At 35.5% G+C, this 72089-nt stretch overlaps 1 protein-coding gene across 1 annotated transcript; it reads left to right on the forward strand.

The window, feature by feature from the left end:
• The first annotated feature begins 25984 nt into the window (after positions 1 to 25984).
• Positions 25985 to 26728, forward strand: LOC104647105 (uncharacterized). The gene has a single exon (XM_010321683.2). The coding sequence runs from the start codon at positions 25985 to 25987 to the stop codon at positions 26726 to 26728; it is 744 nt and encodes a 247-aa protein (XP_010319985.2).
• Positions 26729 to 72089: the final 45361 nt, after the last annotated feature.

Raw genomic sequence — 72089 nt, forward strand, 5'->3', positions numbered from 1 at the left:
CGAGCATCATAAAATCCAGTGTCTCCCCCAAACCAAAAAGAGGTAGAATCACAGGCCAAAGTGACCTAAAATATTCTAGCATACTGAATTCCGCCAAATCCCTATATTGGCAGTATAGGTTAGATGACAAAGAGATATAAGGAGACCCATACCTGGCATGCCAGTCAGTCTCATCTAATGAGAGTTGCGTAAAACTTTGCCCTTTTCGAAAGAAGGCATCACCACTCATAGCTAGCCTATCGATGATCAGTATAAAGTTCCATTACATTAAACTCATACGTTATGGAAGATGACTTATAGTATGAGTACATCATATCTCAATAGATGTTTTGTTATCTCATCATTAGTATTAAGTATACATTATTCTCAATACTTTCATTAGAGTGTTCATAGATATTGGTCTCTTCATTAACTTTACACTCTCGTAGGTGAGTACGTTTTGGTAACATTTACTTTTGCTCATTTCAGATTGCTCTCATCTTTCACATTAGCCTAATATCATGTTGTCACCACATTCATTAACATTAGTACATTTTCTCTTCATAATTAGTCACCCAATTTTACGGTAATTTTCATTTCATCATATGCCAATGCACTTGGATATTGTGTGTTTCACACTCTTACTTAACCCTTCTAGGGTTCATCATTTCATTACTTAATATTAATTTCATCGTATGCCAATGCACTTCAACATTTAATGTGTTTTACACTCGTATATAATTCTTCAAGGGTTATATCATTTCATTACATACATCTTAGGTAAACTTATTTTCAAACGTATGCAAGACTTATGGGTCTATACATACAAAGCATGAAGCTTCATTCATAGTTTGTTTAAGTGATTCATATCTTCCTAAGTTAATATGGTACAAGTCTTATGCATCTTGTATGTATGCCAAGATCTCAATTTCCATCTAAGTAGGCAGCATTATTCTTGAACATTTAATTCAAGTATGACTTATGTATCAATATGGAATTTGGGCAACAGAACCCGATTTCTAATCTCTTGGCAACACTAACATTTTTCATTTATTTTTTTTGGTCCACACGGCTTGGGAACCAAAGATCAATCCCCAACGCCTTCATTTCCTTTTAATTTGTTTTCTTTAAATTTTTTGTTTCTTGGTCGGGGGTTGTGGGATCAAACCGTACAACCCCTATTATTTTAATTTCTTTTTCCTTGATTCTTTTGAGTTGGCCATGAGGGTGTGGGTTCGAATCCCCACAACCTCACTTTATTTTTCTCTTTAATCCCTAAATAATCCTAGAGGTCGTGGGTTCGATTCCCACACGCCTCAACATTTTAATTTCTTTTAATTTCCTTAAGTTTGTCTGAGAGGTTGTGGGTTCGAATCCCATTTTTTTGATTTCTTATTTTCATAATTTCATTTTCCTGCCAAGACCACGGTTCAAATACCCCTAACCACAATACTTTTAACTCACTTATTTTCGTGGTTTTCAACATGATTAGGTTACGGGTTTGACCCTCAGTGACCTGACTTATTTTTCTTCATTTTGCATAACATTTTAAAACATTTTAACTTTATCGAAATTCTTCAACTTATGACTGGAAATTTTGTAATTTTAAGCATCTTTTTCATCAAGTTACACATTAGTTCTTAGGGAAATTTCATGGTTCATTTATAACGTTTTAGGTGCATTTTCATGGATTCGTTTAGCCAAGAGTTTTTCACTCAATTCAGACACATTACACTTCATATGAACATCACGATTTACATAAACATTTGTACACAAAATAAAAATAACTAACATGCCATTTCAAGTCCTAATCCATGACAAATAGATTAGGACGTAAGTCCTATATTTTCGGAAAACATAGATTGTCATTCATACGGTTCAAAATATATATTCATGAACGTATTCATCACGAAAACACATTACATGCCTAATATCTACCAGCAAACATACCCAACCTACGAATCAACGGGAGCTTGTGATAGGAACATGCAACAGGGAACAATCCTAGTTTATGATTGGAATATACTGAACCTTATGGGGTCTCTTGGGAAAGAGACGAAGAGAGAAGAGAACCCATACATTTTATGACGTTCAAACCTTGAAGTTGCTGCCCAAACTTTCTCCAACACTCACGTCCAAAACCAAGTTTCAACACCAAACTTTAGATGGAAAACCCTCCCTTTGCCTAACCTACGTTCTTATCGTTTGATTTAATTTTTTGTTGTGAGTTATTCAAGATTGAACACTTTGGTAAATTTTCTGTTCTTGTACGTTATTTTCGCATAGAGAACGTGAAAGAGAATGATAGAGACACGCGAGAGAGAGATGAGCGTGAGAGATGAGAGTTTTCTTAGACTTAGGAGTCTAGTTTAGGACTTACACAAATAACGTTTTATTAAATAGTAAATATATGATTTCCCTTTTATTTTATATCAGACAATAAATAATAAATATTATTTAATTACATTAATTTACTAACTTAAATAAAAAAACAATTTAAATCATCGCTTCAACCTAGGTTCGAACCCGGGTGGAGCAAGTCTTCACTCTAAGAGCCAATTTTCGGCCCTCTCTCAACCAAATGCCCCTCTACCCTATTAATTAAATATTAATTATATATTTAGTGTAATTATGATACTATCCTTAGCCTAGAAAAAGACCATTTTACCCCTAGACCCTCCAAACCTAAGATTTTCCCTTTTTAAGTTCGGTAAAGACTCATTCGAGTAAATCTTCATATTTGAGAGCCCTACATGGCTGGAACCAACCTTTTCTAGATCAAATAACCCCCAAGTTAGTTGGCTTGGATGTAGAAAGGGTTTAGAGGTCATGTTTTACGCCCATCAATCCGTGCAAACCCGGTCTAATCGTAGGCTTTCTATACACATTAAGCATTATTTAGCATAGCGATTTTTAGGGTTGTTACAACATGGTAGCTCATTCATACATTAAGACAAAGACACACCAAGACTCCCCTTTCAAAATTTTTAGTTGTGCAATGGATAAATACCGTCTCATACAACCACATACCCTAAGTAGTACACTCTTTTTGCAGACTTAGTTTATTTCATAATAACACATTCATACATTAAGACAAGACACCTCAAGACTCCTTTTAGAAATGTCTACTTGTGCAATGGATAAAGAGCGTCCCATACCACCACCTACCCTAAGTAGTACACTCTTTTAAGAGACTTAGTTCATTATATTTTTTTGTGCGGGATAGCTTTAAACAACATAGACCATGATAGCTAGATATGGAATCCTGATATTACCTCTATGAGATGAGGGATCCCCACTTGCCCAGGGTTAGGTCATTCTTTTAGCTTTACATGGATTCTCCAACAGGTACACCTATGCAATCGTATACTTAAGGGAAAAGAATATTGATACTAAGTAACTCATTGTCTACTAACAAGGAGTACACATGTCAACAGGTTATACAACATCTAAACTTACGAAATGTAACCACCTCTTCTTCATATCCTCTCGCTGCTAAGCATAACTCCTCCACAGTGTCTCAACATTATATTCCATGGATTAAGGATAACTAGTGGACACCACATCTCAACTCACGTAGGGTATCCATCCTCCCACCTATCTTAGAAGGATCTTGGGAGATAATGAAGTTGCTACTAAACAATTCATCTCAACTCTCTAAGAGTGTTCACCCCAAACTCCCCTTATTCCAATTTACTAACTTCATTTATTCATTCAAGTGTGAGTGTGTGTGTAGACACATCTTTCACATAATCACTATTTCATTAACATTGAATTCTAGACATGCTTACACATTTATTCATCATACTTCACACACTAGCATGCTCACATGTACACATACTCTATTTAGACATAACCTAAACAAGGCATACAATTCAAGTTTCACAAGACATATCAACAAGAAAATCATCACTTCCACTTTACATCATATATCAATCCTTCAAGGCCATACTCAAAATACCCATACAAATATAATATACTCAAGAACTTCAAGTAAACAACGCCACCAAATGTGGACCATAACACTCAAGAACAATTCACAATAGCAGCTAAACAATATAACAAACTTACCATTTACCCAAGCTTTCACCACCTATAATAGATTCCTAAATATTTAATCATAATATATCCCTTTATTATGTATCAAAACCTTAATGAATAAACCAAAGCTCAAACACCACACAATCATGTTCATTTAACCCAGTTTCCTAAGGTAAAAGTTGGAAATATGCATAAGCATGGTTGAATGATGATTTTTACATTAAAATAATCAAATAATACTAAAAACAACATATTTGAATTATTAAAACATTTTTATATGAAGACCCATGCTAAGAGTCAAAGATAGAAGAAGATAGAGTTTAAAAACCCTTTTTGAAATTTTTATAGAAATGACTCTTTGAATGGAAGAGAATTCAAGGATGACTACCATACATCAATGAGAACAAACCCACTAATTTTTAATGAAGAACACGTCCACAAACATCCCTCCAAGCCCTTCCTTGAGTCCAATCTTCTATGGGGTTTTGGGAGAGTCTTTATATATAGAGAGAGAGTTTCAATATTTTAAAAATGAGGGGTATGGTCTATGTCTAGGACTTAAAACCAATTTAATATGCTCTAAAAACCCTAAAATAATCATCCCAGGTTCATAAAATACTTGAATAAATTTACATAACACCCCAAGCCAAGCAGTAAAACGTGATAGCTTTTACAGTGACCCATCGACGACCACTAGCTACGGGGCGTCATCCAGTCGATGACCCGTCCTTCTAGGGATTTGATTGGGAATAAGGATTCACATTGGGGTTAATATCAAACCACTAAGGGTGAATATACGACCCCAAACGACTGACCATCATCAGTATTACAATCCGTCGATGCTAGGACGTCGATTGGGCTTATCTTGCCAGCTTGGTTGCTAAGTCTTAGGTCCTCTTCTAGGACACCTTGTGGGTCCCGTGTGGAGTCGTACAAAAAATTTAAACCCCTAAATATAGTCATATAGGTATTAGAATAATTCCAAATAAATTTCAACTAAAAAGAACACGTAAAACTCGCTAAAATACACGAGGACATACAAGCACTTTCTAAGGCATACCTCCCGAACGTCATGGACGTTCTTGGGCGTTTGACCTCCAAACATCACCAAAATTTATACACTGCCTAAGTACATCATTATTAATCATTTTAACATAAAATTAAAACATGGAACATATACAAAGATCTAGTTCACCTTAGTTCGTTTTAGGGTATTACATCTCCCCTACTTGGAACAACATTCATCCTCGAATGACACTAAAAACTTCTAAGAACATCGAGGACTTACTCTCAGAATATAACACACTAAATCAATTCTCAGACATTCATATTAAATTCACCAAACTTACAAGGAACACCAACTACACATTTATAAACACTTTAGCATTACATACAACTTTTTGAAGGAAAATTTCCAAATTCAAGCACACACTTAATGCTTCATTTATTGAGGAACTACCTTCTCCAACATTAAAAATTCTCATAAAAATAATTTCTACACATATTAGAACCACACGTCATTAAAATACAATTTAGTCAAATTTTGAGGTTTTACACAGTGAGCACAACTTCTTTATAGTGAAGCATGCAACATTTTCCAATAATTCACCTTTCAAGCAATTTATCAAGAAGGCATGAAAATATGAAAGACAAAACCATATGAACTCATATTACAACATAACCGCAACAACCATAAAAAGTTAAGACTTACTAGGACTATCAAATCAGGATTAGTTATCTTTCCTAGCCCCCATCCTATAAGGAGGATTCTTCTTTGGAGCATTAGGATCTAGAACAACTTGAGGAGCTTGATTGACCTCCTTCCCTTTTGAATTGATTTTAGGGAAGTACCTCATCTTATGATTCTTACTAGCACATGCAAAGCAACCATCCATTCCGGCAATACACTTACCCAAATGTTGCTTCCCACAAGTAGCACACCTAGGCCTCTAAAAAGTATGGTCACCTCCTTGAGAATTTTTTTTCGGAGCGCTATCCTTGTTCCCCATGGAAGACACTTGGTGATAGTACCTCTTCTTAGGTTTTGGTTGACTTGATTCATCAAACCTAGGCCTCTTCCCCTCTTGCCTTATATCCCTAATTTCGAACTCCTCAATTTGTTGTGCATACACCATGAGCCTAGAGATATTCATGTAATTAAGGAGAATTTCCGTACGATAATTTTTCTCCACAAAGCTAGACATTCCCATCACAAATTTGTTTATCCTAGCCATAGGGTTGGCTACTATAGTCAGTGAATACTTAGAGAGTTGGGTGAATTTGAGAGAGTACTCATTCATACTCATTCCCCCTTGATTAAGGTTCATAAATTCAACCATATTGTTCTCCCTCCACTCTAAAAGAAATAACCTATCTAGAAAATCCTCTTTGAACACTTCGCAATCTACCGAACCATCCCTTAAAGGTCTCTCCTCCCTCAATTTCTCAAACCACACTTGAACTGCATCTTTGAGTTGATAAGCGGATAGCTCCGCTCTCTCTTTAGGGGTCACACCCATATCATCCACCACCTTGAATATCTCATTTATGGAGCTTTGTGGATCTTCGTCCACCTTAGTTCTATTAAAAGTAGGAGGGCTTATCCTCATGAGATCCCAAATTCTAGAAGTGGGAATACTCACATTAGGTTGAGATCCACCCCCTTGGTTAGCTTGGGAAACCAAATTATTAGTCATGACTTGAGCTTGAGCTTTCATGAGTTGGGTCAATTTCATAAGGGCAACCCTTAACTCCGCATTGGTCATATCCCCTTAAATAAAGGGAACTTGAGGCATAGGGGGAATTTGAGGCACTTGAGGTTACTAGGGCTCATGAGAAGGAACCACCTCATTAGATCCTCATGGTCAACTATAGAGACTTGGTCAACACGAGGAGGGATCCTCTCATTAGCTACACCTCCCTCCTCTCTTTTAGAAGTTGCCTTCATCATATTCATGTCCTATAAACACAAAGAGAAGAGGTTCATAAAAGACATCTTATAGAACTCAACTCTAAGACACAACATTAGAATAGTGAAGAAAACGAAACTTCTATCATCCTATAGCCTCTCACTCATGGGTGTGTCGCAACTCACACCGATGAAGAAGACTCTACTAGATTTGGCTTGTGAGACTTTAGGCCCTAAAATATTTCTCATAAACATATTCTATGATACCAAGTTTTTCACGACCTGAAAGTACCCCCTAGAATATAGGGTAACCCTTAGTTCAGAAAATTGTGCACTTGACCCTTCGGAGGTCTTGTACTAGCCTACGAGCTATCATTCATCATATAAGACATGAAGAGTAGTGCGGAATTAAAACTTTTTATGACATTAATAATAATAATAATATATCTTTCACAAATTCTAAAGAGTAATTTCTTATTCACAATCCATCTTAAAGATACAACTTAAATATCTTGGGGACACTGACCTTTACATTGAAAGAAAAATACGTACTATGTATTAATAATAGAAACTAAGAAACATAGACTAGGTCCTCGAATATATGTGGACATACCGAGTCTTGAGAAAGTCGATTCCCAATCTTTGCCTTCTAAACTTCTTCTTGCCTCCAATCTATACTTATAGAGTATACAAAAGTATGGGGTTAGTACAAAGAATGTACTAAGTATGGCATATGTAAAAATATGCAAATAGGGACATTTCAGTATAAATAGAACTTTCATGCCAAATAAGTAAACCTTCATGACTATAGAATTTAAATAGTTTATAGATCATTAATTACCACATAATGAAAGATTTCCATAATTTAAGCACAAAGAATTACTTAACAGTAAGTTCCAAAAACATTACTGTGAATCCCTTTAAAATGTTATAGTGAACTCATTCATACCAAGAAAACTGTGAACTCACTTCCTTTGAGGTTTCCCTAAACAAGTTTTTTTAAGACTCACTATGGTAAGCCATAAATGAATCTACTATACACCCTCTTCAATACACACCCTAGTGATCCTTAACACTACCAACCATAGGCTTACCTCGCACGGGAAACAAGTCCACACAATAAACTAGACATTAGAAGAACATTCGTACATTAAGGACTTCACATAGGTGCCTTTGACTAAGTGGACTTTACAAGTTACACAAAGTGCAACATGAGAGTAGCATCCTATACTATTACTCCCATTTTGTGGTCCTTGAGGAATAAATGAGGCTAGGTACACTACATTCATCATTCATAACTTCATTATATAAGACCTAACTTAAATTTGCTTTCTTAACATTAGACCTAAAGTCATATAACTTCATTTACAACACATGCTAACTCATTCATACATTAAGAAAAAGACACACAAAGAATCCCCTTTCGGAATGTCTACTTATGCAATGGATAAATAGAGTCCCATACCACTACCTACCACAAGTAGTAGAATCTTTTAGGAAATTTAATTCATTACATAATAACACATTCATAAATTAAAAAAGGCACACCAAGACTCCTCATTCGGAATGTCTACTTGTGCAATGGATAAATAGGGTCCCATACCACCACCTACCCTAAGTAGGACACTCTTTTAGGAGAAATAATTCATTACATTTTTTGTGGGGGATAACTTTAACCAACATAGCCCATGAGATCTAGACATGGAATCTCGATATTACCCCTATAGGATGAGGGATACCCACTTGCCCAGGGTAGGGTCATTCTTTTAGATTTTGCATGGCCTCTCCAATAGCTACACCTATGCGGGCACATAGTTAAGGGATAATGAGATTTCTACTATATAAATCATTCTTTACTAACAAGGAATAATCATCTCAAGAGGTACATTAGTATAAAATAGCTCAACTCACGAAGTTTAGCTACCCTTCTTCATATCCTCTCGGTGCTAAGCATAACTCCCCCATAAAGTCTCAACCTTATATACTATAGGTTAAGGATAACTTGTGGACACAACATCTCAACTCATGAAGGGTATCCATCCTACGATCTATCTTATAAAGCTCTTGGGAGATAGTGAAGTTGCTACTAAACACTTCATCTCAAATAACGAAGAGTGTTCACCCTAAGCTCCTCTTATTCACATTTACTAACTTCATTCATTTATTCAAGTTTGAGTGTGTATGTAGACACACATTTAACATAATCACCATATCATTAACATTTAATTCTTGACATGATTACACATTCATTTATCATACTTCACTCACTAGCGTACTCACATGTACACATACTTTATTAAAACATACTTTAAAAATGGCGTTCAATTTAAGTTTCACAAGACATATAAACAACAACATCATCACTTCAAATTTACATCATATATCAACCTTTCAATTCCATACTCACAATAACCATACAAATATAATATCCTCATGAACTTCAAGTAAACACCACCACCAAAAGTGGACCATACCACTCAAAAACAATTCACAATGACAACAAAACAATATAACCAACTTACCATTACCCCAATATTTCACTACCTAAAACCGATTCCTCAATATTTTATCATAATATAGTCATTTGGTCAGTAGCTAAACCATAATATCATTATCAAGAAATCAAATCTCAAACACCACACAATGATGTTCATTTAACCCATTTCTTAAGTTAAAAGTTTGAAATATGCATAAGCCTGGGTTCATTAGGGTTTTGATATTAAAATCATCAACTTATACTAAAATAAACATATTTGAATCATTAGAAATTTTTTTAATGAAGACCCATGCTTAGAGTAAGAGATAGAAGAAAATACAGTTTAAACCCCCTTTGAATGGAAGAGATTTCAAGGATGACTATCATACCTCAATGAGAAAAATCCCACTAATTTTGATGAATAAAACGTCCACCAACATCCCTCCAAGACCTTCCTTAAGTCCAAGCTTCTATGTGGTTTTGGGAGAGTCTTTCTCTAGAGAGATAGTTTGAATATTTGAAACGAGGGGTCCTGTCTAGGTCAAGGAATTAAAACCAATTTAATATACTCTAAAAACCCTAAAATAATCATACTAGGTTCATAAAAGACATGGTATGAATTTACAAAATACCCCAACCCAAGAAAGTAAAACGTGACAACTTTTACAGTGACCTATCGACAACCACTAGCTACGGGGCGTCGTACAACCGACGACCCATCCTTCTAGGGATTAGATTGGGACTGAGGCTTCACAATGGGGTTTATGCTCCCATCACTATGTGTGGATCTACTCTCCAAAAATGACGGACCGCCATCAGGACTACACTCTGTCGATTCTAGGGCGTCGATTGGGCCTGTCATGATAGCTTCGTTACTAAGTCTTGGGTCCATTCTAGGACCCCTTATGGTTGCTAAATGGATTCATACAAGGACGTTAAATCCATAAACATGTTCATTTAGGTCTTAGTATAATCCAACATCAACTTCAACTAAACTTAACAAATAAAACTTGCTAAAACACATGAGGACACACAAGCACTTTGTAAGGCATACCTTCTGAACATCATGGACGTTCTTCAGTGTTTGACCTCTAAATATCATCAAACTTTATACATTTCCTAAGGACATCATTATTAATAATATAAAAAAAAAATTAACTCATGAAACATTTAAAAATCTCTAGTTCACCTTAGTTTATTTTAGGGTGTTACACCATAAAAGAATATCGACCTACTACCAAAGGTTATCCCAAGACCAACCTAAGTAAGATATGAAGCGATCGCCCATACAACCCCTTCACACCTACCTAGATGATACTAAAGAGTACCTAAAGTAAGATTATTTCATTTTCATATCTTATCTACCTACCTATAATATCTCTAAGACTCACCTAAGTAAGACATGAAGAGACCGCCATACACCCTCTTCAAGCCTACCTAAGAAATCCTCCAAGCTACTCTAGATAAGAACCTTTTCATCTATAACAAATTAACGAGGTCAACAATATTAATTAAAACATTTAAGATAAATTCATCAATTAGAGGACTTCAAGTAACAGTCTTATAGGAGCTAGGGAACCTCATCCTAACATCTTAAAAGTATACTTGTGCCATGTATAGATATCGTCCAATTCCACTACCTACAAGTTGTAGAACTTATCCAACACTAGAATGCATCCCATATTATTAGATAGGTAATAACCGACATACACCACACTATCTAGGTATGGAATCCAAAGTCTACCCTTACTCCGAGGAGGGTGTTGTACTTACCAATGGTAGAAATAGGAAACATCCCATGTTAACACATGGTTAAGGAATATCAAGGGTTTCTTTGTACTATAGTCTCATTTTAAGTAGAGACACTATCATAAGCATATTCACTCTGTGCTTTGTCTTGTTCACATAGAGTAAGTTCATTCACATAAACGTATATGAGAAGGTACCATCTCTTAGTCTTACCAAAAAATAATACCCATACCAACGATGGGTCCAGTAGGGATTCCACCAACGGTCTATATGGATAACTCTTATTACTTCTATAGAGATGATTTCATGTCATTCCAGCCAACCTATCCCTAAGTACATCATTCCAGTCAAGAAGGATACCATTACGGTCTTTTACTTCAAGGTTTCTATTAGCCTTATTTCATATTCAAGGTTTCACATTAACTTAGGGTTCTAGACTCATCAAGAATGGGCACCATGCTTAGGTCTACCGGTTCACGATATGCTCTATAATACCTCCTGTAATCGTTCATGAAAGGCACCAACTTAGGTTTATCGATCCTAGATTTTCAGCCTTTTCATTCATTCAAGACAAAGGTATCTAAGTCTACCAAGTCAAGATTTCACATTCACATACCTTTCATGCATCAAGTAGAGGGACCTAAGTCTACCAATCAAGACACAAATTCATCATATCATGTATTCCATAACATTGAAGTACCATGTAGGGACAACCAAGTCGACCTAACAAGATACCATACCATTACAATAGAAACTCATCACAGTTTACCATAGTCACTTATAGTCATTAAGAGGAAATCATACTTTCACCTCACATATACACACACATTATCATCCTTAACATTGTTCATTTGTACAAGTTATAATATCATAATAGCACAATTCACATAATAATGTTGGAAAGGTCATGTTCATCACAATTATAACACACAAACATCGGTATTATAAGTGGACTATACCAATTAATACAATTCAATATAAATTCTTTATAATATAGAGAAATCAGGTAAAGTCAACACCTTCCCATCACCATTCCTTAGACTTTTTCAATCAATTCACTTCACAAAGGCTCTTAACCATAGCCATATAGACAATATACACCAACAACCAATCCATATCAATGATCCAACAACATAAATTATGAATATAATCATTATTAAGAAGGTTATATACAATTCTACCATGATCTTTCCATAATTTGATAGCCCATTACAATCTACACATGAATTTAATAAGATCAAGCCATGATAAATTGACCCACACTAGAGCCAAAAATAGTAATTCATTTAATGCATGGATTCGTAGAGTTCTTGATCTAAATAAATTCAATTAACATCAATTATATCATAAAACATTGATTCACATTCCTTCATAGAAGAACCCATGGCTATAATACAAAATAGGAAATTCTATGTTTTTGAAAGTTTTTGAAGAGCCTTTAAAATTGGATCCTTGATTGGAATAACAGTCAAGGACGAAACACCATACCTACATTTAATATAAGCCCACTAAATTGATGGAGAAACATGGAAAATTTAGTCTTCTTCCTTGGAGCCTCAAATCTCTATCAATGAAGGTTTTGGAGACAGGGAATGGAGAGGTTTTCTTTTGGAGTTGAGGATTTTTCTTAATTAGTTACCTTTTTTGGGATTTCAAAAGACTCAATAAGCATTAAATAATAATTCCCAAACTACCCAAAAGAACACTAGACTTATTGGACCTTTTCACCAATTCCAATTTGACTTAAAAACGACGCCACCAAATCGGGCAAGTTACTGTTTGTCCTGGGGTCACCTCCATTTCTTGGTTCTGGAATTTTTTTTGAGACATAATGGTTCGCATTGGCCTCGCTTCACAAGGAAAAATTTTTCTTTTAAGTGCTGCAGGTGCGACCCGCAACCAGCTTTGAAAAGGGGCTGTTCGGCAGTCTCCTTCGCGCATGTTTGGGTCCTCCTTGGGGACCCTTAGGGTGTTCCTCGATGAGTCATAGTCAAATTTTTTAACCCTTTACATGTAATTCATGTATAAGAACCATACATACCCAATTCTATCCTCATACGATATCCCAAAACTCCACTACAAAAAACTACTACACACTAGTTCAACTTAGACTAGTTTCTGTACGTCTTGGACGTTCTTCGATGTTTGACTTCCAAACTCTACAAAATTACTTCTAATTTTAATATTCATAATTTTAACACCTTATTAAATCATTAAAAACATGTTAGGCTCTATTTTAAACTAGTTCATTTTTAGGGGCGTTACACATTCTCCCCTAAATGGACAATATTTGTCCTCGAATGACACTAAAACACTTTCAAGAGTAGAAAATCAAGACTAACATCTCATAACCATACCAAACAATATACTATTCACATAGATAGGAGGAACATCAACTTCACCTAATTAAGAGACTCAAAAACCAACAAGAAAGTAGGAACAACATCTAAACCTTATCATGCTATAAGACTCTACCTTTTTATTTTACATTGGAGGCGTTTTGTTCTCCACATATCATCATTCTCATGTACATCATTTCTGTGCACAAAATTCCAAATACTCATGAAAACACCATTATGAAACATTTTCATGTACCTTACTCTAAAACATGCTTACTAGTTCACTAATGCAATATTTAAGCAATTCATTATAAAGGCATGACAATATGAGAGACAAAATCATAACAAACTAATTTTACCATATAAAAATTACCTCATGAAAACGCACAATGCAAGGAGATCAATGAAACTCATTTTCACTTAGACTCCTAATAACATGCAACAGTGCTACCATGAAATTCTAACTCTCAAGCTTTAATAGAATACAAGAAAAGAGACCACCATCCACAACCTAACTATTCACCATACTCCCCTCTTAAAAGGAACCCATCACAACTTAAGAGACAAAATTATAACTTATCGGTATCCTCATCTGAATTTGGTTTAGCTTCAAGGCAATAGAAACGATTCATCTTTAGTGCACCAACATCCATAATATTAAGAGGAGCCTGCATGGCCCCTCTTCATCTAGAACAAATAGTAAGACAACCTCTCACCTTATGATCATCCTTTCCACAACTAAAGAACGCATTAGTTTCGGCTAGACACTTCCCAAAGTGATTCTTCCCATAAGTGGAGCAAGTAAGCTTAACACATTGAGAACCAACACTTCTCTCATGATTGAGGGGAACTAGGAGAATCTTGGTTTGGATCCCTCTTTTTAAACCAAGGTTGGTTTTTCTCATTGGATCTGCCCCTTTTCATATTTCTTGAAATCCTACAAAGTATGAACTCTTCAATGGATTGTCCATACACCATAAGTCTACATAGTTTCATGTTACTATGGATAATTGTCGTACGACACTCTTCTTTCACAAGGATGACAACATTGGTCATAAATCTACTCATGTCATCTCTAGAGTTAGACACCAAGGATGGAGAATACTTAGAAAATAAGGTAAACTTAAAAGGATACTCTTCAACACTCATGTTACCTTGCCTAAGGCTTATAAACTCCTCAACCTTCACCTCCCTCTTGTCACGGGGAAAGTAATTTCCTAAGAAGGCTTCCTTAAGCTCTTCGTATTCTATAGGACCCGACTAAACTTACATATTGTCTTTCCATTGAGTGCACCATACTTGAGAGATTTCCCTCAATTATTATGAAGCCAACTCCGCTTTCTCCCTAAAAGTCACCCCCATAACATTTAACACCTTGTACACACCATCAACGAACTCTTGGGGATATTATCACACCATAGAACCAAGAAAGATTGGAGAATTCATCCTCACAAAGTCTCTAATCTAGAGTTCATGGTACTCTCAAGAGCATTCATCCGAGGCCCAATATCTCTATTCATTTGAGTCGTCATGGCTCGGGCTAGGGTAAGAAGAGCCTCTCTAATCTTCTTATTACTCATGTCCGGGGGTACTACAAGAATCTCATTCCCTTCATTAGCTATACGGACTTATTCAACTTGAGGAACTTGAACACCGTGTGGAACTTATTCAACTCGAGGAGGAACTCCCGCATTGACCACTTACACATCCACTGTTCATGTAGGCATCCTTCTTGTAATTTCCCATACACAGAAGAGAATATATTAGGAAAATACACTTATAACCTACACTACATGGCACAACACAAGAGTAATGAAGAAACTGAAACTTCTATCGTCCTATAGCCTCTCGCTCATAGATTGGTCGCGACTCACAACCGATGAACAAGACTCTATTAGACGCGGCTTTCATGAGATTTTGAATCCTAAAGACTACTTTATAAATTTATACTCTAATACTAAGTTTGTCACGACACAAAGTACAATATAGAAGTTAGGGCGTCCTTTAAGTCTCCACATGGTGTACTCGACCTGTCGGAGGTCTTGTACAAGCCTTTAGACATCTATCATCGCATATATATATGAAAAGTATTGCAGAATTAAAACTTTTCATAGTAATAGTCAAACTCTTTTATAGAAATGTAATAAATACAAAGTCTCGTCATCACCATATTAGGCACATGAACATCTTAGGGTCACAACCCATACATCAATAAAATGGAAAACCAAAGTCTATTACAATGACTTTTGAAAAAGGAAACTATACATAACTATGTCCTCAAATCAAATGAGGACACGCAAAATTTTCTTGAGAGAATGATATTCCCAAGATTCACTTCCAAGAGATTCCTCACTTTCCACCTACACCTGTAGAATAAACAACATATGGAATTAGTACATTGAATGCACATGCATTAAAAGCATGCTAAAATAGACATTTACTTTATAACATTCTTCTATGCTCCTTTGATGTATATCTCAAAAAACAAGTATAAGAACCACTTTCAAGACAACATGCACATATAATACATGGTCAAGTAATCAACATTATACAACTATAATAAGTTGGAAATGATACAAGAAGATAGACATCCTAGCAAAGGTTATCCCAAGACCCACCTAAGTAAGATATGAAGCGACTACCCATACAACCCCTTCACACTTATTTAAATGATACGCAAGACTACCTAAAGTAAGATTATTCCCTTCTCATGAGATTATTCCCTTTTTCATCACTTAAATCCCCACCTAAAGTTACTCTAAGGCTCACCTAAGTAATACATGAAGAGACCGCCCAAAAAACACCCTCTTGAAGCCTACCTAAGCAGTCCTCCAAGCTACTCTAGATAAGCACCTTTTCACTCATCATACATTAACTAGGTCAACAATATTCATTAAAATATTTTAGATATATTCATAAATTGGACTACTTCATATAATGGTCTTAGAGGACCTAGGGACCCTTATCCTAGCATCTTCAAATTTTACTCGTGTAATGTATAAATAGTGTCCCATTCCACTACCTACACATTGTAGAAATTCTCCAACACTAGAATTCATAACACATGATGAGAGTAGGGATTAACTGACATAGATCACACTATCTATGTATGAGATCCAAAGACAACCCCAAATCCTAGAAGGTGTTCTACTTGCCAAGGGTAGAACTAGGACATTAAGGAAAATTAAGTGTTTCTTCGTATTCTAGTCTGATCTTATGTAGAGACACTATCACAAGCATATTCACTTGGTGCTTTGCCTTGTTCTCATAGAGTAAGTTCCTTTGCATAAAGGTATATGAGAAGGTACCATATCTTAGTTTTACCAAACCATAATACCCCTACCAACTATGGGTCCACTAGTGCTGCAACTCAAGATTTATAAGGATAGATCTTATGATTTCCTTAGAGATGGTTTCATGCCATTACAGCAAACCTATCCCTAAGTCCATCGTTCCACTCAATAAGGATATCATTACGGTATTTCACTCCAAGGTTTCTATCAACCTTCTTTGATATTCAAAATTTAACATTCACTTAAGGTTCTAGACTAATCAAGAAGGGGCACCATGCTTAAGTATACCTGTTCAAGACATGCTCTAGAATACCTCCTATAACCATTCAAGGATGCCTAAGCCTACCAAGTAAAGATTTCACATTCACATAGATTTTGTGGATCAAGTTAAATGTACCAATCAAGACACAACTTTATCATATAACGTATTCCATAACATTCAAGTACCGTGTAGGGACAACTAAGTCCACCTAAGAAGATACCCTACCAACACATATTGAAACTCATCATAGTCTACCATAGTCATGTATAATCAAATAGAGAAAATCATACATTCACCTCACATATACACACACACATTATCATCCTTAACACTATTCATATATAAAAGCTATATAATGATAATAGCACAATTCACATAGTAATGCTTTCAATGCCATGTTCATCACAATTATAACACATAAACACCGCCACCATAATTGGACCATACAATCAATACAATTCAATTTTAATTCGACACAATATAGAGAAATTAGGTCAACTCTTCACCTTTCCATCATCATCATCATCACCATTCCTTAGCCTTTTCAATCAATTCACTTAACAAAGGCTCTTGCCCATAGCCATATACACAATACTAATCCAACAATCGATCTATATGAATGATACAACAACATACATTATGAATATCACATTATAAGGAAGGTTGTTGACAATTTTATCATAATCTATACATAATTCGATAGCCCAATACAATCTACACATGAATTCAATAAAATTAAGCCATGATAAATTTATCCACATTAGAGTGAAAAATAGGAATTCATGTAATGCATGGGTTAATAGAGTTCTTGATATAAATAAATTCAGTTAACATCCATTATATCATAAAACATTCATTCAAATCCTTTCATACAAGAACCCATGGCTAGAATTCAAATTAGGAAATTCTATGTTTTCGAAAGTCTTTGAAAAGCCTTTGAAATTGGATCCTTTATTGGAAGAATAGTCAAGCATAAAACACCATACCCACATTGAAGATAAGCCCACGAAATTTATGGACAAACATGGAAAGTTTCATCTTTTTCCTTGGAGCCTCAAAGCTTTATCAATGAAGGTTTTGGAGAGAGAGAATGGAGAGGTTTTCTTTTTGAATTGAGGATTTTGCTTAATTTGTGACCTTTTTGGGATTTTAAAAGACTCATTAACCATCAGATAATAATCCCCAAACCACTCAAAAGACCCCTAGACTTATTGAACCTTTTAACCAATTCTAATTTGACATAAAACTAAAACCACCAAGTCATGCAAGTTACTATGTGTGCGCTCTGGGGTCACCTCCATTTCAGGGTACTAGAATTTTATTGATACAAAATGGTTCGCGGTCGTCCCGCGTTAGTGGGAAAAAATTCCCCTTTAAGTGTTGCAGGGACGACGCCCAACGACTTTCAAAAAGGGGCTGTCCGGCAGCCTCCTTGGCCCATGATTGATTCTTCCTTTGGGACCCTTAGGTTTGTTCCAAAAGACTTTACATATGAGTATATGTGTAGGAACCATATTTTACCCAATTAAACCCTCAAACCATATCCCAAAACTCCACTATAAAACACTACTACACACTAGTTCAACTTAGACAAGTTTTCGGTTGTCTTGGACGTTCCTCGATGTTTGACTTCCAAACTCTAAAAAATTACTTCTAATGCTGATATTCATCATTTTAACAACTTTTTTAACTCATGAAGCACATGTTAGTATATTGTTTAACCTAGTAAATGTTTAGGGTGTGTTACATCTCCAACCAAGGGAACTTGCTGCAAGGGCTAAAAAGAATAGGGTTCTTAACCCTAGGCCTCAAGGAGTCAATGGTGGTGGATATTCTATGACAAGGACTACATGTTCCAACTGTGCCAAGAGACATGATGGTAAGTCCCATGTTGGCATGGATGGGTTTTTTCATTGTGAAAAGAGTGGTCATACGGTGAGAGATTGTCCCATGCTAAGGATTAAAGGAAGAGATGGAAAACAATCCCTTCTCAGTGTTACAAACTTTGATGCTCCTAAGAAGAAATCTTATGCTCTTCAATCCCGAGGTGACCAAGAAAGCTCCCCGGATGTGGTGATTTGTATGTTATAAGTCTTTTCTATTGATGTTTATGCATTGTTAGACCCTGGTGCTAATTCGTCCTTCGTTACACAATTTATGGCTAGGATATTGAAATACTTCCCGAAGTGTTGGTAGAGCCTTTTTTAGTGTCTACTCTGTTGGTGACTTGTGGAAAAAAGAGTCTATAGGAGTTGTCCTATTTCTTTGTCCCATAATGTTACCATGGTGGATTTGACAAAGTTATACATGTTATACTTTGATATAATTTTTGGTATGGATTTGTTTCATGCATGTTATGACTCTATTGATTGTAGAACTTGGGTAGTAAGGTTTCAATTCCCAAATGAGTCTACTTGAGAGTGGAAGGGGGGGGAATTTTATCCCTAGAGGTCAATTCGTTTATTGTCTCAAGGCTAGGAAAATGATCTCCAAGGGGTGTATTTACCGTGTTTTTAGGGTCATTGATGTTGAGTATGAAACCTCTTCCTTAGAGTTTGTCCCTATGGTGAGTGAGTTTCTGAAAGTCTTTCCCGATAACTTACTCGTTATTCCTCCTAAACGGTAAATAGAATTTAGCATCAATCTTTTCTGGATACACAACCTGTTTCCATTCATTCTTATATATGGTTCTTGTCGATTTAAAGGAGTTTAAGTTGCAATTAAATGATACGCTAGACAAGGGTTTTATTTAATTGATTATCTCTTTGGCTACTTTGATGTTATTTGTGAGAAAGAACAATAGGCCCTTAGAATGTGTATTGAATACCTCCAATTGAACAAGGTGATTATAAATAATGAGTATCCCCTTCCTATAATTGACGAATTGTTTGATCAACTTCAACGGGCTAACTATTTCTCCAAAATAGAACTTGGTTGATGCTATCACCCACTAAGGGTGACAGAGAATGACATTCCTGAGACGAATTTTCGATTAATATATGATGCATGAATTTCCAAACAAATTATGGTCACTTAGAGTTCCTAGTAATGTCCTTTGGTCTAAAAAATGCCTCGGCAGCATTCATGGACCTAATGCATTGGTTGTTTAGGCAATATCTTGATTCGTTTGTGATCATCTTTATCAACAATATTTTGATTTATTGAAGGAGTGAAGGTTAACATAAGGATCATTTGAGAATAGTATTGCAATTCCTTAAAGACCACCAATTATATGATAATTTTAGTAAATGTGACTTTTGGCTAAGGTCTGTTGCTTCTTTGGTCATATTGTATCTAAGCAAGGGTATTGAGGTAAATCCTATGAAGACGGATGTGGTAAAGGTTTGGTCTAGAAATCTAACTCCTATCGATATTAGAAGCGTTTTGGGTTTGGCCGGTTCGTATAGGAGGTTTGTTGTTGATTTCTCCCCCATCGCTTCAATGTTGACTACTTTGACTCATCCTAATTAATTAGCTTTAGTTTCGAAGGGTACCTTCCATGAGATATACAATAATAAAGAATTAAGAAATATTTAGTGAGATTTATGCTTAGCACTGAGTGCATATTGATAAGTGAGATGGTACCTCTACCGCTAGTAGAGGCGGGGTTTCTAGAAACAATCTCTTGACATTGAAGCTCTCCCATAGTCGAGGCCGGTTCTAGTAGAAATCTCTGTATACCTTAAATCTGTTTCCCATAGGTTGATTATCTTCTGTATTCACTTAATCTAGAAGCTTATGGTCCTTACCTTGGCAAGTAAAAGAACCCTTTTCAGTGTGGGAAACAATGTGGGATCATGTTATAGCTCCCATGGTCTCAATGTAAGTTAAATCTAATTCCCCACAATTAATTATGAACTAAGGTTATTCAAGGAGTATCACATAGAAGCTCAAATGTTTTGAAGAAGAATTTATCTTGCATTGATATTGATTTATGACTTATGTTTTATAACTCTTCCATATGATGTTTTAGCCGTTAATGGCATGTCATGAAATGAAATATCCCTTTTAGCATGTTTTAAATATTTTATGCATGTATATCATAGTTGGTATATTTTTTTGTACTAATGCATACTCTTATCTACATGTTTCCCAAATATAGGGTCCGATTTCACAATTCTTAGTCTCGTGGCTAGTGGGTGATTTGATTGACTCTCGAGCTTTGGTTATTACTTATGCTACGAGGACGGAGTTTATTGGTTCCAGTAATCTTCATGGGTTTTCTCTTTTGTACATGATATATGGGCTAGGCCAAATTTCATACTATTGTATTAGATGGTTATGATGACATAAGAGTTTATACTTTCACATTTTGTTTTATAAAATGTTTTGGACTTGGACCATGATTGTACTCATATTGTTCTATTTCTTATGTTATGAGAGCTGTGGCTTGTATGGATTCCATAGGAATTCTATGCTCCATTTCACATCTAAGGTTACCTTTGGGTCGTGAAAAAACATGGTAATCAAAGCACAAGGTTTAGAATAGTCCAAGGATTTCTCATAAGCCATGCCTAGTAAAGTCTTATACATAAGTGTGAAATGCGCCATATTTATGAATGAGAGGCTACGAGATGATTCCAAAAATCCATTTCTTCCATTACTCTTAAGTCATACAGTAGAGTTTACATCTATAAGGTCTCTCTCCTGATCCTTTTCCTATGTTCTTCAGGATAGTTCTACCCCAAGAGCTTATGCTGAAAGAAATGTCAGGTAGAATGTGGAATATAAGCTCCTCCTCAATCTCCTCAAGTTTCGATTGATTCTATGGCCGAACAAGTGTCCAACGCGGAGTTAGGGCTGCATTTTGAGTGTTGGATCAAGCCTTGATAGCCCAAGAAAATAGGTAGGTTGTGGTTCCCGCAAGCGTAAGTGTGAACACAACGACTTCAAAAATGAAGGACAACATGAATCCTCCAGATTTTCATGGTTCTAAGGTTGAGCAAGATACTTAAGATTTTATTAATGAGGTCTATTAGATTTTGATTAACATGGGAGTTATGCTGGTGGAAAAGGCTGAGTAGACCGCTTATCAAGTAAAAGGTGCGACTCAAATTTGGTATAATCAATGGAAAGAAGGGTGTAGCATTTCAAAAATCTAAGACTTGTTGTAGATCCTAACATAGGTTTATTGAGGTCTAGGCACTGTTGTTAGGACTATAATAATGAATTTAAGTCATTTCAGAGGTTTAGAAATAAAAAATGAGCATACATGACGTTTGGAAATTTTGTTGAAGGATGTACTATCATGCCTTAGCCTATTTAACTAGCTTTTAGGAGTAGAAAATTCATGAAATTAAGTGGAAGGGTGTATAACATGTGTTTAAGGTGATTCGTCATTGAAATATACTTGTACAACTCCCCAAGGACCAACCAAGGGCCCTGGAGGAGGACCCTAGTACGAAGGAGACAACACTGCCTACGCAGTGTGCAACCATGAAAGCTAAGGAAAGGCTCATGTGTGGATCGACGGGGCATCGATCTGACACTTAGAAAAAATGGGGAAGACCTCGCTTGCACAAGCCTTTGACCAAAACGATGAGTGTGGAGGAACGAGGGGGACCATGTTGTCGCCTCACAAATGGCCCGCCGTTTGGGGTCACTTTTTGTGAGGGTCATGTTTACCTGAACGGTTTTAAGTTAGTTCATTTAATTATTTATGGGGTTAGGTGGTTAATTAGGTGTTTAAGGGAGTCTAATTAAGTTAATTAAGCCCCAATATAAATTCCCCAATCCTCATTGGTCTAAACATAACTCACAAAATAAACTCTCTTCCTTCTCTCTTCTCTCTCTATTTGGAAGACACCATTGAAGACAAGCTAGGGGGACATTTTAGGGGATGTAAAGAGAATACTTCACCATGAAATCTTCATCAAACCTTAAGGTATGTGATCTAATTCACCTTTGAGACTTCTTTCCTCAAAGGGCTCCTTCAAAGCACTTCTAAAAGTTGGGTTTTAAAATGGGTTTCATACAATTACGAGTTTGATGTTATGAACTGAGTTTTTTATGGTTTATTTAGGATATAATGAATATATTAAAATATATTTTAACTTTATTATAATAATTTGTGATGGATTGGTCTAAATTGAAGATCATGATCCTTAAGCCTTAAACTAGGTTTGATCATGATATGAAATAGGTTGTGATTGATTCATTGACTTGAATATTGGTTAAATCACCATTAGATGATGTTGTTACACTAATCATTCGAAAATTAAGAAGAATTGTAGTCTTTAATAATAGGTCTTGAGAAGTGATCTACGTTATGAGAATTAACACAAGTATCTTATTTTTTCCTTTGATTTAGTATTGAATTATGGTGTAGTGACTCTTCTATCTTTATTATCATATTCATCATTAGATTATGATTATGTTGGATCTAGTGGTATTTAAGAAAGGGTTGATGGTAAGATCTTGATGATGGGTTATGAAGGAGAGTTGGTAAGTCTTGTAATCCCTATGCCTTACTTCAACTTATGGTTAATTATGATTAAGTCATGATGTTGTGTTGGAGTATGCTTTATTTAGGATCTGTAGGGTGTTATGATGTTGAATTGAAATTTCTTGATTATGGTTGTGAGGTTGATTAAGATGTAAATGTTATAAGGATGGTGATGTATATCAATGTGCCTTATTATGAAGCGATGTATAATGTGTTAATCTCAGTAATATGAATTGTGATGAAAGGACTATACTCATGAAATTCTTACTGAGCTATGAAGATGAATATACAAGGGCTATATCCTATGACCTAAACTATGTTATGATTAATAATAAAGACTTAAAGACATTTAAATAAAGGGACTTAGCTTAGCACCTAGTGAACTTGACAATGGGAGGTGATAACTTCCCAAAGAGGAAGATTGCCCAATAGTTCTACGTGACAGAGGAATAGTCATCCAATAAATTTCCATGAGAGGAGGCCTCAATTATAAAGTGGTATGAAGAGGTAATATACTCTCTCTTAGTGCTTGAACTATGTTGCCCCCATAGGAAGACTAGATAGTGGATCCACCTAGAAATAAGCTACATTTATGTTTGTTTTACTTTGACCGATAGACCACCTTCCATAGGAGTAAGGTTTTACCACACATGATCCACACTTATCTCTTATGGTCTATGTCAGTTAAGGTAAGTGTTCCCTAAACTAAAATGAAGCAATGAAGTGTAAATTAACTAAGATGACTAAAAAGTTTGACTAAGACTAGGTAGGGGTGTGGGACTCTATCTATGCCATGCACTAGTTGGCCATGATGGAAGCTTTAGGGAGTTGATATTTTGTTGGTATATGATAATGATGTATATGATGATAATATGTTGATGTTACAAAATAAATGATATTTTATGATGATGATTTATCCATATGAACTTGTAATTGGATTATATTATTAAAGTTGGAAATTTTTTATGGTTTCTTGTTGAGTCTACTTGATTGAGCAAGTTTTTATGGGGCTTTTCTTGGTCATTGAACTTATTGACTTGACAAGAATTCGTGAGTACTTGTCTTGTTTATTATTATATGATTAACTCTTATTCATGTCTGTGATGTTATTCATTGATGATAGGGTTGTATGAGATTATGGGTTCAAGTATGTGGATATGCATATTTCTTGTTTGGGTTGGTAAACATGTTTTGTTACTTAATATGACTTGCTTGATTTTGAATGTCTTTTAAAAAGGTAAAATAGCATGGTTTCACTAAATGTCCCTTTTTATTATGTCTTGATCTTATATGTGCGTATGGTCTCATACTTATTACAAGTAATTTAGTAACCCCATTTCTTTCTTTTTTCCAAAAATTTTAGGTTCCAATCATTGAAGGATCATTCAAGATGACTTGAATAAGACTTGGATATTCTCTACCATCCAAGTGGGTAGGTCCTCACTTTCCGAGGGCGATGCTAGAATCTCGTTTATGGATTTGCTTTGTTTTCTAAGACTGTTATGTATATTCTATTTTAATTTAAGTACGAATTGTATAAGTCTATATGTAGATCCTTTACATTGATGTAGGGATATGCCCAAATTGCTATAATATTTATATAGTATGAGATGAGATAATCTTTAAGACTATGTTCTATCTTATGTAAATATATGTGCAATAAAAGTAGAAGGCTATGTAACCTTCCTATACGAAGGGTCTATTTATACTCGATATATATATTATGTGCATGTTGAGGACTATGTAAACCTCCAAGTAAAAGTAAGTAAAATTTCTATATTTTTTGCTAAATTCGACTTATGACTGTGATGATGTAAACTAAGAGGCTAGTCTTAGTCCTCAAATAGGGTGACTATGTCGGTTACATTTAGGGGGTAAAACCCGGATGTGACAAACTTGGTATTAGAGTAGAAGGTTGAATTATGTTAGAGTCGATGTCTCTCTCTACCACTCCTATGTAAGTTTGTGTTCATAATTGTGAAGTGCACCACACTTATGGACGGGAACCTACATGATGCCTAGAAAACTCTCGTTATCTTGGAAATCATATATCGTGCCATTAGAGTATAATTATGGTATGTTTTTGCATCAAATCATATTATTGTGCTGATAGAAAGAACAAACACTCGACGTAATACGGCTCGGAGACTTGAGGAAGAGATTTCCAATGCGGCAGATCCTCCCCATGGTGATCAAGTCCCTCCGCTTGAAGAAGATACTGATGGCGACCCAACTCCGGTCAATCCTCCACATTTTACAGATTGTGACATACGGGCTGCCCTTATTCAATTGGCCTAAGCCGCCACCAGTCAAGCCCAAGATATGATGACCCAATCTAATTGAGAGGTTGTAACCTAAATTCATCAACAAATTACTACCATGGCATCCCGTCTAAGTGATTTCACTTGGATGAATATCCTACTTTCTATGGGTCAAAGGGTGATGAAGACCCCCAAGAGTTCATTATTGAAGTCTACAAAATACTCTTTGCTATGGGGTTGTCTACTACTGAGAAGGTCAAGTTATCCACATACCAACTCAAAAATGTGGCTCAAGTTTGGTATGTTCAATGGAGGGACAATAAGCCTATTAGGGGTGGAACGGTGACTTGTGAGATCTGCAAGAAATCATTTCTTGACCGGTTCTTTCCTAGGGAGATGAGGGAGACCAAACTGGTAGAGTTCACCAACATTCCTCAAGGAGGTAGGAGTGTTCATGAATACTCCTTGAAATTCATTAAACTGTCCAAATATGCTCCTTCCTTGGTTTCCAATCCTAGAGATCAAATGAGTCACTTTGTGACGGGAGTGTTGGAGGACTTGCAAGAGGAGTGTCACTCAGTCATGCTACATGAAAACATGAACATTTCCCGTCTTATGGTGAATGCTAGAAGGGTGGAGGAGTCAAGGTCTAAGACGACGAGTAGAGATGCTAAGAGGGTAATATCATTTGATTGTGGTGCTATAAATAATATGCTTGAGATCCAATACAAGCCTAGATTTAAGAAAACGTTCTCTAATCATGTTCCATCCAAATTTCCTAAGGCTCGTGATGATAAGGTGTCTAAGCCTATAGCCCCAAAGGGAAGAAGTGGGAAATCTCCAAATGAGAAGACTACATGTGCCAAATGTGGAAAGGGTCATCATGGTGAGTGCTTGGTAGGAAGAAGAAATGGCTTTGGTTGTGGCAAGAATGGTCACAAGGTGACGGATTGTCGAAATTTGAAGGGGCAGTAAAAGGGTGCTCAAGCTCAAGCAAGTGGTTCTAGTGATGCTCATAAGAAGAGCAACTTCTATGCTCTCCGCTCTAGGGGTGATAAAGATACTTCCCCCAATGTGGTGACCAGTAAGCTGAAAGTATTTAATATTGACGTATATGCTTTACTCGATCCGGGTGCCACTTTATCCTTTTTTACTCCTCCAGTAGCCTAAAAGTTTGATATTTTACCCGATATTTTGCATTAACCTTTTATAGTGTCTACTCTGGTGGGTGAGTCATTTTTTGCAAAAAGGGTATATAGAAATTGTCCTAGAATATTGCCCAATAGATTTTCTCATGTTTATCTAGTAGAACTAGATATGCTAGATTTTGACTTTTTATTGGGCATGGATTGGTTGCATACATTTTTTGCCTTTATTGATTGTAGGACAAGGGTGGTGAAGTTTAACTTTCCAAATGAACCCGCTGTAGAGTGGAAGAGGGGAAACTCTATTCCTAGAGGTTGCATCATCTCTTGTCTAAAAGCATGCAAACTGATCTCTAATGGTTTTCTATACCATATTGTCAGAGTCCAAGATCTAGACTCCAAAATTCCTCCCATTGAGTCGGTCCGCGTAGTGAGTGAATTTCTGAAGGTTTTTCTTAATGACCTTCCTAGTATTCCTCCCAGATGATAAATTGATTTTGGTCTTGATTTGCTATGCGATACAAATCAAATTTCATTTCCTCCTTATCGGATGGCTCCGACCAAATTGAAAGAGTTGAAGGCTCAATTTAAAGATTTAGTAGCCACAGGCTTCATTAGACCTAGTATTTATCCATAGGGTGCTCCGATTCTGTTTGTAAAAAAGAAGGATGAGTCTTTGAGAATGTGTCTTGATTACCGCCAACTCAACAAGGTCACTATAAAGAATAAGTATCCTCTCCCTCGGATTGACGACTTGTTCGAACAACTTCAAGGGGAAAGTTAATCTTTTAAAATTGACTTAAGGTAGGGGTACCACCAACTTAGGATGAGAGGTGAGGATGTACAAAAGACGGCATTTCGGACTAGATATGGTCATTACGGGTTCTTAGTAATGTCTTTTGGTCTCACTAATGCTCCGAAAGCATTTATAGACCTAATGAATAAATTGTTTCAAAATTACCTAGATTCATTTGTCATTGTCTTCATTGATGATATCTTGTTATATTCGAAGAATAAGGGTGATCATATGGGTCAACTTAGGGTGGTATTGCAAACCCTAAGGAACATCAATTGTTTGCCAAGTATAGGAAGTGTGATTTTCGTTTGAGGTTGGTGGCATTTCTTGGACATGTCAGCTCTGGTGAGGGAGTAAGGTAGACCTAAGGAAAATAGATACGGTGAAAAGCTGGTCTAGATCATTGACTCCTATCAACATTAGGAGTTTTTGGGGTCTAGCAGGTTATTATCAGAGGTTCGTGGATAATTTTGTGTCCATTGAATTTCCCTTCAATACTTTGACCCAAAAATGCAAGAAATTTTAGTGTTCAGAATGTGAGAAAAGTTTGCAAATGTTAAAAGATAGGCTTACTTCCGCTCCGGTGTTGACTTTACTGAAGGGTAAAATGGGGTTTGTTGTGTATTATAATGCATCATGTGTGGGCTTAGGGTGTGTGATTATGCAATATGGAAAAATGATAGCCTATGCTTCTAGGCAACATAAGGTGCATGATAGAAAGTATCCCACTCATGAACTTGAGTTAGAGGTCGTGGTGTTTTTTTTGAAAATATGGAGGCATTACTTGTACGGTGTGAATGTTATGTCTTTACTGACCATAAGAGTCTCCAATATGTGTTTACCCAAAAGAAGTTGAATCTACGAGAAAGAAGGTGGTTAGAATTGTTGAAAGATTTGTACATGAGTGTCCTCTATCATCCCGACAAGGCTAATGTGGTTGCGGATGCCCTAAGCCGTAGGACTATGGGTAGTGTATCTCACATTGATGAATCCAAGGAAGACCTAGTGAAATATGTTCATAGGTAGGCTAGGTTAGGTGTAAGGTTGTCTTCGAATGGTGGTTTCATGATGCGTAATAACCCGAGTCATAATTGGTAGTTGAGGTGAAGTCCAAACAACACCTTGAAAAATCATTGATCAAGTTTAAGGAATCGGTCCTTGGCAAGCTTAATGAGACATTCTCCTTAAAGGGGATGGTATTTTAAGGATCCAAGGAAGACTATGTGCTCCCAATATAGATGGGTTGAGGGACTGAATACTTGAAAAAGTCAATGGGTCCCTCTACTCCGTTCATTCGGGTTTGACAAAAATGTACCATGTCCTTAGGGAAGTATATTGGTGGGAAGGAATGAATAAGGAAATAGCAGATTTTGTCTCTAAGTGTACAAATTGCCAACAAGTAAAAGCCGAACATCAAAAGCGGGGTGGCTTACTACAAGAAATCCAAGTTGTTACTCGGAAGTGGGAACACATCAATATGGATTTTGTAGTGGGTTTACCTCGGACTCAAAATTCATATGATTCAATATGGGTGGTTGTAGATAGGTTGATCAAGTCCGCTCATTTTATTCCCATCAAGTGTACTTATTTGGCGAAAGATTATGATATTTTCTTCATAGGTGAGAGTGTGTGTCGCTATGGTATTCCGTTATCCATCATACCGTATCGGGGTATACAATTCACATATAGGTTTTGGAGGTCATTCCAAAAAGGGTTGGGTACTATAGTGAAGTTGAGTACCGTTTTTCATCCCCAAATGGATATTCATGTGGAGCGTACTATTCATACATTTAAGGATATGCTTAGGGATTGTATCATTGATTTCAAAAGGAAATTGGTATAAGCATTTGTCTTTGGTGGAGTTTGCTTATAATAATATTTTTCGTTTATCCATCTCCATGGTTCCCTAGGAATCCTTGTATGGTAGGAGGTTTAGGTCTCGTATAGTGTGGTTTGAAGTGGGTGAGCCTTCGCTTCTTGGTCGCGATTTGATTTATAAGACTTCGGAGAATGTTCCTATCATAAGGAACCGGTTCCAAACGTCCTATAGTCAGCAAAAGTCTTATGTCAATCATAGGAGAAGGGATTTAGAGTTTCAAGAAGGCGATAAGGTGTATTTGAAAATTTAGCCAATGAAAGGGGTAGTTAGATTAGGCAAGAAAGGGAATTTGAGTCCTCTTTATGAGGAGCCCTATGAAATCTTTCAAATGGTTGGTAAAGTTGCCTATGAATTGAAACTTCCTAGTGAATTGGCTTCATCATCCGGTTTTCCATGTTTCCATGATTAAAAAGTGTATTGGTGATCCCGAGTGTTTTCTTCATATTAAAGGTCTTTGTCTCAAGGATAACCTCTCTTATGAGGAAGTTCTAGTTCAAATTATTGATAGGAAAGTCAAGAAGTTAAGATATAAAGAGGTGGCTTCAATAAAAGTGTTATGGAAAAATGACCTAGTTAACGGTGCAGCATGGGAGGTCGAGGCCGACCTGAAGTCCCGTTGCCCTCATATTTTTGATAATCAACATTAGTTATTTTTGTTAATAATATTTATATGACTAGAAATTGAAGTTTCATGATGTTTGGTGAAGTCTTGCAAAAATATGCATTTTTGGGTTGCATTACAGTGAAATAATATAGTTGGTGCTTAGAACATCAAATTTTTCCTTTTGGTTGGTTTGGGATATGTTGTGAATTTTGACATGGCGAGTCTTAGTGAAAAGTTATGTGACCTATTGATAAGTTAAACTTTGTGCTTATTGGCTCATGTAATATTTATTGAGATCATGGGTGTTGTGAGAAGGAAATGCCTCATGATGATGTGTTTGGGACTTATGTGTGGTAGTTGTATTTTCTTTGAAATTACCTTGTTTAAATTATATGATTTATATATTTTTTGATATTTTTGATTGGTTGGGCTGCTAGTCTTGAGTGTATTCCTTCTTTCAAAAGAATTTTAGTGTCATTCGGGGACAAATGTTCCTAAGGGGGCATAAAGTAACAGTTCTAAAATCAAAGACTTGTCGTGAGACTAACATAGGTGTCTTTAGGTCTAGACACTATTTGTAGGACTATAATCTTGAATAAAAGTCTTTTAGGAGGTTTATAAACCAAAACGTCAAAGCGTGTCCATGACGTTTCGAAATTTGGTTCAAGGACATACAAGCGTTCCTTAACCTATTTTACTAGATTTTAGGAGTCGGAACTTAATGAAATCATGTAGAATGGTGCATAACATGTGTGTAAGCTGATTTGTGGTTGAAATATCCTTGTACGACTCCCCAAGGACCAACTAAGGGCCCTTGAGGAGGACCCTGACACGAAGGAGACAACACTGCCTGGGCAGTGTGCAACCATGAAACTTAAGGAACGGATAGTGTGTGGATCGACGGGGAATCGATGCCAACTGTTATCTCACACTTAAACAAAATGGGAAAGCCCTCACCTAGACAAGTATCTAACAAAAACGATGAGAGTGGAGGACCGAGAGGGAGCATGTTGTCGCCTCACAAACGGCCCGTCGTTTAGGGTCTCATCTGTGAGGGTCAAGTTTTCCTGCACGGTTTTAAGTTAGTTCATTTAATTATTTAAGGGGTTAGGTGGTTAATTAGTGTTTATGGGAGTCTAATTAAGTTAATTAAGCCCCAATATAAAGGCCCCAATTCTCATTAGTCTAAACACAACTCACAAAATAAAATCTCTTCCTTCTCTCTTCTCTCTCTATTTGGAACACACCATTGAAGACACGCTAGGGTGAGGTTTTAGGGGATGAAAGGTACTACTTCACCATAAAATCTTCATAAAACGTTAAGGTGTGGGATCTAATTCACCTTTGAGACTGCTCTCCTCAAAAGGATCCTTCAAAGTATTTCTAAAAGTTGGGTTTTTAAATGGGTATCATTCAATTATGAATTTGATGTTATGAACAGAGTTATTTATGGTTTATTTAGGAAATAATGAATATACTAACATATATTTTAACTTGATTATGATAATTTGTGATGGTATGGTCTAAATTGAAGAGCATGATCCTTAACCCTTAACCTAGGTTTGATCTTGACGTGAAATAGGTTGTGATTGATTCAATTGACTTGATTATTGGTTAAATCAATATTAGATGATGTTGTTATACTAATCATGAGCAAATTAAGATGAATTTTAGTCTTTGATACTAGTTCTTGAGAAGTGATCTAGGTTATGAGAATTGACATAAGTATCTTGTTTTAACTTTTGATTTAGTATTGAATTATGGTGTAGTGACTCTTCTAGTATTGTTATCATATTGATCATTGAATTATGATTATGTTGTGACCTAATTGGTTTGAATAAAGGGTTGATCGTAAGACCTTAATTATGAATTATGAAGGAGACTTGGTAAGTCTTGTAATCCCTATTCCTTAATTCAATTTATTGTATATTGTGATTAAGATGTTATGTTGGATTCTGCTTTATGTAGTATTTTAGGGTTTTATAATGTTGAATTTAAATTTCTTGTTTATGGTTGTGAGGTTGATGAAGATGTAAATGTTATAAGGATGGTGATGTATACCAATGTGCCTTATTATGATGTGATGTGTAATGTGTTAACCTCACTTATATGAATTTTGATGAAAGTACTATAAAGATGAAATTCCTATCGATCTATGATGATGATGAATATACAAGGGCTAGATCCTATTCAATAAACTAAGTTATGATTAATAATAAAGACTTACATTTCAATAAAGAGACTTTGCTTAGCACCGAGTGAACTTGATAACGGGAGCTGATGACTTCCAAAGAGGAAGATTCACCCTATAGTTCTACATGATATGTTGACTTCCCCCAAAGAACAATAGTCATCCAATAAATTCAATTGAGAGGAGGCCCCAATTACCAAGTGGTATGAAGAGGGAATATATTTTCTCTTAGATCTTGAACTATGTTTCCCCTATAGGAAGACTAGCTAGTAGATCCACCTCGAAATCTACGTTCATATTGGTTTTACTTTGGCCGGTAGACCACCTTTCATCGGTGTAAGATTTTACAACACCGGATTCTACGCTTAGATCTTTTGGTCTAAGTCGGTTAAAGCAAGTGTTCCCTAAACTAAACTAAAGCAATGAAGTTTATATTAACTAAGGTGACTTGAGAGGTTTGACTTAGCTAGGTAAGGGTATGGGGCTCTACCTATGCCTTGCACTAGTTGGCCTTGATCGAATCTTTAAGGAGCTGATAATATGTATGTATATGATGATAAAATTTTGATGTTACAATATAAATGATATTATATGATAATGACTTAGCCATATAAATATGTTATTGGATTATATTATTAAAGTTGGACATTGGTTATGATTTGTTGTTGAGTCTACTTGATTGACCAAGGTTATGGGGCTTTGCTTGGTCATTTCCCTTCTTGACCTTATGAGGATTTATGAGTAGTTGTCTTTCTTATTATGATATGATTGACTCTTATTCATGTGTGTGATGTTATTCCTTGATTATAGGGTTGTAGGAGATTATGGGTTCAAGTATGTGGATGTGCATATTTCTTCTTTGAGTTGGTAAACATGTTTTGTTGCTTGGTATGACTTGCTTAATTTTGCTTCAGATTTTTAGAAGGATAAAATAGCGTGGTTTAAATAAATGTCCCTTTTTAGCATGTTTTGATATTATATGTGCATATGGTGTCATACTTAGTACAAGTAATTTACTAACCCCATTTCACCCTTTTTCCCGAACATTTTAGGTTTCGGTCGTTGAAGGCTCATTCGAGACGACTTGAAGAATACTTGGATATTCTCCACCATCAAAGTGGGTAGGTCCTCACTTTTATTGGGTGATGCAAATGTCTATCTTATGGATTTGATTTGTTTCCTAAAAGTTTTATGTTCATTATATTTTCATTTGAGTACGAATTGTATAAGCCTATATGTGGCTCCTTTACGTTGATGTAGGGCTATTCCAAAAGTTCTATGATCTTTAGATGGTATGATATGAGATATTCTTTAATACTATGTTCTATCTTATGTGTACATATATATGTGCAATAAAAGTAGAGGGCTATGTAACCTTCCTATACAAAGGGTCTATGTACACTCGATATATATATTATGTTTATGTAGAGGTCTATGTAAACCTCCAAGTAAAAGTAAATTAATGTTTTAAATTTTACGCTAAATTCGACTTTTGAATGTGATGATGTAAACTAAGAGTCTAGTCTTAGTCCAAAAAGAGGGCGATAACGCTGGTTACATCTAGGGGGTAAACCCGGATGTGACAAAGGGAGACGAGAATATGCATGTTTATAACATTCCCAAAAATTACATGTCTAGTGAAGAGACCAATAGGTCTTCAAGATACATAGGTATTCCAATGCCCAATATTGAGAAATATTGGGTACAATATAGAAAATTGTCTAAGGGGTATTAGCCAATTTCTATATAATACCCAAATAAGCAAAATATTTGGCATATTAGAAAATATTGGCTTAAAGAATGCTAGCCAATTTTTTCTAAGTAATAATGAGCTTGTTTAAGAAATGCACCTGCAATGAAGACCCTAATCTAATAAAAACGATGAGTTTTCAACCCATGCACTATGCACTAGGCATCGAAGTGTCAAACCTTGTACCATAGCACATGACCATTTAAAAGGATCATGTAAATTAAGAAGTGCACAAGGACTTAGTGATTGTCCTTGTGACAACAAGTAAATACTCCCAATATTAAATCAAGAATAGTTAGTTAGTAATGTATAACCAACACATGTTCAAGCACATGGGCAAGACAAGAGAGAAACACACAAGAGGGGACCACCCTAACAAAATTTGGTTTGGGTAGTTAAGGGGCAGGGGTGCACATGCGTTCACCCATGTGGGGCCTAGATATCTAACTAATTATAGAACCTAACCTACTGCCTTAAATAACTAAATAACCTAGAACATACAAAAATTAATCATCAAGTACACCCGACAACCTAAGACTTAATTGGGTCACACTAACCTAGTAACTAGTTAAAGAGACAACCTAGTACCTAACCTAGGATTATCCAAAGGGTTGGTTATGGTTCTAAGGACTTAGGTATACTTTACTAGTTAACCTAGATTACTTAGTTAATTAATTAATTTATCAGTTTAATTAATTGATTTAAAAGGACAAAACCGAGATCACAAAGCAATTTCCACATTTCGGTTAAGACAAGAAAAAGACAACTTGCTACCTAACCTAGGATTGTCCAAAGGATTAGTTATGGTTATAACGACTTAAGGATACTTTAGTAATTACCTTAGGCTACATAATTAATTAAATTATCCATTTAATTAATTAAATTCAAGTGTTCAAACCGATATTCTTACACTAACCTAATATAACTCAAGAAACATCCTAGTACTTAACCTAGATGGTCCAAAAGTTGTTAGTTGTGGTCCTAGTGACTTAGGGGTATTTTGGTAATTTTCTTAAGTCCCTTATTTAATTAATTAAGCCATATAAATAATTAAATTAAGCCTTGTTCAGCTGAGACACCTAGTCAAAATGCAAATTTGCTAAGTCAATGGTCCTCCTATGACTAGTCAACTTAGGAGGGGTATCTTAGTAATTAATTAATTAATTTATTAAATAAGTTGATTAATATAAATTTGAAGAATTCAATATAAGCTCCAAAAACCTTATATCACGTCCATTCACAAAAGACTCACAACTAAGGCAGTAAACAACAAACCACAAGAACGTAGAACGCTAAATTCTTTCTTGGGCAATTTCAAGGTTTTTGTGAGACAAGGTATCGTCGTAGATTCAATCTACATAAATTATGGGTTTCTCTCTTGGAATTCTTTCTCAAAGAGAACTTTCATTTGAATGATTCAAATATCTTGAAAACTAGGGTTGTTACCGTATTGTCGTCGAACTCCCTTGGTATGTGGTGCTGGCGGTTCTTTACATGTATTGTTTTTGAATACTGAATATCGAATGAACCTATTTACTTTTAGCGGTGTAAAGTTAATATTATCATGTAAATTAAGAACTGATTATATGCTAAGTTATGTCTGCGATGTGTTAAGTGATTTATGTGTTTTGGACGAACGTTGACTTGTTGTAATTGGGATGTTTGGAAGATGCTAAGTCATCAAATATTAATATAATGTTGTCCAAGAATATTAAAAACGTTATCACTAAAACCCATAAACTAGGATTCGCTTAAATGACATCTATGAAATCACTTCTTGAATGAATTGCCTATCTTATGCCAACAAATTGGCTAACAGTATTTTGTCAAAAAGGATGCATGGAAATGGGTATGATTTTATGTAAATGATTGAATGATTGTCTAATGGTTCATACATATTCAATTTAAAAATGAACATACATAAAATTGGCCTATGCCAACAAAAATGGTTCTATAGTTTAATATCCAAATGTTGAGGCCAATATTAATCATATGTCAATCTTGTGTAGTTAGAGAATCAAATGATATTATAAGAAATTCTAAAGGAATTCAATGAATCCATAACCAAGAACATGCCATTCATTGGGACAACTCCTAACATGCTCTAAAAGAATGAACCATGAACATATGTAACTCATTGAATAAAGTGTTCATCATCAATAATTGATGATATGACGGTACTACACCAAACTAAGTAACGTGATAAATAACATAACTATGAGGTCTAAGTTAAAGAAATGACCAGAATGAGGTGTTAAAGGAATTGAGACAAACCTCACTTACACCTAAGCTACTATGTCAAAAATCTCACGAATGAAGGTATTCGAATGTGTGAGAGTAGTCTCATCAACACCAAAGGATGATATGCAAGTACAATTCATATTTCATCAATGTAAAGTAAGGATGAAAAGTCATTAATAGAGTAAGAAAATCTCAATCTAGAAGCAAGCTTCCATACTGTTTGAGTCAATTCTAAAAAATAAGAAGATAATGAAAGTGAGGAAAGCACCGATAGACTAGTTATGATCATGTTCTTGCATGTGTAAGTCTCATGAGACGAGGCTACCATCGAGGTTTATAAGTAGTCTCCTTACATCACTAGTATTCGAACTATGTCTAGCTAACATAGGAACTAGCTTGTGGTTTCCACCTAAGAGAGCTAGGTATGTTTCGACTCACCTTGGCCAGTGAGATCACCTCTTTTTGGTGTGGGGTAGGTAGTGATTTCATGTTTAGCTCACATGATCTATGTCGGTTAATTCTCAAAACATGTTCTTGGTTCACTCTATCCGTGAGCCACTCCTTTTTAGTGTTGAGTGAACACTTAAGATAGATTCTCCTAACTGGGAATCACCCCTTTCAGCGTGGGGCAGACACAAGATTTCATGAGTAGGTCACATAATCTAGATTCATAGGTTGATCACCTCTATTCGGTGTGGGGAATACACTAAATTTCATGTTAGCTCGCATGATCTTAATTCTAAAGATGTATCTATGAAAGCAAGAAATAATGATTATTGAACTTATGTTCAATATGAGCTATGAAGAATAGATTAAGAAAGTCAATTACCAATATCAATACTTATGAAGTTTCAGCAAATAATGGGCAAGGACAAATAAGATTGGCTTATAATGACTTCTTATACGATGTCAATAAAGGTAAGTAGAAACATAATGACAACTAAAACCATCATAACTTACCTAACATAAAAGTTATGAAACATATGGCATAGCCAATAGAAACTGGCATATGAAATGTTAATGAATACACAAAGTAACGAATGACTCATTATAAGTTAGAGAAATCTTTCCTCAGTCATTGGATTACTTACTTGATTCATTGTGGGTATGGGACTAAAATGAATTATTGCACTTGTAAGTAAAACATAGGACAGAAGAAATTATTGAATTACACAAGAAGAAGAAGAAAAAGACTGAAAATAAAACTAAGTATACGAATGAGAGCTCTTGGGTTAGGGGTTATTAAATATTCAAATTCTTGCAGAAGTGTTTCTAAAATTAAGTTGATAATTTTATTGTTTTGTAACCATAGATAAAATGAGTTGTGTGCTTTTAATGCATTAAAATATGTCATATTCATACCTCAATTCACAAGTAATGAATTTGGAAAGTCTAGTGAAGTCACTTTCAAGAAATGGCATGTTGTTTAGGAAAAGCTTTCCTCAATCATGCATGCCTTATGTGTATGTGTGCATACACCCATACTTAGTAAAAGTGTTATACTAACCCTATACACTTTCCTATTTTTATAGGTGTAGATCACAAAGCAGATTGAAGTTTCATTGCAGCGGTTTGGACATCAGCGTTGTCCAGACTATTTGTTAGGTCCTCTTGATTTCAAGGATGCTAAAGTTTTAGTCTATACTAGTAGTTGACATAGCTAGTTGATGTTGTCCCTAGAGTTTATTTCATACTATCATTTTGAATCTCTATAGTAAGTCCGTGTTTGAAAAACTTATTTATGATATATTCATCTTTTGTTTTGTATTGATTTTTATGATAGATGGTATTTACTTCGAGATTAGTATATGATGTAACAATTTAATAATTATATAAAGTCTATGTATACTTCATACGTTTAAAAAGTGTTAAAATTCTACAAATTTAACTAGATGAATGTGATGAATGCAAGAAGAGGCTTGTCTGCGACCTTTGAGAGGTCAACGACACCGATTTTGATGTTGAATCCAGAATCTGGGTCTTGACAGGGTCATTTTGATTGGGAGAAGTTTAAGAGTCATCTTATTGAAAGGTTCTTTTCACATGATATGTGCTTGTGTTTATTAACCTATGATAAGAGAGTATGAGTGTGAGAGAATATGCTCAAAGTTCACTCAATTGTGTAAATATGCTCCAACAATGCTTGCTTATTCAAGGGCAAAGATGAGTAAATTCATTTCAGATGTGTCTCAATGGTTGTTAAAAATTATGAACTACAATCCTCATTCATGCTATGAAAATCTCTCGTCTCATGGTACAGGCACAACAAATTGAGGAGGAGAAACTCAAGGAAAATTATAGGAAGGTAAAAAGGGATAAGATCGCTGATAGAAATTTCTCTAATTCAATGATAGATGGACAAGGTCATTTTAGATTTTGGCATAGGTTTTCTGGTCAAGGTTCCTCAAACGCTCCTTCCAAGTTCAACAAATATATAGTTCCTAACCCTAAGACACAAGCATGGAATGGTAGTCAATCTTCATTTCCTATATTGAATTGTAATAAGTGTGGAAGTAAGCACGGGGGTAAGTGTCTAGATGGAACGGTTGGTTTTCATAGTTGTGGTAAAAATGATCACAACATTGAGGGATTGTCCGATGCATATGGCTAGAGTTAGAGCGGGAAATAAAGATACTTCTAGTTGTTCGAATTTCAATGCTCCTAAGCAATACTTCCTCCATAAACTCCAAACCTTCTTAACAAGAGAATTTTCTGGATGTGGTTACATGTACGTTAAAAGTTCTCCAAATATGTGTTTGTGCTTTGCTTGAACCATGTGCTAGTTTTTCTTTTTTGACGTCATATATGACTATGAGGTTTGATATTCTCCCTGATATGTTGTTAGAACCTTTTTTTTCTGTACTCTGGTTGGTGATTTTATGGTGGCTAAGAGGGACCATAGGAAGTGTCTGGTTTCCTTGTCCCATATAATTACTCTTGTTCACTTTGTAAAACTTGATATGCTAGATTTTGATGTTGTTTTGGGTATGTATTGGTTGCACTCTTGTTATACTTCTATTGAATGTAAAACTCCTGCGGTCAAGTTTCAGTCCTCGAATGAGCCTATCCCAAAGTAATAGGGGGAAAATTCTATACGTAAGGGTCAATTCTTCTCTTGTCCTAAAACTAGAAAGATGACTTCTGGAAGTTTCATTTATCAGTTAGTTAGGGTAAGTGATGTTTATTCTGAAACCCCTTATTTTGAGTTGGTACTCGTTGCCAATAATTTTTTTAGAGTGTTCCTAAATGACTACCAAGTATTCCTTCCGAGCGGGAAAAAGACATCAGGATTGAACTTAGCAAAGATATGCAACCTATCTATATCCCCCTCATCGTACGGTTCCGATAGAACTTAAGTATTTAAAAGAGCAGTTGAAGGATTCATTGGATAAGTGTTTCATCTGATACAATATCTCTCCATGAGATGCTCTAGTTTTATTTATTATTTAGAAGGACGATTCTCTTTGCATGTATATTCACAATCGTTAGTTGAACAGAGTGACAATTAAGTTAAGTATCCTCTTCAAAGGATAGACGATTTATTTGACCAGCTTCAAGGATAAAGTTATTTCTCTAAGATTGATCTCACATCAGGTTATCACAAATTGAGGGTGAAAGATGATGACATTCTGAATACCACTATTTGAAATCGGTACGACCATTATTATTTTTTGGTAATATTGTTTTAGTTGACTAATTGATTGCTTATCGTTACCAATGACACTTACCTTCGATTTTAGTTTCTACGATCATTGTTAGATTATTAACCCAACAAAGGGTTGGGGCTGTTTCCTAAGTGAGCAGTTTCAAATACATTCCTCTCGGACATCCATTTGCCGAATGAAGTTCATCCAATAGATTACCCTACTCACTCTCTCAAGTTGAGTATTAGGATATGGGACTAGGACTCTTCCTCTAGGTTTGAACCTCATGTTGACCCACTCCGTAGGCCATTATTTTAGTGGTCTCGGGTTTCGTGATCTCTCTCTAGGGCAAGACAAAAACACATGGATGAGTTTTTGTTTGCAAGTACAAACCCATTAAGTTAAAACATAACCATTAGGTGCAATAACCTTTCAACACATCTAACCTATCAGTAGGAAATACCCAACAAGAATATCAATTCGTATTTGCTAAATCACACCCCAATAATAGGGGGTTTTATCCACTCATTAAAAAATAAAAAAATACTCCTAAAATAAAAGTGAAATCAAATAGGTATAAGAAATTAAACCTTGCTTTAAGTAGAGGAAGAAGAATAGAGAAGATGCAGTTTCAACTTGGGAAAAATGAAAACCTTCTTTCTTCAAGTCTCCCAAAAACACTCTCCAAACTTTAGAGAAGATACAAAGAAAATAATATTCTTAAGTTAAAAACTATGAAAATGTCTGGATTGTAAAAATAACACCTACAACTAATATTTATGCCTTTCAAATCAAGTGTTGCAGTAGACCATTTGGCGAGGTTATTCATCATCACCGAATGACTCGGTGAATCACCTTTAATTTGTCTCATCGTCGTTTCATGCTTGACTTTAGTATCTTTATGTTCTTGACCATTAGGCGGTTTCGCATTGCTTCACGAAACTATTCGGCGTACTACTCTTTTCATTACCTTTTTATCCACTTCCTTCAGGGCTTCATGTGCTGGAACAAAGGGCGAAGTACTTCCCTTTGGCAACTCACCAAATGCTCTTAGTGAAGCTGGGCTTCAACTTTTGCATTCTTTTCAGCCCTTTTGCTCCCTTTTAAGCGTAAATGTCTATGCCTGCACTAAAGCATCCAATGCATGAAACTTAAGAGTTTTCATCGTATATTGAGGTTAAATAAGCATTTGAAGAAATTATTTCTATCAAAATAAAGTCCTAAATGAGTCCAATTTGTGTACACATCAACCCCCCAAAATATATTTTTGCTTGTCCTAAAGTAAAACACAAGTCCAGCCATTTAAATAGGATGTCTAAAATAGTGCTACACAAGACTCAATAAAGAACATACACAACAAGAATGAAAGTAGTCATGCAAATATCTGTTATCTAATCAATTATTCAAGTTAGGACACACCATTACCAAATATTCTCATGCTCACAATGCTTGCTACTAATACAAGTTCAAGTTCAACAAGAAAATCAGAATCCCCTCACACAAGAATAATTCCATATTCACTAACATTGGTTAATAAAATTAACAACACGAATTAGATGCAACACTCACATTCAAAAAGAGGAACACAATGTATGGTTTCACTCATATGTTTGCCTTTATTTTCCAATTAGCTTCATTTTGTCTTACTCAAGATCAAAAACGTATTTATAATGCTTGTAATAGGGTTGAGTGCAAAGGTAGGTTCATTTAGGCTTAGCGACAAAAATTTATCATGAAATGTGGAGCTTTCAACTCATCCTTTTCTTCACCTTCTTTTATCAATATTTCTCTTTAGTGCTTCTATGCCATCCTATTATTTCACTCCATGTACTTCTTGGAAACCAAAAATTCTTTTGGACCTATATTCCATAATCTTTATTTTTCTTTTCTTATTCTTTTTCTTTTTTAATATGGAGGAATTCCTTTTTTTGCAATACCATGGTTCAAGGAAAATTTTATTCCAATTCTTGAATTCTCCTTTTCCTTTTCACCACAACCTTACTTAAGATTTTTCATAAGTTGGTTATTCATTCAGTCAAAAGTCACGAGGGTCATAGGTAGTGGTTGAATAAAGGTCTTTCACAAGTTTTCTTCCAAAGAAGGGTAAGTCTCAAGGATGTTTAAAAAGATTCACATGCTCACGGGTATGTCACAAAAGAGGAATATGTGAAATAGGCCCACACTCTTTAAAGGTTCCTAAGATCATCTCAAGAGCACACCTTACTTAATCAATAGGATTAACATGGAAAATTTTATGTTTATTCATGCATGGTTTAAAGTCATATCATCACACAAGGCATTGATATGAAATCCCAACAAGATTACATACTTTTACTAGTATGCAAAGATCATCATAAGAGAAATCAATTTGATACATGGATAATCACAACAAGATGCCAAGAGTTCACAAATTTTCTATGCAACTTCAGTTGATCTCATTGTCACCGCAGATTCATATATTTTTTTATATTGAGACCGCTATTCAAGTCATCAGTATTAATCAAAACAAATACTTAAAATTTTTTATGAGAACAACCACTTTCAATACAAGAGCTGGCAAAAATTTATGAAAAATGAAATATCTTTTTAGGGTCAAAATCCTTTTGTAATTTTAAAAACATAAAGAAGTCGTAAGCTCAAATAATTGCAGAAGAAATATAAAAAACGCAACTTAAGAACAGATAACCCAAATGTATACACAAGATAGCATTCAAAACAACACCATAAGGTGAGCTTCAACTTACCTGAAAAAAAGTATTTGTCCAAAAATTCAAATTATAGTATCCAAAAGTAGAATTAAAGTAAGACAAGGAGAGAGGTAAAGAGAAATCATGTCTATGCAACATGTCTCCCCGTCGTGCATCAAAACACTAAGCGGCAATCTGTGATTAGGCATCAGTTCCCAGAGTAGTTTCAGCACGAACAACATTGCCCAGTCCCATAGGAGCCGCTATGGACGTCTTAGTAGGTGATGTCTAGATCACGTGTAGCACAATTGTCCCCACTGGATCTATCAAATTCCAAAATATGTGTTGCTTGTCCTGAGATTGATTGCTGGTAGCTCAGATGGTGTCGACTGTCTGCGCTCACAAGTTGTTACCCTCAAATTAAAAGCATCAACAGAGACCTGGAGGAGGGGATAGTTGAGCAACAATATCCCTCTCGATCATTTGTGGGACTAATTTTTCTAGTATGGTTGCTCGTGCCTCAGCTAATTGGGCCAAACTCCCAATATTCAATATCATACCCTAAGTAATCCTGATCGACTGGCCAGAAGAAGAAGAACTACTATCCTATGTACAGAAGGAAGGATTTGATGTACATGTGGGTGTAGATGTCATAGTGAATGTACATGTATCTCTGGGTATCATCTAAACATCAATCTCTGCTTTAGTATCAATTGGAGATTCTCTACTTATATCATCTTCGTTGTGACTGTACTCGGCCTCAGCACATCAGATGTCAGTGGAGGATCAAGGTATGACCTTGAGGTCTCTCAGTCTGTGCAGAGGCACTCCAATATGTCTGCATGTCTCAGAAACTAGAACAGGAAATGACAGGGAGGTCTTTTTGTGTTTATCCCTCATGGACATGTCCTATGATGTCACAATCCAAGATTTATACTCTTTCTAGACATGATACTATGATGGAAGGTTTCCTTAGGGAGGCGTAGAACCAATTCAGGTTGGGAAGGCATGATGGTGCTCCAAATGAAGCCAAACCAGAATCTAGCACCAATGTTGTGGTCCCTTTTCTCTTTAGGCCCACCAACCCTGATCCATTTGTCGGTGTTATTAGAAATAATAGCTTCCATACACTCCTTTAGATCGTATAGATATGCGGCAATAGCCAGTCCCTTATAAGGGAGCATAGAATGTATCGGCCTTCCTAATACAAAATTGATATGCTCGTTCTAGCAATCCACTCAGTGCCTCTGACTGTAACCAACCTCACTGGTCCGAACTCACTTGCCTAATTCTTTTTCTTAAGAACCAATGCTCCATAATATTTTTAAGATTCCCCTACCAAAGAAGGAATGTATGGGTCTCGGGGTCTCATTAAATGCTCAACCTCATGGAAGCGAAATGTAGCTCGAACATCAAGTTATTTATAACACCCCTCAATGAACTACGTGAAGGCAGATCCTAACATGATTTTCTTGATTGTCTAAGGTCATAAATTGGTCTATAATTTGATATTGAGGCAGTGTCTAGAGTTTTAGGTAATTTGGAAGAGAAACGTCAAGGGACGACGAAGACATTAGATGACTAAATCATCTATGTACATCATGTGTTGTTATGTGCATAATTGTGTGTTTAATGAGTTAATGAGGTCATTATATGAGTTATTATAGTGGTTATAGTCAGTGCGTCAAGTTTTGTGAAGTTTGTAGGTAAAACATCCAAGAAAGTCCATGACATTCAAAGAGTTTGCCTTGAAACGACCTTGTGTGTTTCTCGGCATGTTTCATCGAGTTTTACGTACTTATTTTGGATGAAATTCATGTGGGAGGTCCTAAACTCATATAATAACATCTTCTGATTCAAAACATTCGTGAAAACATCCCTAAAGACCATGCAAGGTCATTGAGGAAGGTCCCATGTTGGTGGCCAAAACTGCCCAAGGCAGTCCCACCTACGGATTTCAAACGACGGCCAGTGGCTTGGTCGATGCCCCGACGGTGGAGGGAGTCGTTGGGTACTTAGAAAAGGGATCTAATATCAAATTTTCCAGCCTCTGAACCCATTGACGGAAGACAAGATGGTGCATTGGTGGACTGACTCTCCGTCGATAGGCAACCGTCTGTGAAGGTTGTCTGCTGCGCAGGTTCACTGTTATGTTAGGGGTAAGTTGTAAATTCACCCCACGTACAAATAAGTGAAGGTGAGGGTACTTAAGGGTCTTTTGGGTATTTTAAATATGTTTATAAGACTTTAATACTTACAAGATTTCATTCTTCAAAATTAAAACCCAAATTCCCTTAGAAATTCTCTTGAACTCCGTTGGAGCCAAAACTCAAGGAAAGGGTTTGGATTGAAGAATTGAGTGGATATTCGTCATAAAATTATAGGATTAGTTTTATTGAGGTATCATTTTTTATCCTTGAAATTCTATTCATCAAGGAGCCCGACTTTCAAAGAATTTCTATAAAGTTTTTAAAGATTAATGGTTTAATTTCATAATCTATCCATGGTTCTTGAATTATTGGTTTTAAAGCATTGAATATTGATTGAGATGATTTTAACTCAATTAACCTATGAATCCACGTAATTGATGAACCCTAGTTTTTTACTACATTATGGGTTAAATGATTTTGACCTAATACTAAATGAATTTTAATTTAGTTTTCTATGGGCTATTGATTGATATAACTTGTATTGAATTGAAATCTAGGTTTTCTTAGATTGCAGAATCTATATTAAATTGACCTAGTTTCATTGATTATCATAGTTGTTATATTGAATTGATGTTCATGACAATGGGTAAGGGCCGTATGGTATTGAATTGAATGATTTAGCACGGGACTGAAGTGGTGAGAATGGAGTGGTGGTACATTGTCCTAATTTTGTTTATTTTATGTTAATTAGACTTCAATTATGTTGTAATTGGTATGGTCCACTTATGGTGGTGGTGTTTATGTGCTATACTTGCAATTGATGTGGCTTGGTCGGCGTTACTTTATTTAATATGATGATTATGGCCATGTCGGCACTACATGAAGTATTATGATGAATTGTGTAGTTGATTTATGTGAAGTATGATCATATCTATATACATGGGAATTAATGTGAAAGTATGTGTTCTTTCTACGTATATTTAAAATCGTGTTAGACTATGACTATGTGCTTATGTGTGTAGTCTTAGGTGTTAATGTAGCGATTGTTCCTACTTGACTTTATGATTTGTGATGGTTCTGTTGATATGATGATATGGTAATTTATAGGATTACTTAAGGATGATAAGGGTCATTCCTAAGTGATTCAAATAATGATATGCTATAAGTAATAAAGTAAAGAATATTGTCTCTTGTTTTGGTAGACTAGTGTCCCTTACTTGATACATGTGTTGGTAATATATGAATATGAGATGTCTTCACTAGGTTGGCTTAGTGCACCTTTTTCATGTATGAATGAATGATATGTCAAACCTTAAATGATGTTAAAAAGGTCATGTACATGGTACCTTAAACCTAGTGGTAAGGCTATGTTATGAATGTTGAAGTCGAGAGTCGTAATGGTATCCTTCATGTAAAGGAATGGTGGGCTTAGGATTTATTGGCTAGAACGACATCATATCATCCTTAGGAAAGTAATAATGAGCTATCCTTGTCTTCATTGAAAGAAAGCCCTAATGATCCTATTTGGTAAGGTAAATGTGATTGGTTTATGAACTAGATAGGGAACCCCTTTGTATGAACCTTTAATGGAAATTAATCTATGAAAAGTCTAGAACCGAGTGATTATGTAATGGGAAGTAGAAATACTTGAGAAGGAGACTAGAGTACAATTTAGCTCTACTTGACAATGAGACAAGAGTGCATAAGAGCACTTCATATTCTATAACCATGTGCCTACATGGGATGTGTCCTAGTTCTACCCTTGGAAAGTAAAACACCATCAATTGAGTAGTTTATAAATCTGGATTCCATGTCTCACTATCATAGTCTATGTAATTTATTGCCTATTCTCATCATATAGGATACTTATGAGCAATACAGATTTTTTATGAAGTTTAGGTGGTGGTATGGGACACTATCGAGACATTGAACAATAGGCTTTGAAGATGTTAGTGAGAGTTCCTAGGTATTGTCCAAGACCATTACTTGAATGTCCTTATGTGATGAATGAGTGTTACATGAAATAATGAATGCAATGACTTAATTTGAGAAAGCATTTTAATTGAATAAGTACTTATCTAGAGTAGTTTAGGGTTGTCTAGTTAAGTTGTGAAGGGGGCATAGGAATGGTCACTTTGTATTTTACCTAGATAAGTCTTAAGAATGAATCTAGTTAGAGAAGATGTTGATTATGTTGACATCTAATCCTTAGGTAGTCTTAAGGATTATTTAGGTAATCTTGAAGAGGTCAATCATGGTCTTTATCTTCTTGATATACATAAGTAAATCATTTGACAGCCTTTTGAAGGAGAATGTCATATTATCTATATGTTGATTTATTAACTGAAAAATGATTATATCTTATGTAGTCTATAGGATATTTTATGTGTGGGTTTAAGATATTGTATGGGCGGTCTCTATCACAAACAACTCAAGTGAGCCTTAGAATCACCTTTGTAGAAGAAGCTCATGTTCATATGTATGATGGCGTGTAGGTGTGTGTTGATCTCATCATAGGTGGTCTACAGATCATTTAGGTGTGCCTAGAGAGGGTGTATGGGTTATCTTTGTCTTACTTAACTGAGTCTTAGGATAGCTTTTAGTGAGGGAATTACATAATAGAAGGTGTCTAAAGTCAACTTAAGAAACTTCACTTTACAGTGAAGTAGTTCACTGTAATGTTTTCCTACAAATGTATTAAATTTCTTAATTGTTATCTTATGTGTTTCTAAGGTGTTAAATGTTAATATTATGATTATGATATGATACTTAAATGAAAAAGATGCATATTTCTAATAAATATCCGGTTTCATGATTTTATGCATTATGCCATACTTATTAGATGTAATTGTACCAATTCCATGCATTTATCTATCTCTATTGTGGTTGGTAGTTGAGGAGCATTTGGGAGCAAGACTTAGATTGTATGATCATTCAAGTGAAGTTGAAGTGTGTCCTTATTTGACTCGAGGGAATAGATGTGTTTTCTGTCTCTTATTGAAGTATTGTAATAGACTAAGTATTTCTATATTCGTATTGTGTGGGTTGTGACCTAAAGTTTTATCGTGTCTAAGATATTATGAAATGATACTTAGTATTCCCTGAGCTTTCTGTGAAAGTGTTTTTAAAGACTTATAGATTGTTTATGAAAATTTTTAACTCTGCACTACTTTTCATATGTTTATATGCAATGAATGATATGAAAGGGCTTGTACAAGACCTCCAAGAGGTCAAGTACGCCGGCTGCATTCTAAGAATGTCATATCTTCTAGGGTGTAGTTTCGAGATGTGACAATACTTGTCCAACCTATCCATCGATGTGAGCTTCTCTTCATGATTGTCTGAACCCCATAACCATTTAATTTTCTTAGTAGTCATGAATGAGGAGATATAGGAGGTGTGGGGTCCATTGAAGGTGCTTGTGTAGGATTTGGGGATGGCTCAAAAGTGGGTGTAATTGATCTGTCCTTGGTGGAAGTGGTTGCATCTGATCAAATCCTGGTAGCTAGTGGTTAGAGAATGTTTCTGAGCCTACTGTATCGATGAATTACATGTTGATCATCTTCTGGATTGTTCCACTCAACGTTGGCCATAATAAATACTCCTTTTCGTACTAAATGCTTCTTCATTATACCCTATTCTCTTGGGATGGTTTGATCCTCCTTTATGTATGTGTATGCCCTATGTTTTCTTTTACAGGGGTTGTGTGTTCAGGTTGGTTCAGGCCCTATCTGCAAAAATCTGTGGTTAGTAAGAAGAACAATCAAATTCAAACACAAAAATTTATTTCATAAAGATTTGCCATTTCATTCGTTGAATCTCCTAATGTCATTGGCGGGCGAGATTGAGCTCTACTGATGGTTAAGATTACAACCAAGGGAAATTGTTGATAAAAAAATCTACTCGGCGAGTCTTAGACTACTTTTGGCGATGACAAATTTGTCCGCCGGAAGTTATAGTAGAAGAGGGTAAAGGGAACATGCAAAGGGAGATCCAAAGTTCTATTGGTGAGTCGCAGACTATTTTCAATGGTCATGAATGTATCCGTATAAAGTTACAGGATTTAAAACTTTAAGGACATGAGTTAAGGGCGGTCTATGACCAGTGGGCTAACCATCGAGTTATTCAGCGAGCTTGACCTAGCTCACCGAATGAAACAACATGCCTAATTTAAACTCTCTTCTGAAAATTTAAACGTGTATTTTGAATGAAATGAAATTCTACGCTATTGTTAAAGTTTATTTATTGTTTTTGGCTACATACAAGTCTCAAATTCGTTCTCACAATGTTACTCAAAAATAAAATTGCAAATTGATCACAATATTCTCAAAACTATTCATATTCGTCAAAATTAACATACAAATTTGCAAAAAAGCGTAGATAAATATATTGCATGCTCCATAATGATCTCAAAGTTAGAATAATGTTACATATCATTTAAGGCTACAATATTCAAAAAAGTGTTCACTAGTACCAAAATGAAGCTAGCATGATCCAAGTATACAACCTTCAGAAACTGTTTACTAGTACCAAAATAAAGCTAGCATAATATAAAAACATTACACATCAAAATCAAGACCCAAAATCAATGTATCATAAGTTGGTGTTAATTTTATTTTCTTTTTTGCCATTTTCTAAAATTGTTAAGTTGTGACAACTTCTTAGTTTTTGCATCTCAAGTCGATATACTTAAAGCTAAGGTATATACCTATTGAACTTACACCTTATAACCTGAACCTATTGGTACATTCCTTAGACTTGAAGTCTCGGGCTGTTTTTCCAAGAAAAAAAATTGATTTAAAACTTGCATTAAGAGAACAGTTGACAAAAATGTGCAGTCGGTTTTTGGGTTCCACTTTGACTTGCATAGATGCCGAATCCAACAATACTTGATCCACCATTACTTGGTCTCTTTTGTCCCCCTATGACAGAATTTTTTCCAGTTGCGACTTTTCTGCTTTTTGGTCCAATAGTTTCTCGTCCTTATAGGTAGTTGACAAGGTGTTCCTCTTGTAACAGGAATATGTGTGTCCACAAATGGTTGTATTTTTATTGATTTTGCAGTGTCCCTTGCCTCATAACCACACTTGTCTTACCATAAATTGTTGTTGAAGAAGCGTGATTACTTGATATTGTTGATGCAAGTTTTTCACGCTTTGAGTCTGAACCCTAAGTGTGGTAGGCACTCGAGAACCATTTCTTGACCCAAGTGAACCATTGTCTTGGATCAAATCACAACAGAAAACTTATTTCACAACATCTGAACGCAAAAGTGAACTTTACTGAACTATCTCAAAAGATAAACTCAGAATATTTTAGAAATAAAACATTCACTGGACAGAAGAAGCACTCAGGTCTAGAACATAATAACTGAATGAACAATATACCTAAACTACTACTGTCTATCTATCTATAAAGCCTCTAATACTATAAGGGATTTTAGGAGAATACCCCTTATCACTCTAAAAAACTGAAATAGATGAACATAATAAAGGATCCTTCGGAAGCAAGGAGTCTCACCAAACAACTCTAGAACTCGATATGATAAACAAGCGTTTGTTGGTTATCCTATTACTAAGAGGAACAGAGTAGGTTCCCGAGGTATTTCTAAGACCCATATGTAAAGTCCTTAATGAATGTAATGTCTCTTAATTGACTTAAGGAATGATTATTACTTTAGCTAATGTATGTTGACTAAAATGTCCTCTATCTAGGGTAGCTTTGAGGGTTGCTTAGGTATGCTTGAAGAGGGTGTATGAGTGGTATCTTCTTGTCCTAACATTAGGTGGTGAGTAAATGAGAGGAAAATTGAACAATCTTATCTTAGGTAGTCTTAAGGATTGTTTAGGTAGGCTTAACGAGGGTGTATAGGCGGTCTCTTTTTGTCTTACTAAAGTAAGTCTTAGGATAACCTTTGTGAGAGGTGTATACATTTATATGGGTTGAAGTGATGTTTATTCTATATTGTGGAACGTGACTTATATGGATATATTTTGACTAGTAAGTGACTATTATACTTGTCTTCAAAAGGTTTTTCTCAAAAAGAGCATATTTCATACAAAAGTCCATTTATCATGATTTCATGCATTATGACATACTTAGTAAAAGTGATTGTACTAATTTAATTCTTTTTGGCTATCTCTAAGGGTGTAGGTTGCATTTGAAGGAGTCTCGAAGTGGAAGATTGGATTAGTGTTCATTCGAGAAAGAGTTGGTATATCCTCACTAGATTCGAGGACATCTTAATGTTTAGATTTCCTTCTTGAAAGTAGTGTAATAGACTTAGTTATTTTCCTATATGATGAAGTATGGGTCGTGTCACAATATATTCCTATGTCTAAGATGGCGACTTTGATACTTATCATTTAATTATTTTTTACTATAAAAGAGATATTTGATGTGTTACTATTTCGTGTTAAAAGTTTTAATTTGGCACTACTTTTCATGCACGTATGCAATAAATGATATCTAAGGTCTTGTATCAGACCTCCGAGAGGTCAAGTACGTCGTGTTGCGAATTGAGAGTGTCATATAGTCACATCCCAAGACCATACCCTAGAAGATATGGCACTCTCAAAGTTGAACCTACGTACTTGACCTCTCGGAGGTCTTGTACAAACCCTTTTGTATCATTTAGAGAATATAAACATATGAAAAGTCTAGCGGAATTAAACCTTTTCATTAAAATTCTATAAGTCTTAAAAAACTCCTACATATAAACTTATAAAAAAATATTGTCTCATTTCATCAAATCATAGACACAAGAATACTTTGGGACACGTCCCATAATAAATAGCAATAAGTACTACTATATGTATTACAATATTTTGATAAAGGAAATAAAATATATATAGGCCCTCGAGTCAAATGAGGACATACTTCAACTTCACTTGAATGATGCTACAATCCAAGTCTTGTTCCCCAAATGCTCCTCAGCTACCAACCACTATACAAATAGAAAAAAGCATGTAATTAGTACAAACACATGTACTAAGAATGGCATAAACCATAAAATCATGAAAATGGACATTTATTAGAAATATGAATCTTTTGTTTTAAATATCACAATATAATCATAATAATAGCATTGAGTAACTTAAAAACATATAAGAAATCACTTGGACCATTTATCACATTTCTAGGACACATTACAGTAAACTTCTTCACTGTACAATGAATTTCTTCATTGTTATAGTGAAGTTTCTTAACTTCACTTTAGACATCTTCTATCATGTAATTACCTCACTAAAATCCATCCTAATACTCACTTAAGTAAGACAAAGAAAGACCTACCAAACAACCTCTCTGGGCAAACCTAAATGATCCTTAAGACCACTTATAATGAGATCAACACACACTTGTAAGACACCAAACATATGAACATGAGATTCTTCTACCAAAGGTGATTCTAAGTCTCACTTAAGTGAGTTATGAAGCGAACGCCCATACAATCCCTTACACACACACTTAAGGGATACAATAAACTACCTAATATAGTATCATTCTCACTTAATACATCAATACATAGATAATATGACATTTCCATCCAAAGGCTATCAAAAGACTTACTTCAGTAAATAAAGAAAGTTTCGTCCATGATTGACCTCTTCAAGATTACCTAAATAATCCATAAGACTGCCTAAATCTTAGATCATGTCCACATAATCAACTATCTTCCCTAACAAGGGTCATTCTTAAGACTTATGTAGGTAAGAAACGAAGTTACCATTCCTATGCCCCCTTCACAACTTAACTAGACAACCCTTAACTACTCTAGATAAGTACTTATTCATTTGACATGCTTTCTTAACTTAAGTCATTACATTCCTTAGTTCATTTAAGACACTTTAATCACATAAGGACATTCAGATATTGGTCTTGGTTAAGACCTAGGGACTCTAACACACACCTTCAGAGCCTATTGTGCAATATCTAGATAGTGTCCAATACCATCACCTAAACTTCATAGATTTTTTCTAATGCTAGTAGGTATCCCACGTGATAAGGAGAGGCAATAACTGACATAAACCATGATAGCTATACATGGAATCTAGAGTTTTAACCTACTCCGATGAGGTGTTCTACTTGCGAAGGATAGAACTAGGACACATCCCATGTAGGCATATGGTTAAGGAATATGAAGGGATTTGATGCACTTCAATCTAAATCTCAAGTAGAGATACATTGTACTCTAGTCTCCGTCTCAAGTAGAGCAACTTTCCATAACATAATCACTCGGTGCTAGACTTTGTTCTTATAGAGTAATTGACATTTAAGGTTCATACAAACAGGTTCCATATCTAGTTCATAACACAATCACATTTACCATATAAAAGAGGTCCACTAGGGCTACACTACAATGGCAAAATAGATAGCTCATCATGACTTTCCTAAGGATGATATGATTTCGGTCCATCCAATCAGCCCTAAGTCCATCATTCCTTTACATGAAGGATGCCATTACGGCTCTCGACTTCAACATTCATAATCTTACCACTAGGCTTAAGGTTCCACGAACATGACCTTCTTAAAATCACTAAGCCTACCTAGTCAATACGCCTTGTATTCATATATCATCCATACATGTATAATGTAAGGACACAAGTCTACCAAAATAGGACACAACATTCTTTATTTTATCACATATAGCGTATCATTCTTTGAATCACTTATGAATGACCCTTATCATCATTTTGTCATACTATGCATTACCATATCATAAATATAACCATCACAGCTCATATAGTAGTCAAGTAGGAACAATAATGCATAAACATCTAAAATTACACACAATAAGCACATAGTCATAGTCTAACACGATCTCCTGATATACATAGAAAGAACACATACTTTCACATTACTTCATATGTATATAGATATGATCATACTTCACATAAACCGAATACACAATTCATCATAATACTTCATGTATCGCCGACAAGGCCATGATAATTATATTAAAAGAAGTAACACCGAAAAGGCCACATCAATTGCAAGTAAAACACATAAAACCGCCATCATAAGTGTACCATATCAATCACAAAATATTGAAGTATAATTAACATAAAATAAATATAATTAGGAAAATGTACTACCACTCCATTCTCCCCACCTCAACCCCTTGCTAAATCATCCAATTCAATACCATAAGGCCCTTACCCTTGGCCATAACCCATAATTCAATACATGAACTACGATATTCAATGAAACTAGGTCAATTAAATATAAGTTCATAAATCTAAGAAAATATAGATATCAATTCAATATAATTATCACATCATTCAATAGCCCAAAGAAAGATACACTAGAATTCATAAGCATTAGACCAATATAACTTAACCCATAAAGTAGTCAAAAACTAAGGTTCATCAATTACATAGGTTCATAGTTTAATTGAGTTAAAATCATCTAATTAACAATAATTAAATCAATATTCAATGCTTTAAAACCGTTAATGCAAGAATCCATTGATTGATCATAAAATTTGACAATTCATCTTTGAAAACTTTTAAAAACTTCTTTGAAAGTTGAGCTCCATGATGAATAGAGTTTCAAGGAGAAAAAATATTAACACAATAAATATATTCCTCCAATTTGATGAGGACTATCCAGTCAAACCTCCGATCCAAGACCTTCCTTGAGTTTTTGCTCCAATGGAGTTCTAGAGAATTTCTAAACGCATTTGGGTTTTTAATTTTGAAGAATGAAATCTTCTAAGTGTTAAAGGATTATATCCAAAAGACCCTTAAGTAAACTCCCTTTATGTTATTTGTACTTGGGGTGAATTCACAACTTCACCCCTAAGCTCAACAGTAAACTGCACATAGGACACAACCCATCAATGACTTGACCATCGACGGGGTGTCAGTCCTTAAATGGACTATCCTATCCTCCATCGATGGGTTCAGAGATTGTAAAATGGGAGGATACAACAGTAGTCTAAGTACCCAACGACTCTCTTTACCTACGAGGAGTGGAACAGGCCACTGGTTGTCGTTTGCCATTCGTAGGTGGGACAGCCTTTGGCAGTTTTGGCCACCAACATGGGTCCTTCCTCAAGGATGCTTGGATGGTCCTTGGGGATGTTTTCCTAGACGTTTCGAACCCACATATGTTCGTATACGAGTTTAGTACTTCTTACATGAATTTCATCAAAAAAAACGCAAAACACAACAAAACATGCCAAAACACACAAGGTCATTTCAAGTCAAAGCTTTCGAACGTCATGGACGTTCTTGGTCATTTGACCTCCAAACTTCATGAAACTTGACATACTGCCTATAAACACTATAATAACTCATATAAGTAACTCATTAATTTCATTAAACACACATATATGAATATAACCACATATGAGGCACATAGGTGACTTAGTCATCGAACGTGTTGGTCGTCCCTGAATGTTTTACTTCCAATTCACCTAAACTCTTATACACTTCCCCAATACCACATTATACACAAATTTAGGACATTAGACCATCATTAAAACCATGATAGGCTTTGTCTTAACCTAAGTCATTTGAAGGGTGTTATAATCTCCCCCACTTGGATAACATTCATCTTCAAATGACACTTTTCCACTCTCCGGACATTCCCAATAATGGAGATTCATTTAGAAGATCATGACCATAACCATATAACACCTTATCAATGAGAAACATCAATTTCACATCATTATGAGAATCACAACACAACAAGAAACTAGAATAAATTCTGAAATTCATCATGAAATAAAACTCACATCCTTTATTCCAAATAGCAAAAATTATTTTATATTCCATATCATGATCATATACATCAGTTCTAGCTACATTGAAACAATCTTTTACCAAAGAATGAATTAGTCAATTTCCCAAAAATTTTACAGTGAACAGAAATCCCTGGCAGCCTTTAATAGTTATTTTTTCAACATTTTTGAAAAATGCAACTTTTAGACAATTCATGATGTAAATATGCAATGTAGAACCACATAAACACATCTTACAACATAATTATAACTTCATAAAATTCACAATGCAAATAATCAACGATATTCAATTTCAACAAGACCCCTAAACACAATGCACACGCAACATACTTCTTTGACTTTCTACTCTCCAACTTGAGTTGAATAGAAGAGATGAGACAATCAATCAAAACTCCTTTACTCACCATACTCCCCTACTTAGAAGGAACTCATACTCTAAAGAGACACAAGGACATACCATCATTCATTATCATCATCATCCAGGTTTTCTCCTCTAGTCTGGAGTGCATATAAACGCCTCTTATTTTTAGCATCATCCTTTGGAACATTAGGAACAAATTGCTTAACCTCTCTATTAGTCAATTTCTGGGGAACCACCGGAATATCATTACCTCCTCCACAATAAGGAGTTGAGCACCTTGAGAAACTTGCTGAACTTGAGGAGGAATATCCTAATTCACACGTTCTCCTCAACCCTCGAAGTGGGTGTTCTCCTCGTATTCATCTTCCTAAAAACACAGGGAAAGCCATAAGAAAAGACTAGTCATAACATTTACTCTATGGAACGACAAAGGAGTAGAAAACAAGGAAATATTTATCGTCCTATAGCCTCTCGCCCATAGATGTGTCGCGTCTCACACAAGTGGTTAAGACTCTACTAGCCGTTACTTATTGAGAATTTTTGATTCCTAAGACCACTTTCATAAGCTATGTTATAATACAAAGCTTGTCACATACTCAGACCATACCATAAAAGATATGGCACTCTCAGAGTGCAACCGCCGTACTTGACCTCTCGGAGGTCTTGTCTAAACCCTTTTGTATCGTTCATTGCATATAAACATATGAAAAGTGGTGTGGAATTAAAACTTTTCATAAACATGATATACGTATTAAAAAAACTCTCTCATATAAAACTCATAGGAAATACTAAGTCTTATTTAATCAAATCTTAGACACAAGAATACTTTCGGACACAGCCCAGATTTAATAGAAATAAGTACTACTAAATCTATTAAAATACTTTGATAAAGGAAATAAAAGACGTCTATGCCCTCGAGTCAAATGAACAAATACTTTAACTTCTGATGAATTATGCTATGATCAAAGTCTTGATTCCCAAATGCTCGTCACCTACAACCACTATAGGGATAGATAAAAGCATGGAATTAGCACAAACACATGTACTACATATGACATAATGCATAAAATCATGAAAACAGACATTTATTAGAAATATTCCTCTTTTCTTTTGAGTATCATAATATAATCATAAGAATAGCATTTAACAACTAAGAAACATATAAGAAATTACTTACACCATTTAGCACATTTTTACGATACATTACAGCAAACTACTGCACTGTACAATGAACTTCTTCATTGTTATAGTGAAGTTTCTTAACTTCACTTTAGACATCTTCTATCATGTAATTCCCTCACTAAAATCCATCATAATACTCACTTAAGTAAGACAAAGAGAGACCACCAAAACAACCTCTCTAGGCATACCTAAATGATCATTAAGACCACTTATAATGAGATCAACACACACTTATAAGCCACCAAAGATATGAAAATGAGATTCTTCTACCAAAGGTGATTCTAAGTCTCACTTAAGTGAGTTGTGAAGCGACCGCCCATACAATCTCTTACACATACGCTTAAGAGATACTATAGACTACATTTGATAGAATCATTCTCACTTAATACATCAATACATAGATAATATGACATTCTCCTTCCAAAGGCTATCAAAAGACTTACTTAAGTAAATCAAGAAGATAAAGTCCATGATTGACCTCTTCAATATTACCTAAATAATCCTTAAAACTACCTAAGGCTTAGATAATGTCCACATAATCAACCATCTTCCCTAACTAGAGTCATTCTTAAGACTTATCTAGGTAAGAAACGAAATGACCATTCCTATGCCCCCTTCACACCTTAACTGGACAACCCTTAACTACTCTAGATAAGTACTTATTCATTTATCTTTCTATCTTAACTTAAGTCATTACATTCCTTTGTTCATTTAAGACACTTTCATCACATAAGGACATTCAAGTAATAGTCTTGGACAATACCTAGGGACTCTAACTAATACCTTTAAAGCCTATTGTGCAATATCTAGATAGTGTCCCATACCACAACCTAAACTTCACAGAACTTCTCTAAAACTAGTAGGTATCCCACGTGATGAGAATAGGCAATAACGGACATAGACCTGATAGCTAGATATGGAATCCAAAATTCTAACATACTTCGATGAGGGTGTTTTACTTGCCAAGGTTAGAACTAGGACACATCCCATGTAGGCACATGGTTAAGGAGTATGAAGGGATTTGATTCACTCTACTCTCAATCTCAAGTAGAGATACATTATACTCTAGTCTCTGTCTTAAGTAGAGCTACTTCAAATAATATAATCACTCGGTGCTAGCCTTTTTTCTCATCGAGTAATTGACATTAAAGGTTCATACAAAGCGGTTCCACAACTAGTTTCATAACCCAATAACATTTACACTACCAAAGAGGTCTAGTAGGGCTACCTTATAATGACGACATAGATCGATCATTATGACTTTCCTAAAGATGATATGATGTTGTTCAAGACAATCAACCTTAAGTCCGCCATTCCTTTACATGAAGGATACCATTATGGCTCTCCACTTCAACATTCATAACCTTACCACTAGGTTCAAGGTTCCACGTACATGACCTTCTTAACATCACTAAGCCTACCTATTGAAGACACTTCGTATTCACATATCATCCATACATGTATCAAGTAAGGGACACAAGTCTACCAAATCAAGACACAACACTATTTACTTTATCATATATAGCATATCATTCTTTGAATCACTTTGAATGACCCTTATCATACTTATGTCATCCCTACATTTTCATATCATCATCAATATAACAATCACAACTCATATAGTAAAGTAGGAACAATCTACGCATCAACACCTAAGACTACACACGTAAGCACATAGTCATAGTCTAACACGATCTCCTAATATACATAAAAAGAACACACACTTCACATTAATTCACATGTAGATAGATATGATCATACTTCACGTAAATCGAATACACAATTCATCTTCATACTTCATGTATTTCTGACAAGGCCAAGATCATCATATTAAATAAAGTAACACTGACAAGGCCACATCAATTGCAACTATAACACATAACACCACTACCATAAGTGTACCATACCAATCACAACATAATTGAAGTCTAATTAACATAAAATAAAGATAATTAGTACAATGTACCACCACTCCATTCTCCCCACCTCAATCCCTTGCTAAATCATCCAATTCAATACCATAAGGACCTTACCCATGGCCATAACCCATAATTTAATTGATAAACTATGAATTCAATCAAACTAGGTCAATTTAGTATAGGTTCATCAATATAAGATAACCATATATGAATTCAATATAATTATCACATCATTCAATAGTCCATAGAAAAATACACTAGAATTCATAAGCATTAGAAAAATATCACTTAACCCATAAGTAGTCAAAAACTAGGGTTCATAGGTCAATTGACTTAAAGTCATCTAATCAACAACAATTCAATCAATATTCAATGCTTTAAAACCATTAATGCATGAACAAATGGATAGATCATAAAATTAGATAATTCATCTTTGAAAACTTTAGATAATTTCTTTCGAAGTTGGGATTCTTGATTAATAGATTTTCTATCACAACCGGAATCTAGACCCAAGACGAGACCGGCGTCATTGACCTCTCTAAGGTCGTAATCCTTCACACGTCATTCTTACTTCATCTAGGTTAATTTTTGTTTTCTTATTTCATGCTAAACATTTTAAACTTAACATCGTAGGCGTTCACAAATTAACCATCTAATATAGAGATAATCAAATAAAATAAACGGTTCATAATTTCATTAAACATATTCTTTCAAAAAGGAACCAATGCAAAATCTGAAATTAAAATGGAAAGAGACACTAGTGGAACATTCTCTACTAGATAAATCCTACATAGAAGCTAGATAATAACGATAGACATCCTCGAAAGCATGAGGGCCTACCATGTCCGGATAGCTGCAATGTCAACCTGTAAGCTCTAGCGTCCACCTGTGCCTGCACCTGAAAAAATAGAGTTGTATAGGATAAGTACACACTTTTATTAAGTACGGGTATATGCATGCACAAACCAAGGACATGCATGAGTAAGAATAGGTCTTTCGTATCAACATGATTATGGAAAGTCAAGTCAGTGTACTTGCCAAATTTGGATTAGGAAAGTTAGTGAGCTTTCCAAATTTGGATTAGGAAAGTGAGTGAGCTTTCCAAATTTGGATTAGGAAAGTGAGTGAGCTCTCAAAATTTTGATTAGGAAAGTGAGTGAGCTCTCCAAATTTTGATTAGGAAAGTCATGCCATGAGAATTACATGCATCATTGTACTTATCATATTGCACATAACACAAAAAATCTTGCACATAGCACATAACATATTGCATATAGAACATAACGTTTTTCATATCATCCCTTCATATTCCATGAGACCTTGGAGTCATGGACTTGACATCAAGACTTCCAAAAATGAGGGCTCAACATATGGGATCTCAAATAGGTAGCCTTCTTTAGCAAACACAGAGTCTGTTTCATTCATTCATACGTACTTCATTTCATTTCATTCATAGGCTCGTGTGAACACTTGTTATACCTAGGATATAGTTTAAGACTTTCATCGGGTTCGTTGTGCAATGATCAAGAATGACCTAGTGTCATTACATGAGTCTAGCTCACCTCTTGATCATCCTATCCTTACACCCTTTGTATCATTCATTTCATTATGTGCATCATTTGAGGCTGGCCTCATTCATTTATTGGGAACTTTATCTTTAACCGAAATAAACCATATGAGCATCATGAAATCTAATGTCTCTCCCACACATAAAAGAGTTGAAATCATTGACCAAAGTGACCCAAAACATGCTAGCGTACATGGGAATTGAACCCCGCCAGATCTCTATGTTGGCAGTATAGGTTAAAAGACTAGAAGATATAAAGAGTCCCATACCCGGCATGCCGAATAGTCTCATATCATGAGAGTTATTGAACCTCTGCCCTTCCTGAAAGAAGGCATCACCGCTCAAAGCTAGTCTATCGTTGCTCAGTATAAAGTTCCATTACATTTAACTCATACGTCGTGAAAGCTGGCTTCCAGAATGAGGAAATCATGGCTCAATAGATGATTTTACATCTCATCATTAGTATTAAGTGTGTTAATCTCAATACTTCCATTAAAGTGTTTATAGAGACTTGTCTCTTCTATAACTTTACACTCTCATAGGTGAGTACATTTTGGTAACATTTAGTTACGCTCATTTGAGATTGGTCTCATCTTTTAAATTAGCCTCATATCATGTTGTCACCACATTCATTAACATTAGCACATTTTCTCTTCATAATTACTCACGCCTTTTTACGTGAATGTTTATTTCATCATATGCCAATGCACTTAGCCATTTAGTGTGTTTCACACTCTTACTTAACCCTTCTAGGGTTTCATTATTTCATTGTTCATTTTATCATTTAATTGTTCATTTCATCATTCATTTCATCATTTCATTGTTCATTTCATCACTTCATCATTGATTTCATCATTTCATTACATACATATTATGTTCACTTATTTTTAAACGTATGCTAGACCTATAAGTCTATACATACAAGCCATGAGGCTTCATCATAGTTTGTTTTAGTGATTCATATTTTCCTAATAATATGTTGTACAAGACTTATGCATCTTGTATTTATTCCAAGATCTCGATATCGATCTAATTAGGCGTGATTATACTTGAATAATCAATTCACATATCACTTATGTATCAATGCGGGATTTGCCAAAGGGAACCCGACTTCGAATCCCTTGGACAAAACATACATTTTATTATTCATTTTGATTTGATCCATGCGGCTTGGGGACCTAAGATCGAGCCCCAACGCCTTCAATTTATTTTTCCCTTAATTTTTTTCTTCATTTTTCGCTCAATGGGACTGAGAGGATGTGGGATAGAACCCCCACAACCTCATTTACTTTTAGTTTCAAACTATTTTAATTTCTCTCCTTTGGCCGAGGGGGTGTGGGTTCGAACCCCCACAGCGCCACTTTAATTTGTTTTCCTTAATTTCCCTTGGTTTTTCCTAGAGGTCTTGGGTTCGATTCCCATGTTCCTCAACCTTTATATTTTTTTTAATTTTCTTAAGTTGACTCAGAGGTGGTGGGTTCGAATCCCACTCCTCTCATTTCTTATTTTCATAATTCATTTTCCATCCAAGGTAATGGGTTCGAATCCCACATGTCACATTCCCTTTTTCTCATCTTATTTCATTGATTTTTAACATTGGGAGGTCATGGGTTTCAATCCTCAGTGATGTCACATATTTTGATTCATTTTTTCATAGCATGAAAATGTCCTTAGTTTGGCCGAAACTCATTCGCAAGCTGCTGGAAATTTTTTGCAGCCTATTTTCTCACTTCTTTAACATTAATCTTTTAGACGTTTTAAGTAGTTTTTAGTGAGTTCTTTAGATACATTTTCAAGATTTCATTCGATAAGGAATTTCACTCATATAAGAATCTTTACATAATTTATGAACATCACGATTTACATAAACATGTGTACATGAAATACAAAGAACTAACATCACATTTTAGAGCCTTAAACCCGAGGTACATAATCATGGTTCACATTGCACACACGTATACATAGTTTCAGATCACATAGGTGATCCTTCATATGATTTTCAAACACACATACATGAAAATATTCATCACTAAAATACAACACACGCCTAATATCTACCAGAAACATATCCAACCTACGAATCATTGGGAGATAGTGATAGGGACATGTAACTGGGAACAACCCTAGTTTTCATATTGAATATACTGAACCTTAGGTGTCTTTTGGGAAAAGGAACAAGAGAGAAGAGTAAACATGCCTTTTTGACATTCAAACCTCGACTAGCTTCCCAAAAACTTTTAAAAGCACACATCCAACACTGAAAGTTCAACACCCCACTCAACAGAAAACCTTCTCTTTGCCTACGTGATTGATTAACATTTATTTTTTCTTATATTTTCGTTTGAGTTCTTCAAGTGTTAAGAACCTTGGTAAATTTTTTGTTCTTGAATGTTATATGACAGAGAAAAACGTGAATGGGAAGAGAGAATGATCGTGAATGTTGAGGAGATAGACGTTAGAGAGTGGGAGTTTTATTAGGCTTAGAAGTCTAGTTTAGGACTTAGTCAAATAAGGTTTTTATTAAATGATTAAAAATATGATTTCCCTTTTATTTAAAGTTAGCTAACAAATAATAAATATTAATTAATTACATTAGTTTCCCGACTTAAATAAAAACAAATTTAATTCATTGCTTCCACCTTGGTTCGTACCCGTCTGGAGCAAGACTTCACTCTAAGAACCAATTTTTTGCCCTCTCTCCCCAAAATTCCCCTCCACTTTATTAATTAAATAATTAATTATATATTTAGGGTAATTACGATACTACCCTTATCCTAGAAAAAGACCATTTTACCCCCAGACCCTCCAAACTTAAGATTTCCCCTTTTTAAGTCCCGTAAAGACTCATCCAGGTAAATCTTCATATTCTCGAGCCCTACATCCCTGGACCCAACCATTACTGGATTAAATAACTCCATAAGTTAGTTGGCTTGGCTTTTTTAAGGATTCACAGGTCTGGTTCTATGTGCATCAAACCTTGCGAACCCGGTCTAATCGTAGGCATTCTAGACACATTAAGCATTACTTACCATATCCATTTTTAGGGTTGCTACATTTTCAAGAATCAAAAATATTACCTGAATAAAAATAATCCTCCAATTTGATGAAGAATCTCTACTGAAACTTCCAATCCAATCGCTTCCTTGAGTTATGGCTCCAATGGAGTTTTAGAGAATTTCTAAGGAATTTGCGTTTTTGACTTTGAAGAATGAAATCTTCCAAGTGTTAAAGGCTTACAAACACATTTAAAATACCCAAAGGACCCCTAATTAACTACCCTTTCTCTTATTCGGACTTGGGGTAAATTTAAAACTTCACCCCTAAACTTAACGGTAAATTACATGCAGGAGACAGACCATCAACGACTTGAACATTGATGGGGCTTAGTTCACAAATGGACCATCCTATCCTCCATCGACGGGTTCAATGACTGGAAAATGGGAGCTTAGATCCCTAGGCTAAGTACCCAACGACGCCCTCCACCTACGGGGCGTCGACCTGGCTACTGGCCGTCGTTTGCCATCCGTAGGTAGGACTACCTTGGGAATGTTTGCCTGGACGTTTCCAGCCCAAATATATTCGTGTACGAGTTTAATGCCTATCACATGAATTTCATCCACAACGAACACGTAAAACTCAATGAAACATGCCAAGACACACAAGGTTGTTTCAAGGCAAACCTTTCGAACGTCATGGACGTTTGATTTTCAAGCATCATGAAACTTGACACACTGACAATAAAAGCTATAATAACTCATTTAAGGACCTAATTAACTCATAAAACACATATATAAGCATGTAACCACATATGAGGCACATAGGTGACTTAGTCGTCAAACATCTTGGTCGTCTTTTAACGTTTGGTTTCCAATGCTCCTAAACTCTTAGACACTACCCCAATACCAAAATATAGACCAATTTAGGAACTTATACCATCATTAAAACCATTTTAGGATCTAGCTTTACCTGATTCATTTGAGGGGTTTTATACATATCTTCCAAGGTATACTCTCGGGTCGTAACAAGACGTATCTCAAGTAATTATATACAACATTCACCACTTAGAAACCATATGAACACATATACCTCAAACCAAAGGTCACCCTAAGAACCACTTAACTAAGATATGAAGTGGCCACCCATACAACCCATTCACAAACACCTAATTCATCCTTATGATTTCCTAAAGTATGATTATTCTCTCTTTCATGATTAGACTCCCTACCTAGAGTTATCCTAAGACTCACCTAAGTACGACATGAATATACCACCCATACACTTTCTTCAAGCCTACCTAAGCAATCCTCAAAAATACTATAGATAGGTACCTTTTCATTCATGTATATTAACTTAAATCATCATCATTCACTAAGCCAATTAAGATACACCTAAGAATTTTAAGGATTTCCGTAATGGTCTTTGAGGACCTAGGAAATCCTAATCCTAGTTTCTTCAAAGCTTACCGGGGCCATGTACAGATAGTGTCTCATACCACTACCTACATTCTCTGGACCTTTTTCACACTAGAATGCATCCACATGATGAGTATTGGCATTAATTGACATAGACCATACTAGCTAGGCATGTAATCTAGAGTCTACCCTACTCTGAGAGAGGGTGTTTTGCTTGCCAAGGGTAGAACTAGGACACATCCCATGTTGGCTAATGGTTAAGGAATATCAAGGGTTTGTTGGTACTCTAGTATCATCTTATGTAAAGTCACTACCACAAGAATATTCACTCGGTGCTTAGCATTAGTTCTCATAGCGTAAGTTTAATCACATCATGGCATATAAGAAGGTACTATATTTTAGTCATTACAAAGTGTTAGTACCCCTACCAAGGATGGGTCCACTATGGCTTCAACTAATGGTAAATAAGTATAGCATAATGACTTCCTTAGAGATTATTTGATGTCGTTCAAACAAACCAATCCCTAAGTCCATTATTTTACAAAAAAGGAGACCATTAAAACTTTCAACTTCAAGGATTCTATAACCTTGTAACAATATGGAAGGTTCCAAGTTATAAACCTTCTTTACTTTTTCAATGTCATATATTTGTCTTACTTATAAGGGTACCATCTTAGGTCTACCGATCCTAGACTTCCATTCAACAATCACTCATACACATACATGACAAAAGTGCTTACGACTTCTAAGTCAAGAGTTCACATTCACAAAACTTGCATTTTCAAATACGGGGACATAGCTCTACAAATCAAGACACACACATCACCTTCATATCACGTATTCAATAACATTCAAGAACATATAAGGACAACTATGGTTACCTACAAAGTACCCTACCAACACACATACGAGACATCACCATAGTCTATCATGGACACATATAACAAATTAGAGAGAATCATGCTTTCACCTCACATTTGCATGTACACGTTATCATCATTCACATTAATCATCTATAGAATCTATAGCATGATAATATCATAATTCACATGATAATGCCAACAAGGCCATGTTCATAACAATTATAACACATAAACATCGCCACCATAAGTGGAGCATACCAATCAATACAAGTGAATAGAAATTCTAGACAATATAGAAGATATTAGGTCAACTCACCACGTTTCCATTATCATCATCAACAACATTCCTTAGTCTTTTCAAGCAAATCACTTCACAAAGGCTCTTAACAATATCCATTATACATAATTCTAACCCAACAATCAAACCATATCAATGATCAAACAATACACAATATGAATATCATCAAATTAAGGAAACCTGTATACAATTCTATCATGATCTATACATTATTCAATAATCCAATACAATCTACAAAAGAATTGACTTATATCAAGTCATGATCAAATCACCTACATTAGAGCCAAAAATTGAAATTCATAAAAACCATGGGTTCATAGGAATTTTGATCTCAAATTATTCAATTAACATAAATTATATCATTAAACATTGATTCAAATCTTTTTATGCAAGAAACCACTGCTAGAAGTCAAAATAAAAGTTCCTGTTTTGAGAAATTCCTAGAAAAGCATATGAAAATTGACTTCTTGAATGGAAGAGGATTCAAGCATGAAACTCCATACCTCAATTGAAGAAATTCCAGAGATGAAGAATCAATGGAGAAATCAAGCTCCTAGCTCCAACCTTGCTTCAAGCTTCAATGGAGTCTAGAGAGTTCTATTTTTGTTTTGGTATTTTGTTTTTGAATGTTGAACTCTAATCTAGGTTCTAGGCTTATAAAGTAATAAAATACCCAAAAATCCATAAAATAACCACCCAAGATTTTATTTGGATTCTAGGTGAATTTCCAAAAAATCCCTCCATATGGCCGAGAACTTGCTGGAAATTGAAGGACCCAAACAACGACTGCAGGCGACGGACCACCAATGGAATGACGGCACCGTCCAGCAGGTTCGTCATTTTTTACAGAGTTCACTTTTTTGTAGAGCTGATCTCCCACCGTAAGTATGGATGAAACACCCCCGTCACCGGGGCGTCGACTTCATGACGGGGCTCGTTTAGGCATCCTTGTTAGGGACTACTTTGGGTAGTTTTGAGCCAATGTTTGGGTCCTCCTCAAGGACCCTTAGGTTTCTCCTTGGGGAGTCGTTCCCAGACTGTTTAACGGCAAACACGTTTTCTAGATTTTAGGAACCAAACCTATCAATTTAAACTCCATACAACACGTAAAGTATGCTAAGGCACACTAGAACACACAAGGACGCCTAGAGGCTAACTTTCGAAAGTCTTAGTTGTTCTTGGATGTTTGACCTCTAAACTCTTAAAAACTCAACACACTGACTTCTAACACTGATTCATTATTTTAAGAACGTACCGACTCATGACACATATGTTTGGATCTTTATTTACATAGCTCATTTTCAAGGGTGTTACATTCTCCCCTACTTGGACAATGTTCCTCCTCGAAAGACACTAAAACTCTTTCAACACTTTCATGAGATAAAGACTCAAGACTAGGAGCTCATAACCATTACAACACCATATACTATACACATAGATAAGAGGAACATCAAGTCCACATAATTAAGAGACTCATAGCACAACAAGAAAGTAGGAACAACATTTACAACTCATCATGCAATAAGACTCAAATTTTTCATATCATATACGAGGAACTTCCTTCTCCACATATCTTCATGATCATATACATCATATCTATGCACAATATAACCATTTCTCATGAAATTACAATTAAGCAATAATTTCAATTACCTTATAGTATAGCATGCTCACTAGTTCACCAATGCAACTTTTAATCAATTAATTATAAAGCATGATAATATGAGATACAAAATCATATAAACTCAATTTACCACATAAACATAACCTCATATGAATTGACAATGCAAGGATATTAATGAGATTCATTTTAACTTAGACTCCAAAAAAACATGCAACATGCTACTATAACATTCTAACTTTCAAGCTTGAATAGAATATAAAAGAAGAGACAACAAATCATAACCCAACTATTCACCATACTCCGCCACTTAGAAGGAAACCATCACCAATAAAGAGAGAAAAATATAAATTACCGTCATACTTATCCAAATTTTCTTTAGATTGGAGAACATATAAGTGATTCCTCTTTGGTGCACCTATATTCGGAGTATCAGGAGGAACTTTCTTGGCCTCTCTTCCTCTTGCTGCAATAGTAGGACAATCTCTCACCTTATGACCATTCTTACCACAACCAAAGCACCCACTGGTATTGTCAAGACAATTCCCAAAGTGCTTCTTCCCACAATGAGAAAAAGTAGAAACACCTTGAGAACCACAACAACTCAAGCATGACCTTAGGAAAAGTAGACCCCTCTTAATTAGGAGCCCTCTTCTTAAAAATATGTTTTTTTTTCTCGTCGAATCTACCCCTCTTCAAATTCCTTGAAATCTTACTAAGGTGGAATCTTCAATGAATTTTGCATACACCATGAGTATATATAGGTTCATTTGTGGAGCATAGCAGTACGACACTCTTCTTTAACAAGGTCAGCAATACCAGTCACAAACCTACTCATCTTATCCCTAGGGTTAGACACCAAGGATGGATCAATACTTATACAATAGATTAAACTTCAAATAATACTCTTTCACACTCATTTTAACTTGCCTAAGGCATATAAACTCCTCAACCTTCACCTTATTCCTCTCACGGGGAAAATACTTTCCTATGAAGGCTTCCTTAAACTATTCCCACTCTATAGGACCCGACTCAACCGGCCTATTATATTTCCATTGTGTTTTACTACACTTGAGCAACTTCCCTCAATTGGTATGAATCCAACTTCGCAGTCTCCATAGATGTCAACCTCATAGCACTCAACACCTTATAGACACCATCCAGAAATCTATTGGGGTCTTCTCCCCCCCTTAGAACCAGGGAAGAAAGGAGGATTCACTCTAACAAAGTCCCTCATTCTATAGGTCATGGTACTCTCAAAAGCATTCACCCTAGGTTCAACATTTCTATTCACTTGAGCAGTCATGGCTCGGGCTAGGGCAAGGAGAGCCTCTCTAATCTCCCCATTAGTCATGTCTGGGGAAACCACCAGAACTTGATTTCCAACTTGAAGAACTTGAACACCTTGTGCAAATTGTCCACCATGGGGAGGAACTTCCTCATTCACTCCTTCCTCGTCCACTCTTCTTGCGTCCATCCTTCTTGTAGTCATATACTATAAACACAAGAGAAGAGATTAGAAAAAGACAATTATTACCTTAATTTATGGCACGACACAAGAGTAATGTACATAGGGAAACACTATCGCATATAGCCTCTCGCTCATAAGATGTTTCACGACTCACACCGATGAACAAGACTCTAGTAGAAGTGGATTTAATGAGACTTTTTAAGTCTAAAGATAACTCCATATCTTGATGCTCTGATACCAAGTTTGTCACGACCCAAAGTATGCCTTAGAAGTTAGAGCATCCTTAAGTCGCCACATGGCGTACTCGACCTCTGGAAAGTTAGGGCATCCTTAAGTCACCACACAGCTTACGCGACCTTCGGAGGTCTTGCACAATGCACAATCCCTTAGACATCATTCATTGGATATATATATATATATATATATGAAAAATAGTGAGGAATTAAAACTTTTCACGACAATAGTTTAGATCTCTTTTATAGAAAATATATGAAGTACTAAGTCTCTTTGTAGCTATCATAGACACATGAATATCATGGGTCACAGCCCATACATAAACAAAATGGAATATATCGAAGTCTAATCAAATGTCTTTTGAAAAGGGAAGTTAAACATAAGTATGTCCTTGAATCAATTGAGGACATACAAAGATTTGCTTGCAAGGATACTTTTCCCAAACATTACTTCCAATAGACTCCTCACTTGCAACCCACACCTTTAGAGATAAAACAACATATGGAATTGGTACATTGAATTCACTAAGTATGGTGACATGCAATAAAATCATGCTAAAAAGGATATTTGTTTTATAATATGCTTTTTATACTCTTTCGATGTAAATCTCATAACATAAGTTTAAGAACCACTTCCAAGACAACATACACATATCAGACATATCACAGGTAATCAACAATATACAACCTTCACCACTTAGAATCCGTACGAACACACATACCTCCTACCAAAGGTCATTCTAAGACCCGCTTAAGTAAGATCTGAACCGGTCGTCGATACAACCCCTTCACACACACCTAAGTGATCGTCAAGACTTCCTAAAGTAAGATTATTCCCTTTTTCATCATTAGTCTCACTACCTAGGGTTACCCTAAGAATCACCTAAGTAAGACATGAAGATACCGACCATACACTCTTTTCAAGCCTACCTAAGCAATCCTTAAAACTACTCTAGATAGGTACCTTTTCATTCACGTATATTAATTTTAAGTCATCCTTATTAACTAAGCCAATTAACATACAATTATGCATTTAGAGGATTTCACATAATGTTCATCGAGGACCTAGGGAACCCTCATCCTAGCATCATCAAAGCTTATTCGTACAATGTATAGATAACGTACTATTCCACTACATACACGTTGTCGAATTTCTCTGACACTAGAGTGCGTCCCACATGAAAAGAATAGGCCTTAACCGATATAGACCACATAATCTAGGCATAATATGTTGAGTCTACCCTACTCCCAGGGAGGGTATTCTACTTTCCAAGGGTAGAACTAGGACACATCCCATGTTGGCACATGGTTAAGGAATATCAAGGGTTTCTTAGTACTCTAATCTCATCTTAAGTAGTGTCAATACCACACTCATATTCACTCGGTGTTTATCCTTAGTTCTCATAAAGAAATTTCAGTCACATAAGGGCATATAAGAAGGTACCATATTTTAGTCATTACCAAGTCATAGTACCCTACCATGGATAGATCCACAAGGGCTGCCACTCATGGTCAATAAGAATAGCACAATGACTTCCTTAGAGATGGTTTCATTCCATTATAGCCAACCGATCCCTAAGTCCATTATTCATACAAGAAGGATACCATCAAAACTTCCAATTTCAAGGACAGTATAACCTTCTTTATAAATTGAAGGTTCCAAGTTATTGACCTTCTTCACTTGTTCAAGGTCATATATTAGTCATACTTAAAAGGGTACCATCTTAGGTATACAAATCCTAGACTTTTGATTTAAAATTCATTTATACACATACATGACAAAAGCTCTTAAGACTTCTAAGTCAAGAGTGCACGTTCAAATAACTTGCATGTATCAAATAGGGGGACATATCTCAATCAATAAAGACATGTATATCATCTTCATATCATATATTCAATAACATTCAAGTACATATAGAGACAATTAAGTCTACCTAGCAAGATACCCTACCGACACACATAGAGACATCACTATAGTCTATCATGGACACATATAACCAATTAGAAAGAATCATACACCTTACATATACACGTACGCATTATCATCCTTCACATTGATCATATATACAAGCTATAACATGATAACATCAAAATTCACATAATAATATCAACAAGACATGTTCATAGCAATTATAACATATAAAAAGCGCCACCATAAGTGGACCATACAAATCAATACAAGTTAATAGCAGTTCTACACAATATAGAAGAGATTAGGTGAACTCACCACTTTTTCATCATCGTCATCAATATGCCTTAGCCTTTTCAATCAAATCACTTCACAAAGGCTCTTACCCATAGCCATATACACAATTAAAACCCAATAATCAAACCATACCAATGATCCAACAATATACAATATGAATATATTCAAATTAGCACAGCATATATACAATTCTATCATGATATATACATAATTCAATAGCACAATACAATCTGCAGAAGAATTTACTAATATCAACTCATGATCAAATCACCCACATTAGAGCCAAAAAGGGGAATTTATGAAAAGCATGGGTTCGTAGGAATTTTGATCTTAAATCATCCAATTAACATCAATTATAACATAAAACAT

The sequence above is a fragment of the Solanum lycopersicum genome, chromosome 4, assembly GCF_036512215.1.
Source record: "Solanum lycopersicum chromosome 4, SLM_r2.1".
In the NCBI taxonomy this organism is placed as follows: Eukaryota; Viridiplantae; Streptophyta; class Magnoliopsida; order Solanales; family Solanaceae; genus Solanum; species Solanum lycopersicum.

Coding starts and splice junctions, on each gene's coding strand:
- LOC104647105 (XM_010321683.2), top strand. CDS start 25,985: ATGGGGTTGTCTACTACTGAGAAGGTCAAGTTATCCACATACCAACTC.